Source organism: Cotesia typhae, unplaced genomic scaffold (assembly GCF_013202065.1).
Source record: "Cotesia typhae breed Kobodo isofemale line unplaced genomic scaffold, CoteBio_Ctyphae contig_20, whole genome shotgun sequence".
NCBI lineage: Eukaryota > Metazoa > Arthropoda > Insecta > Hymenoptera > Braconidae > Cotesia > Cotesia typhae.
Window position 1 is genome coordinate 3,395,009 of NW_027423725.1, and position 72,089 is coordinate 3,467,097.

General features: G+C 31.7%; 3 protein-coding genes, 1 long non-coding RNA gene and 1 pseudogene across 4 annotated transcripts; 3 read left to right on the forward strand and 2 right to left on the reverse strand.

Moving 5' to 3' along the window:
* Positions 1-24,954: 24,954 nt before the first annotated feature.
* On the forward strand, positions 24,955-26,026 carry LOC141538165 (uncharacterized). Its single transcript, XM_074259518.1, has 2 exons — positions 24,955-25,097; positions 25,426-26,026. The coding sequence occupies exons 1-2, from the start codon at positions 25,050-25,052 to the stop codon at positions 25,930-25,932; spliced, it is 555 nt and encodes a 184-aa protein (XP_074115619.1). The 5' UTR covers positions 24,955-25,049; the 3' UTR covers positions 25,933-26,026.
* Positions 26,027-26,411: 385 nt separating this feature from the next.
* LOC141538166 (uncharacterized) lies at positions 26,412-28,969 on the reverse strand. The gene is made up of 2 exons (XR_012481013.1): positions 28,090-28,969; positions 26,412-27,985 (listed from the first exon to the last, which is right to left on the reverse strand). It is a non-coding gene; the product is annotated as an uncharacterized LOC141538166 (long non-coding RNA).
* A 7,105-nt stretch (positions 28,970-36,074) lies between these two features.
* Positions 36,075-37,506, reverse strand: LOC141538293 (uncharacterized; annotated as a pseudogene).
* An 11,836-nt stretch (positions 37,507-49,342) lies between these two features.
* Positions 49,343-51,360, forward strand: LOC141538080 (uncharacterized). The gene is made up of 2 exons (XM_074259371.1): positions 49,343-49,478; positions 50,440-51,360. The coding sequence occupies exons 1-2, from the start codon at positions 49,425-49,427 to the stop codon at positions 50,923-50,925; spliced, it is 540 nt and encodes a 179-aa protein (XP_074115472.1). The 5' UTR covers positions 49,343-49,424; the 3' UTR covers positions 50,926-51,360.
* Positions 51,361-62,707: 11,347 nt separating this feature from the next.
* On the forward strand, positions 62,708-64,041 carry LOC141538295 (uncharacterized). Its single transcript, XM_074259676.1, has 2 exons — positions 62,708-62,761; positions 63,553-64,041. The coding sequence occupies exons 1-2, from the start codon at positions 62,708-62,710 to the stop codon at positions 64,039-64,041; spliced, it is 543 nt and encodes a 180-aa protein (XP_074115777.1).
* Positions 64,042-72,089: the final 8,048 nt, after the last annotated feature.

Sequence of the window (72,089 nt, forward strand, 5' to 3'; positions counted from 1 at the left end):
TTTTCAAAGGCATCCTGTCTGGCGTTCGGCCTCCCACACTGTTATATATGTGATTTCTTAACCTGCTAAGTGATCTTACTACATATAGACTCAGTAACAAAATTTTATAAATTTTTGTACGCGGAAAATTCACACTGTGGAAATAAATTTTTCAGTCTAGAAAATAATCTTTTATAATTTGAGTTTTCAAAATGGCACTGAATGTTGTGAAAAACATTAAAAATGTATTTAATCATATCTGTGACCTTGGTGGGCTTGAAGAGATTGAAAGGTTTTTTCGGAAAGATGCTATTATGATGTAATCAAAATAATTTCAAAACTTTAAGGTACACGGAAAGAACAAAAAAACACTGCATATCCTGTCGTACTCCGTGTAATCTATGATGAAAAAAATTTTCAGACTATAGCCAATATACTTCAAAGTATACTAAATTATTTTTGTATTATACTCCGTGTAATCTCTGATTTAATCGACAAATTTTTCTGGTTATGTCGCATAAGATTACACGCAGTATAATCCGGAAAATTATTTCGTGTAAATTGGATTATACTCGGTTGAAATTTGGATTATGCCCACGACTCCGCCATTTTTTTTTCTAGCGCCTGTGCGTGAAGTGCTGTTCATAATTTGTGAGTTATATTCACTCAACATATATTGACAATTAGGTAAAATATAATTAGTGCACGGAAAAAAACGTGCGGTAAATCCAACCGCACTTGGAGTTGGATTTGATGTACATAAAAATCATCCGTAAACAAACTATAGCGTATATATACTTTAGTCCGTCCTGTAGTAAATGCTACTCCTAGTGTAGTTGGATTTATTGCCGCAATTTCTTTTCCGTGTGAATTAAGTGTGTGGCTATTAAAATATTGAACATATAAGAACATTGTTTGCCGTTATTATCATTAAAATTACAAGGGATGTGAAAATAGTGTACAAGACGTATGTTTTTACGTTTATACTTATGACAATAAGATCTAACCTGTTCATAGTCACGCTTGAGATTTGTATTGCTAATATTTCATTTTTGTAATTTTTATTTTTGCACAATACCAATTATTATGTTAAATTTATATTTATTTTTTTTTTGCATAAAATTAAATATTTATATATGAAGTATGAAAATATAACACAAATCAAAACCAAGAACCACAGAAAATTGGTACATGCATGCATACCATAAGACCGTATCTTTTCAAATAAGGAACCAATTCATTTAATTAATTTTATATATAGTCTGAAATTTTTTTTCATCAAAGATTACACGGAGTTTAATACGACAGGATATGCAGTGTTTTTTTGTTCTTTCCGTGTACACAGTAAAAAATTTTGCGTCATTACGTTAAAAAATTTTGTGTTAAATATTCAACACGTTAATGTGTAAATTTTTTGTGTTAAATTGACACAAAAAAGTGTTCAATCGAAAGAAAAAAGTGTTAAATATTTAACATAAAAATTTTTAACACAAAATTTTTTGACGCATTGACGCGAAATTTTTTACTGTGTAGTTGGATCGTGCAAGGCATATTTCAAGAAAATGATGAAATTTTTTTATCAACAAATAATTCCATATGGAAAACCAGCTTGGCGTCTTCCATGGAGTTTTCGAATAAATTTCCTATATAGGAATCCAGGGTAGGACCATACATAGATTCCCATATTAATCAGGCGAAAAAAAATTTATTCAAAAAATTTTAAATAATTATAAAGTAGTTGCTATTGATTAATTATTAATTGAAAATGATTCTGAAAAACAGATTTTTTAATTTTATCTAATGAAAAAACTGCTCGCATCTGATCGACCTGAACCCGGTACCTCGTGGTTGACAGTCTTCTATATACGCTTCTCACTGGCCTAAGTCACGTTCTTACACCCCGTCCTTTTCCTTATCCTCTACCTACCCCTTAAAAATTTAGATGTTTTTATACTTCACAACTTTTGCATCTTTTATAAAACTATTTGACTTAACTAAGTATGTTAACATGACTTATGTTTCGGACACTATACAAGTGTAATTTTTCTTATATGACTTTTAGCGAGATCTATTTAGTATAGCCAGCTAAGAAAAATTAATATTATTTATTATAATTATTTCACAGTTTTTTTTATTGTATTTTTTATTCTGTAAAAACATTATATGTAACTTTTGATTGTGATAAATAGATATTAAACTTAAAAAAAAAGTCACGTTCTTACAGGGTCCATGTTTATTCCACTTACATAAATTTACTTTAGAAATTACATTTTTTTTTTTTTTTTTTTTTTTTTTTTTTTTTTTTTAATGGTAAATAAGCATTAAAACGAGCAATTTTGGAATTTCCAAACTCTTTATTAAAATAAAATTAAAAAATTTTTTTTACAAAATTGCACTCACATTTTTTCAAATTACAGATGAGTGAAAATGATGGTAAAGTTTATAAGTAAATAGCATAATCTGCCGACTGATTCTGCGTTGTTATTCAAATTGCAACGACTCAAAACATTATTGATTGCATTTTTTGCATTTATAACACTCGTTGAAATGAATGAGCTGTTGCAAGACAAATCCAGAACAGCGCCTGCATCGACGAGCAATCCGATTATCTCGTCATTGTCATCGATGGTCGCCATCGCTGCTATGGAGAGGGCAGTTTCACCGGAGCTTGTTTTGATCTTTAAGTCGGCATCGTACTTTATAAGCAGCTCGATTATTTCTTTGTTCTTCAAAGCCACTGCGATGTGTAATGGCGAACACTTGACATCGCAACGTCCCCCAAGAGAGTACGGTTCCATTCCATTAACATCGGCACCTCGCATTATCAAAATTTCACGTGTGCGTGCGCGCGCGTGTGTGTATGTGTATGTATGTATGTATGTAACCCTTTTATAACTTTTGAACGGCTTGACCGATTTCATCGCGGTTGGTGCCATTCGAAAGGGCTTGACCATACTTAGATTTTCTGAAAATTTGAACGGTTCGGACCAGTAGATTTTGAGAAATTGTAAAAAAACTACAAAAAAAAAATTTTTTGAAACGTGGTTTTTTTGGAATAACTTTTAAACGGCTTTACCGATAAATTCCAAAAACTAATCAGCTCTTAACATCAAAAAACCATGTCGATTGCCGCCAGTCCGGTCAAAATCGGTTGATTCGTTCGTGAGTTATCGTGAACGAAAGAAAACCGAAAAAAGTGTTTTTTCGGGGTTACTCTGAAATTTTCGGTTCGATTAATTAAAACCTGAAAATAACTTATGAGCATGATGAAACTGCGTCGAATGCCGCCAACCGCGTGGAAATCGGTTAATTCATTCAAAAGTTATCACGATTTGAAAATTTCAAAAATATTGATTTAATAAACTCCTATCAAACTTTTGAGCTCGGAGAGCTCAAAACTACACGAAAATTAAATTTTTGAACTGGAAGAGCTCAAAAACATAATAAGTGCAATATCGAGCGCTTAATTACGAAAGTAGCGGGAAGTTGCAGGAATGGCCGTCAGGGTCAACCGTTTTCCTAATTTTTTTTTAAATAAAATACATTTTTTTTATTTGCACTATTATTAATTAATATTTATTGAAATATTTAACATTATTCTTGATTTAAATTTATTAAAACTCATTTTCTATTTTTTTAGTTCGGTTTTCTATAAAAAAACGTGTTTTTTAGTTTTTTTAAACTATTATTTATTAGTTAATATTTATTTTATAATCAATTATTAATAAAAATTTTTATATATGTCTAATGTCTGATAATTTCACTATTATTTAAAATCAATTTAATGTTTAATATTTATTGATAAATACTAATTATTTCAAACGTAAGCAAACATTCATTCTAACCATCACCTTCTAACCACGTGTTTACAAATCATGCAATAATCATTTAAAAAAAAAATTATTTTTAAATTAGCTTGATTAAGAAATTCACTTATTATACTAAAACAATTTATAATTATTATAAAAATTACCTTTTAATATTTGTAATCGTTGTCCAATTGAAAATTTAAAAATAAAAATTTTTTTCTGCTTCTGATCACTTCAATGAACAAACACTAATTGATGTACTTAAACTTATCCTTAACTATACCTGAGGACTATGGTAAATATTTACCCTCGCCCCCATCTCTAATTTACTTAAAGTAATTAAACTATACAGTGCTTTGGAATTTTGCTTACAAAGCTTATTTCATTTCATGCACAAAATATATGTGAAATAAATTCGAACTATATTCAAAACATGCTTGCATATATTTGAAGTATATTTCAAATGTAACCAAATTATATTTGGTTTACTGAACTTTTGGTGGTTTTTGGCATACGAGAAATATATTTCAAATAAAAGTAAAATATATTATTAATTTCAATAAAAAAAAATACTAAAAATTTTTAGATGTCGGCTAATTTTATTGTCATTGTCAATTTCAGTAAAATTAATAATTCTAAAAGAAGTGCCCATTTTACTCCAAACGTTCGATATGTCCATTTTTACTACTTTCCTAGCTTAAAACTTAAAATCGTTACTTTCAGTATATTCAAACATACCATTTATTTATGGTTAACAAATCTGATTTGGTTGGAATATACGATTATTAGCACCAAAGAAATATTTGTTAACTATAAACAAATCTAGATTTCATTCAAATATACTATAACTTTGTCTCAAATAAATCAATTTATTTGCATTAAACAAATATTTCTGGTGATATTTAAATAACAGATTTATTTATATTTAACGAGCCTCATTTCATTTAAATGAACTGTTTTCTTAGTGTAGTTGATAAAATTGGTATTAGAGATCAATCATCACTTAAATTGAGGAACAATACTCTTTCAGATATTGATAAAAGTTAGAATAATGATTTTGAATTATTAAATATAAAAAATGTTTAGCATATGACGGATGATGAAATATAGAAGACAAGGAAAGTTTTATCGGGACTCTACACGGAAAGAAAACTGTATGAAAAATTAAGATGAAAACATCGTAATTTTTAGTATAGAATATTGTAGTGCCGGACCTAAACTCAAACATTGTATTTTTTACGATCCAGCATCGTAGATTTCTATCACTCAAATTAAAAAGAAGCTTAAGTCACCGAAAAGAATAATTCTGCATCACCGAGGAATTGAACTCGGAGTCCTCTCCGCCACAAGTCCAAGGTTTATTCCCTCACGCTATCGGAGAAAATATCTAATTGTACTGTTCAGTCACATAATAAGATCCTCCATACTTTAGTTCGTCATCTTTTGGTGGTGGCGTCGCAAACTATTGGACTCTGTTTTTCCTTTATTAAAACATATAGTATGCGTCCTTATTCACTTGCTCTTACGGAAAAAAAATTTACTAAATCACATCGTAATTTTCAATAATTCAAATTGTATTCTGTAGACGGCAGCATCGTAAAAATCAAGATACTAAAAGTCTAGTCTTGGATTACGATATTACTATTGTAATTTTTCATATAGTTTTTTTTCCGTGTATAAATTTGCAGCGACATTTCTATGCTAGACTCTTTTACTAGAGAAGACTTTAGCGGAAGCGGTTATTTTAAATACATTTCTATCACTTAGGCCTTATTACCCGCGGATACCTTAGTATATAAGTAGATTCAAAAATTTTTTCTCGGAAAATTTTGAACAATTAAGTTCTTATCTAACTGATTTATGACGTAAAATAAGTACCATATAGTGGTACTTGATTGCTGATTGAAATAACAACTGAGTGAATATGTTTAAAAATTGCAACTAACTATTATTGAAATAAAACAATCAAAGAAACGTGAACGTGATATAAAACAAATTACAGTAGTTGCTAATAAATAAACTTTAAATGGAACAAGTAACACGTTGTAACTAAACCAGGGTTCTAATGATAAAATAAATAAAAATTTAAAAGATTGTTACTTAACGATATGAAACAATTGCTGCAATAAACTTTTTTATATTTAAATAAAAATTTTTTAATAGCCTCTAGGATTGAATACCGCTATATGATACACACCTCGTGACAAGTCCTACATTTATACATATACAGTATATGTACGTGGATATAGAGCCAAAAGATTGAAGATCTAAAGTATATCTGTGCCGGTTTTAGTTATAAGGTTAGGACGCCCTCGAAACCGATTGGCTTGCTAAGATAGAACCAACCGTCCGATCCAGAAACCGGCAATTATCGTGAGAGGCGAGGCGCCAAAGTCGTGAGCCAGTTGTTAAGTGATTCCGATAACCTCTCAATCGCGTTTCTGTGTGGTGTGCTGAAAAACGTTCAAGTAATAGAATGTTTAAAACCAGTATGTTTATTCACGTACTCGGTTGTTTTAGAAACTTTTCAAACAATTACGATCTCAGAGATCTGTGAATTCTAAGCTTGGAACGATTAAAGTGATTTTTGCTTCACCTGTACCAAAACAAACACTTTCAATTTATTTTCCACTGGTTGAAAGTTAAAATTAATTGTTTATAGAGAATAGTAGTAACTTTTCAATTTGAATTCATCAAAATTCAATAGTTCTTGAAAATGTTGAACATTTTGAAAGATAGAAATATCCCACTCGTGTTATAATCAACATTAAATTCGTAATGATCGTCATGATCTTCATAATCATAAAAATCATTGATCATGTCAAAAATGATAATCTTTATTATTATGGCGATAATACCTCTTGGCTAAAAAATGCCATTAATACTACGACTAATACTCGAATAAACATATGTCTCAACTCGATGATGGCTTTTTCAATAAAATAGTAGAAAATTTTTCAAGTTAATAAATTGTACTGACAAACAACGGATTATTTTTACGTTATTTATACATGAAATTATGTGTGAAATTACACGACTCTACAAAAAAAATTTTCGTTCTTTGTCCTAAAGTTTATACTATTATTTTCCAGTTAGTTATGCACAAAAACGAAAAGAAAATATCTTTTTTCGGTATAAAGTTTGCTTTTGTGATAGTTATAATAATAATACTCATTTTTCAATTTTTTCATAAATTTTAATTGATTTTAATATTTTTAAAAAGACCGCGCGGTGAGAGTGGGGTATTAACGTTTACACTGTGCCGCTCGATAGCACCCGAGTGATAAACAACCATCAGGTGTTATTTACAAGCCCAGAATAACTTAAAATGTCGTCACGAAAGTGCAAATACGATGCTGATCCATTTTGTTTTATATGTGGTCAATTTATTAAAGTTCGAGACGTGAAATATGAACTAAAGACATCTCACGTTCTCTGTGAAGCCTATGAAGCATATTTTGACTGTCCTGTACGGAATCAAGATAAGCCATGGGCTCCACATGTTGCTTGTAGTTATTGTAAAAGGTGTTTGGAAGGTAAGCAATTTTTATTTAATTAAGCGATGAATCCAAAATAATAGACATATTAATTTTTATTTTTATATTTTTAGGTTGGTATCGAGGTGAGAAAAGATCTATGAAATTTGCAATATCAAGGATTTGGCGAGAACCAAAAGACCATATTACTGACTGCTACTTTTGTATGGTGAATCCGAGTAAAAGACGTAGAGGTAAAAATGCAAAACCTATTGAATAACCTGACCTCGAATCTTCTTCTGCTCCAATTGCTCACGACCTGATACGACCAGTACCTGAGCCACCAAAAAAATTATCGCAGAAAAGTAGCTCATCTTTTAGTTCTTATAAAAGTGATTCCGATAAGGAGTTTTTGCCTACACCTGAACAACCAAAACACTATCTCATTACTTCAGAAGATTTTAACGATTTAATTAGAGATTTAAATTTGCCAAAAAATAAAGCAGAGCTCTAGGCTCTCGGTTAAAACAGTGGAATTTGCTTGATGATGTTAAGATCACGGATCAGCGGACTAGGCATGAAATGTTTGCAACGTTTTTTATGAAGGAAGATGGACTTTGTTTTTGTAATGACATTAAAGGTATGTTTGAAGCAATTGGCATACCCTGTGTCCCTAGCGAATGGCGTTTATTCATTGACAGCTCTACAAAAAGTTTAAAAGCAGTTCTATTGCACAACGGAAATAAATTTCCGTCTCTTCCAATTGCTCACTCAGTACATCTTGAAGAAAATTATGAAAGTGTCAAAATTTTGCTTGAATCTGTAAAGTATCGTGAGTATAACTGGGAGCTGATTGGAGATTTTAAAATGGTAGGATTTTTAATGGGGCTACAGGGTGGATATACAAAGTATCGGTGTTATTTGTGCTTATGGGATAGCAGAGCGGATTCTAAACACTATATTCAACGGTCATGGCCTGTAAGAACAGAATTGTGTGTCGGAAAACAGAACGTCAAATTTGAGCCGATTGTTGAAGCGGAAAAGGTGTTAATGCCGCCTTTGCACATTAAGTTACGGTTGATGAAACAATTTGTTAAAAAACTGGATGAAACTTCAGAAGCTTTTGGATACTTAAAAAAATTTTTTCCGAAGTTATCGGAAGCAAAGGTTAAAGCTGGGATTTTTGTTGGTCCGCAAATAAGACAGATTTTCGCAGATAAAAAATTTCCAACGTTGCTGAATCGTACTCAAAAAGCAAGTTGGAACAGTTTTAAAGCAGTAGTTTCTGGATTTTTAGGAAATAATAAAGCTGAAAATTACGAAAAGTTGGTTGAGGATATGCTTACAAATTTTAAGGCTATGGGCTGCAGGATGTCATTAAAAGTACATATGCTGCATGCTCATTTGGATAAATTTAAAAACAATATGGGAGCCTATTCCGAAGAGCAAGGAGAACATTTCCATCAGGACATCATGAATTTTGAACAACGCTATCAAGGCCAATACAATGAAAACATGATGGGCGACTATATTTGGGGTTTATTGAGAGAAAGTAGCTATGAACATAAAAGAAAAAGTAAAAGTATGCACTTTTAAGTTATTTTCCACTTTTCTGTAAGCTAATTTGATAGTAAAACTTAATAAAAATAATAAACATTTTTATTTCAATAGTTTTATTTTCAATCAAAAATTAAAATCCGAGATTTTTAAAAATTTCGTTCAATCAGTCTTCTAAGCACGAAAGCAAAGTTTTTCATGCCATATATTTTTTTTCCGTCTTATTACGACCTAAACTACCGAAATTTAATGCTTTGCAATAAAAGTCAAATTTCATGTTGACCCGTGTTATCGATGTTTTCGACAAACTGTAACTTTTCTTTTTAGAACCCCATCTATACGTCCGGTGAAGTTCAAATTTAGCTACATTGAAAAATAAATTGTTGAGCAATAATTTGAACCAATCAAAACTTCGTAACCTACAGTATTGTAATCACTAAACTAGTTTTAATCATTTTTGTCTACATTACATATAAAATTAATCACCGATATGGCTTTTTTTTTTTTTTTTTTTTTTTTCAATAAATAAAAAATTTTAATTAATAAAAAACTATTGTTAACAATCATTCATCTATTGATTCAGCTATGTCAAAAAAAAATTATTTATATACATTTTTTTAGACTTTGATTATTATGAGGTTAATGATATCATAACAGTGAATTGAACTCATACACAAACTAAGAAAGTACTTGATAAAAACGAGTTAAAACCGTTGACTCGATAAATTTTAGAGGAATTCCCAATTTATATTTATTTATACCTGTAGAAACATAAAAACTATTTAAACGCTATTGAATATTGTGGAATCATTGAAATTTCACAACTTAGAATCTATAGCAGCGATGATCATGATCAATGATCATCAATCATAACGACGATAATTCCACAATGATGATAAAAATAACGATGATAGTGATGATAGTAACCATAATGATGGTAAGAATGATGATAAAGACGAAAATCATCATCGTCAATATGATTATGATTAATTTATTACCATAGCGATGATGTTCATGTCGACTATGGGTGCATAAATTATTGAAATAATGACATCCATGATAATGATAATGATGATCATGATCATGGTAATAAAGATCATAATAATGATAAACATCATTATCATTACCATAATCATGTTTACCAAAAAAATAATATTCATGATCATTGTCATCATGAAAACAGGAATGACGTCAATGATTTTGATGAAGATCAAACCAAATTCAATTCAAAAAGAGCGTACTCAAAAATGTAGCGTTTAGAAAGCCCCCGGGTCGAAAAATTTAAACTGATTTTAAGCAAAATGATCGGCATTTGAATTTATTGATCTGTATTTGAACTTTTAAAAACAATTTCATCTGTATTTGATCTACTATTCAAAATATTTTTTATCTGTTTTAAGTCTAAACAACCTTTTAGTAAAATAATTGAGCAGCTATAAATATTTTATTCTGTTTCTAATCTAATGAGACTAAAAAGTTTGATCGGTTTTTAGTCTAGTTAATTTGCACTTGCACTTTATGTATTGTTTTTAAATTCAATATCAAATTTTATACTATTTTTGATCTACAATTTTAACTCTAAATGTTCAGAGGCCAAAAATCGACTAGAATGGCGACTTATAATTTTGTCGAGTCTTAAGTATCTTATTAAAAATTATTATAAGTCGCATTTATTTGAAAAAAACAAATTAAATTATAATATATTCATGCGCTCTATTATTTTATGAACTGATCTTTGATCAAAACCGTACATTTGTCATATTTATTTGTCATAGCTTCACATTTCATGGGCAATGAAAGTTTTGTATCTACGAATATTAGTTGCAGAAATAACTAATAAATTTGTATTAACATACGTAAAATAGTTTTCATCGTTTCATTGGATCTAAATCTATAGTTTTCTAATAATCGATATTAAACACAATGTGAATACATCGACAAGATTAAAATGTTGACAAGATGACAAGATTAATATTAAACTTTGTAATTTCACGCATCATTTAATGAGCGGTATTCACTATTTGGTAGTGCAAAGTATACCGTTTGGTATACATTGCACCACGAAATAGTGAATAGTCACTATTTAAGTTTCAGGGAATAATTAGCCATGCCCTGTAGAGGATCTTCGAGGACACGAATAAAACGATAATAAATAAATATATTACTATTATTATTATTATTTTGTTATTAAATGCTCAGGGGGGTTATCCCCGGAGTCCGATTCTCCGAGGGCCCAGCCTGAGCTCCATCCGTTACTGCTGGACCACTCCGCACAACAAGGCGGTTAGTGATCACAGCAGGCCAAAGTCATTTCCCTTAAGAGACGGAGAGAACCAAGTAAAACAGCCTTCTGCATCCTAACTGCCAAGAACTCAGCTTTTGATGAGCAAGCTGGAACTTTGGCAAGTGAGGATACAAAAGACTGTTTCATCCCTCCTAGGACGCCAACAATCAGGACGACAAGCTTGACACGGTAACCTGGGTAAAGTTTGCCAATTTCAAACAGGAGATCCTGATATATTTGTCTTTTGTGCTCTTCTTTGGCTGAGATGTTGTATTCAGCCGGGGCCGAGAACTCAATGACATAAATGTCACGAGTGGCCTTGTCGAAGAGCACAATATCAGGTTTGTTGTGATCTATCCGCCGGGTTGTTGCAAATGGCATGTTCCAATAAATTTTGCAACTGTCATTCTCAACAACCTGGGGAATATCTCCTGGCAAATAAGGCAGCACTGGTGTCACGTCAATACCGTAGCAATGACGAAGATAGTAGTACACTACTCTCAGGGCAGCATTGTGACGCTGGATATATGCACCTCTCGCCAGCACTGGACATGCCGACAAAAGGTGCATAAGCGTCTCCGGATGTTGTCTACACCTCCTACAGGACGTGTCCGGAAGCTGCACCTGGAGCACCTTGCTACGGTACTCAAGAGTGTTAATGACACCATCTTGGCAGGCAAATATGAACCCTTCAGTCTCGGACATCAGGCCCGCTGACTTTAAGAAGGAAAACGTCAGCTGGATGGACAAGCCATGATCACGCACGTGTTTAAAGAACACGCTGTGCATGGACTTGTCCATCAGTTCGCCAAGGAGTAGTTTTTCCTCGGCGTTCCTGATGACGCTCTTAAATTCCTCCTTTCGGAGTTCCATAAGAGCGTTTATTTCTCCAAGACCAAGGGTTCTTGCCGCATATATTGCTGCCTTATACAAGAATGACCCCTTATGCGCATTTTCATGTTTATGTACAATTTGCATAAGAAAGTCATCCTCGTCTGCAGTGAAATTGACAACTTCGTGAGTTAAACCCAGGACCAAACGGTCGTGAAGCCGCTCCAAACTCTGCAAACCTCTCCCACCGATGGACCGGGAGAGGTATAATCTGGCGACTGATGAATTGGGGTGCATGCTCCGATTCATATTAATGATCTTACGGGTTTTGATGTCGAGATCTCGTAAATCCTTTCGGGTCCATTTCAGGACACCGAAAGAGTATAGTAAGACTGGGACAGCGAGCATGTTAGTAGCTGAGACTTTGTTTTTGCCGGAAAGTTCGGAGGACCAAATTTTCCGGAGTCTCCTAACATACTCGCTCTGGAGAGTTGTTCGGACTTCAGAGACCGCATGCATGCGGTGCTCTTCCATTCCTAGATATCTATACAACTCCCCGGCGTCTAATTGGCTTAAGACGCTCCCATCCACTAATTCGACATCATCACCAGTATCAGAGCACTTACCCCTCGCCAGATGTACGACCGCACACTTGTCCAACCCAAAAGACATTCCGACATCTCGTGTGTACTCTGCTACGATGTTGAGGGCCGCTTGTAGATGATCTTTATCAGCGCTATACAACTTCAGATCATCCATGTAAAGCAGATGGGTAATCGAATAGTTTCGATCACCCGGAGGCCCCACAGAGTACCCATGAGTTTTACGGAGAACAACAGATATAGGCAGCAGTGAAATGCAAAACAGCAGAGGGCTCAAGGAATCGCCTTGGAAGACCCCTCGTTTGTACTCTACAACTCCGGTTACGTGCAATGCGTTTCCACTTCCAATGTGAAATCGCGTTCGCCAGAGCTGCATTGTACGCCGAATACATTCCACTATTTCGGGATTGACTCCCAGGCATTTGAGTAGATATAAAATCAACTCATGTGGAGTTGAGTCAAATGCCTTGCGATAGTCAATCCAAGCCATTGACAGGTTGCGTTGATAGTAGATCGCATCTTGTAAGACGCATCGATCCACTATCAGGTTCTCCTTGCAACCTGACAGGCCTCTTTTACTGCCACGTTGTTCATATATCTGTTGCCATACAGGCTCTATCTGCTGCAAGATACGGTTATTTAAAATTTTTGTAAAAATTTTATAAACCGCATTCAAGCAGGTGATAGGCCTGAAATTCTTAGGGTCAGACAAGTCATTATTATTATTATTATTATTATTATTATTATTATTATTATTATTATTATTATTATTATTATTATTATTATTATTATTATTATTTTGCTATTAAATGCTCAGGGGGGTTATCCCCGGAGTCCGATTGTCCGAGGGCCCAGCCTGAGCTCCATCCGTTACTGCTGGACCACTCCGCACAACAAGGCGGTTAGTGATCACAGCAGGCCAAAATCATTTCCCTTAAGAGACGGAGAGAACCAAGTATAACAGCCTTCTGCATCCTAACTGCCAAGAACTCAGCTTTTGATGAACAAGCTGGAACTTTGGCAAGTGAGGATACAAAAGACTGTTTCATCCCTCCTAGGACGCCAACAATCAGGACGACAAGCTTGACACGGTAACCTGGGTAAAGTTTGCCAATTTCAAACAGGAGATCCTGATATATTTGTCTTTTGTGCTCTTCTTTGGCTGAGATGTTGTATTCAGCCGGGGCCGAGAACTCAATGACATAAATGTCACGAGTGGCCTTGTCGAAGAGCACAATATCAGGTTTGTTGTGATCTATCCGCCGGGTTGTTGCAAATGGCATGTTCCAATAAATTTTGCAACTGTCATTCTCAACAACCTGGGGAATATCTCCTGGCAGATAAGGCAGCACTGGTGTCACGTCAATACCGTAGCAATGACGAAGATAGTAGTACAGTACTCTCAGGGCAGCATTGTGACGCTGGATATATGCACCTCTCGCCAACACTGGACATGCCGACAAAAGGTGCATAAGCGTCTCCGGATGTTGTCTACACCTCCTACAGGAAGTGTCCGGTAGCTGCATCTGGAGCACCTTGCTACGGTACTCAAGAGTGTTAATGACACCATCTTAGCAGGCAAATATGAACCCTTCAGTCTCGGACATCAGGCCAACTGACTTTAAGAAGGAAAACGTCAGCTGGGTGGACAAGCCATGATCACGCACGTGTTTAAAGAACACGCTGTGCATGGACTTGTCCATCAGTTCGCCAAGGAGTAGTTTTTCCTCGGCATTCCTGATGACGTTCTTAAATTCCGCCTTTCGGAGTTCCATAAGAGCGTTTATTTCTCCAAGACCAAGGGTTCTTGCCGCATATATTGCTGCCTTATACAAGAATGACCCCGTATGTTCATTTTCATGTTTATGTACAATTTGCATAAGAAAGTCATCCTCGTCTGCAGTGAAATTGACAACTTCGTGTGTTAAACCCAGGATCAAACGGTCGTGAAGCCGCTCCAAACTCTGCAAACCTCTCCCACCGATGGATCGGGGGAGGTATAATCTGGCGACTGATGAATTGGGGTGCATGCTCCGATTCATATTGATGATCTTACGGGTTTTGATGTCGAGATCTCGTAAATCCTTTCGGGCCCATTTCAGGACACCGAAAGTGTATAGTAAGACTGGGACAGCGAGCATATTAGTAGCTGAGACTTTGTTTTTGCCGGAAAGTTCGGAGGACCAAATTTTCCGGAGTCTCCTAACATACTCGCTCTGGAGAGTTGCTCGGACTTCAGAGACCGCATGCATGCGGTGCTCTTCCATTCCTAGATATCTATACAACTCCCCGGCGTCTAATTGTCTTAAGACGCTCCCATCCACTAACTCGACATCATCACCAGTATCAGAGCACTTACCCCTCGCCAGATGTACGACCGCACACTTGTCCAACCCAAAAGACATTCCGACATCTCGTGTGTACTCTGCTACGATGTTGAGGGCCGCTTGTAGATGATCTTTATCAGCACTATACAGCTTCAGATCATCCATGTAAAGCAGATGGGTAATCGAATAGTTTCGATCACCCGGAGGCCCCACAGAGTACCCACGAGTTTTACGGAGAGCAACAGATATAGGCAGCAGTGAAACGCAAAACAGCAGAGGGCTGAAGGAATCACCTTGGAAGACCCCCCGTTTATACTCTACAACTCCGGTTACGTGCAATGCATTTCCACTTCCAATGTGAAAACGCGTTCGCCAGAGCTGTATTGTACGCCGAATGCATTCCACTATTTCCGGATTGACTCCCAGGCATTTGAGTAGATATACAATCAATTAATGTGGAGTTGAGTCAAATGCCTTGCGATAGTCAATCCAAGCCATTGACAGGTTGCGTTGAAAGTAGATCGCATCTTGTAAGACGCATCGATCCACTATCAGGTTCTCCTTGCAACCTGACAGGCCTCTTTTACTGCCACGTTGTTCATATATCTGTTGCCATACAGGCTCTATCTGCTGCAAGATACGGTTATTTAAAATTTTTGTAAAAATTTTATAAACCGCATTCAAGCAGGTGATAGGCCTGAAATTCTTGGGGTCAGACAAGTCACCTTTTTTAGGTATCAGTACGGTTCGCCCTTCTACAAGCCAGTTCGGAATCGGATCGTCAGCTCTAATGTACGATGTAAATATGCGGGCCAGATGGAGGTGGGTAGAAGTAAACTTCTTCCACCAGAAGACATTAATGCCATCTGGTCCCGGGGCAGCCCAATTTTTGCTGCCATTTAGAGCTGAACGAACTTCATCCACACTGACTGCAGGGCTCTCTTCATCAGCATTCTGCCGACGGTGTTCCCGACAGAATGCTTTGAAGTCGTGCAGAGCTGGAGTATTGGCGTTCACGTTTGGTTGATCTCCATACAACTCAGTCCAAAAGCTTCCACCCGCTCAGGTGTTGGATAAGTCCCGGTAACATCGGTCTTTGGTGTCAGAAACCGTGAAGGGCTGGATCGAAACAACGAGTTGTCGACCAACCGCTTCAGCCTTTTCTCTAGTGACTTTTTGGCAGTCACTAGAGCCCGCAATTTATTAAGAGACTCTTCTTTGATGACAAGAAGAGTACTCTTGTTCAGTGTGTGATGACGCCACCGAAGTTCAGCAACAATGCGTCGAATTCGGGGCGTGTATGCTTTTTGAGTTGTTTCGAACTCAATCACACACTGAATGCGGGAGACATGTTTCCGGGATCTGTCAATTTTGGAGCCAAGTTGTAAGATGCGCTGTCTCAACCTTGCCTCGATCGAGAGACAATGTCTCTCTCTCGGAAAAGCCGAAACTGCTGCACCATACACAACCTGGCTCACAGTGAGCAGGGTGGAGTCCTCCAGGATGGTTGCACGGAGATCTTCGTTTACCGCGTCAAGCTGTTGTTGGGAGTAAGTTATCTTTTTAGATATACTTACTTGCCGTCCTACAAAGGGATTGTTGTTGTCCAAGGAGGAACGGCGTCACTCTTGGTGTAGTTGCGCCGGAAAGGAAAGTCTATTAGACTGCCTTCTGTCCGGCACAAGCGATCTTCTATTTCGCCGAAGATGAGCGGCATAATTACGCAGGTGTTTGGGCGTAAAATATTGGCTAGCTCCGGATGCATATCACTCCAAAGAGTGTGCATCCGGGCCATATAGCCGCTCACCCCCGGCTCGCTACGTTGGTAGTACACCAAGAGATCGACTCTCAGTTCCTCCGTCCACTTAAAGTAAGTCCTTAAGGCGCCAGGATCGTCATCTTTCATCGGGTCCGGCGTGCTCCTCCCACCTGATAAATGGTCCTCATCCGAAAAGGACCGGTTGTGGGGAGCACTTCTGAGTTGGTATCTTGTGGTAACTCAGTTATTTCCATGCAGAGGGTAGTTGGCCCACTGCACGGGCTACGTCGTTCGCCTACAGACCTGATGGTATGGTCTGCGTTTCCCGCGATGCGCCGCTTGGAGGCCACGTAGCAAGCACCGCTTATTATTATTATTATCGAATTCGTAAAAGGTCTGTTTTTGATCTACAGGCAATCAAAAAGCGACTAAAAATTGTGGAACATTTTGGTCTGTTTTTGACCTCGATGCGATCAAAACCAGCTAAATGATTGTGACAAAAAAGTCTGATTTTGGTCTTGAAACAATAGAAAACAATTTTATTGTACCATTAATAATTGTCTAAAATTGTTCTGAATTGATAATAGTACGGGCTAAAACAGATTAAATTCTTATATAAAATAGATACACATAATAAAATTAAATTGAATGATAAACATTAAAAATTTTCATTGATCATAAAACAGATTGAATTTTTTGACCCGGGTTGTGAAAGCATCTAAAACTTAATTTTCATGACAAATTCGAGAACCAAATTTCATAAATCTATTCTCAGAATTTTTTTTTTTTTGTGTCTTAAAAAAATCTTAAAATAGTTTTGGTTTGTGTCAAGTTTAAGATCTTAAACAAACGACAATTTTAAGACGATTTTTTTACACGGGCTCTCTACGTAGATCTACCTAACCCCAATAGCTAGCACGACAGAGCAGCCAAAACCGGAAGGTTATATCGAGCTTGATCCACCATTCATCAGAATGTTAACACCAAATAAATCGGATCGTATTTTACAAAATGAAGATCATATAAATTTGATACATCTCGTGAAGCCTAATTCGACTGATCTTGTGTTGTTCGAATTCGTGGGACCTGATGGTTGGTTCGAAATTCTAACTAACCATCAATTACATCGTTTGGTCAACCACAATGTGATAGCAATTATAACAAGTAAACACGCTGATGAATTAAGATCTCCAGGTTTTGGACACTCTTTTCTTCGTATGAAAAATGACGGTTCACTTAAATATTTCAAAATAAATTTAACACTAGCAGAAGCAATAGACAAATTGCCGCTCAACTATCCGAATCATTTTGTAACGTCAAGATTCCCTTACCATGATTCATTTATAGAGCGTTTGAGTAAAAATTTCAAAAGTTAATTTTATTTCGTTAATACAATTGTTCTTCTAAAATATTGACCCCCCGTTTTTCTATATATTTGAAAATAAATCCTAGAAATTAATATTCTGAAAACTGAAGTAAATTTTTTATTGAAAGTATTTTAAAAAAAAGTTTAAATATAACAATATAAAAACACTATAGTCAGGAATAAAAATTCATAAATTGAAACAATAAAATGGTTAATGATTATTAAATGCAATTATATCAGAATAAAAATCGTATAAATATCTAGATGCTATCAATTTAAAAGCAAAAAATCCACCGTAACTAGGCTGTCCCTTGTAAAAAAATCCTAGTCCGCCAAGTGGAGATGGTGGATTTGATACGACTGTTTGAGAATCAAAGAAAGGAATCAGTGGCAAATTATTGAATTGAGACGATACCACTCCAACTGATAAATCGACGTAATTGCTTCCCGAGCGGCTTGTTTCGACATTTTTAACAGTAACCTCAGCAGAATTTCTGTAATCCTTGACATATATTTGTTCTCTGAAATTATCATTTTATTTAGAGGAATGCTAATTCTTACACTGATAAAAAAATTGACTTGACTCAAGAGCCAAAATCTTGAACCAAGAATACCATTCTTAAGAAAATGATTTTCTTGAGTCAAGAGGATAAATTCTTGAGGTAAGAAATTATTCTTGGTTTAAGAAAATTTCCTTGTTTCAAAAATTTATTCTCTTGACTCAAAAAAATTATTTTCTTCAAAACGAAATTCTTGATTCAAGAGTTTGGCTCTTGAGTCAAGTCCATTTTTTTTATTAGTATGAGTTCCGCTTTTAGCAGGAGCTGTGTTTAGGCATTTCCCAGGATATTTTGGGGTGAGACGATTTATTTGATTTTCATAGAATTTTTACCAAGAGATTTAGTTGGGCACTTCCGGCCAAAATTTGAAATTTCAGCGGAAATATCCAAACTAAATCTCCTGGTAAAAATTCTATGATAATCAAATAAATCGTTTCACCTCAAAATATCTCAGGAAATGCCCAAACACATCCTCCGTTGTTTGGCGGAACTCAAAATTCCAATTTTAAAAGGTTCTTCACGGAAGTTACATTTTGGCACACCCTAGTATGTATGTATGTATGTATGTATGTATGTATGTATGTATGTATGTATGTATGTATGTATGTATGTATGTATGTATGTATGTATGTTTGTAAACCTGTTTTTTATTTAAATAGCCTCTCATCTAGAGATACACTAGTCACAAAAATTAAGGGATATAAAAAAAATTCCAAATTTTTTGGTGATTTTCAGCGAGCTGTAACTCCGAGGAAAATGATCGCACAGAAAAAAAAAAAAAAGCAAATTGTAGCTCCAAGTGTCTAGTTTTTAGATATGACCATGAAAATTTTTGTCATCGTCAGGTCTGGAGAAATCCTAAGAAAACTACTGAAAAAAATTTTTCGAAATTTTTTTCGTCTTAAAAAAGGTCTACGGGCTTCAAAAATTTTTTTCGATTGTTTCGTTTAAAAGCTCTTTTAGTAAATTTAATACCCTTTAATTTGACGTAATCAAAAGCCTGTACGATAATTTGCCGCGGAGTTATCGTCAATCAAAGCAAAAAGTTTTTTTGACTTTGGAAATCAATAACTCTGGAAATAATGACCGTATAGGAAATCGAAGGAGGGTTTTGAAAACTACACAATATTCTCTATAAGAAAACGTAAACCGCTTTTGAAGAAAAATTTTTTTGAATTGAAAACTCGGACTGAAAAAAGACAAAAATTCGCATAATTAAGGATATTTGGATAACTTGGTATAACTTTGGATAAAATGGATGAACGAAAGATATCGTTGGTAATTTTTTAACTTCAAAGTGTCCCCTAAAATCCCTAAGAAATTCAAAGCGCTGCGATTTTTTGTTCATAGTGCCCAGAAGCTTCAAATTCTGTGTTTTCGCAAAAATCACCATTATGAGCAATTTTGTGATTTTTATTCATTTTTCCATTGAAAAAATTTTTTTTTCAAAATTCTTTATTTTTCGATCAAAGAGATTGATTTTTCAAGAAATTTGAAAAAAAAAAATTTCAATTTTTTCGAAAATTTTTTCGAAATTTTTTTTTTTATCGTCTTCAGAATGCTTCACTATTGTCAAAAAAATTAACTCAATTTTTTCTGTCCGCTACAACTGCCTTAGTTTTAAATCTCATTTTAAATATTCAATAAAAACAAATTGATATACCCCCGCGGAGTTCGGCTTTTCCTCACACAAAACTTGAATTTTACGTTTTCTTTTTAGCCTAAATTCCTTACGTGAATTTTATGTAAGCTTTTCTTTGATAAGCACCTTTTGATATGCCTCGTCGACATTTAGCTGCCACAGATGTGGCTCGCATTGTTACCCTCCTTCAAGAGGGCTACAGTCAGGTGGAAGTAGCAGCTTCTATGGGAGTGAGCCAGTCCGTTATCAGTCGGGCCTATGCCCGATTTAACGCGACTCAAAGTTACGATCGTCGTCCGGGTCAAGGTAGACTACGAATCACTACCGAGCGTGATGATCGAGCTATCATTTGAGAAGCTCGTCGAAACCCTACTGCGCATGCCCACACGATCGCTCATCAATTTCGCAATCGTCGACAACGTCCTCCCCAACAACACATATCGGCATCGACGGTTCGAAATCGCTTTCGAGAGCAAGGACTACGCGCTAGACGCGCAAATCGCGTGCCTATGCTCACTCCACGACATCGCCGAGCCCGATTGGCCTATGCTCATGATCATCACCATTGGGGTCGTAGACAGTGGACCAGTGTATTATGGACTGACGAATCTCGATTTTGTCTTCATGGCAGCGATAGACGATCTCTCGTTTGGCGCCGTCGTGGAGAACGAGATCGGGATGGTTTTACGAGACCAGTTACAGCTTTCAATGGTGGATCAGTCATGGTGTGGGCAGGCGTGTCCTTCAATACCAGAACCCCGTTGGTCATCGTTCGTGGGACGTTGACTGCCGATAGGTACGTCGACGAAATTCTGGAGCCACACGTCCTGCCTATGCGCACACGCATGGGGGCAAGACGGTTCATTTTGATGCAGGATAATGCTCGTCCTCACACTGCAGTTCGTACGCGAACTTTTCTCCGCGCCAACGACGTAACAACGCTTAATCATCCAGCGATGAGTCCTGATTTGAACCCAATTGAGCATGTTTGGGACATGCTTGGGCGTCGATTGCGGCGAGACTATCCGCAACTGCACAATCTTCATCAGTTGACTCAAGCGTTGTTACGTTGTTGGCAAGGAATTTCGCAACGTGATATTCGACGATGCATCAACATGCAAGAGCGTTTACGAGCGGTGATTCGGAACAGAGGTGGCAATACACGGTACTGAGCAGTTACTGCCGTACGTACAGAGGTCATTCGGCAGCTGCAAACAGACAAACACGCAGAAAAGACACACACACACACACACACACGTGTGTGTGTGAGAAGCGTAAATCCGACCGAGCAACCTCCACGTGGTACGCTTTGGGTAACGCTAATGCCGGCGGTAAAACAACAGTCGAAAAAAATTGAGAAAATTTCGAAAAAAATTTTCGAAAAAAATTGAAATTTTTTTTTTTTCAAATTTCTTGAAAAATCAATCTCTTTGATCGAAAAAATAAAGAATTTTGAAAAAAAAAATTTTTTTCAATGGAAAAATGAATAAAAATCACAAAATTGCTCATAATGGTGATTTTTGCGAAAACACAGAATTTGAAGCTTCTGGGCACTATGAACAAAAAATCGCAGCGCTTTGAATTTCTTAGGGATTTTAGGGGACACTTTGAAGTTAAAAATTACCAACGATATCCTTCGTTCATCCATTTTATCCAAAGTTATACCAAGTTATCCAAATATCCTTAATTATGCGAATTTTTGTCTTTTTTCAGTCCGAGTTTTCAATTCAAAAAAATTTTTTCTTCAAAAGCGGTTTACGTTTTCTTATAGAGAATATTGTGTAGTTTTCAAAACCCTCCTTCGATTTCCTATACGGTCATTATTTCCAGAGTTATTGATTTCCAAAGTCAAAAAAACTTTTTGCTTTGATTGACGATAACTCCGCGGCAAATTATCGTACAGGCTTTTTGATTACGTCAAATTAAAGGGTATTAAATTTACTAAAAGAGCTTTTAAACGAAACAATCGAAAAAAATTTTTGAAGCCCGTAGACCTTTTTAAGACGAAAAAAATTTCGAAAAATTTTTTTTCAGTAGTTTTCTTAGGATTTCTCCAGACCTGACGATGACAAAAATTTTCATGGTCATATCTAAAAACTAGACACTTGGAGCTACAATTTGCTTTTTTTTTTTTTTCTGTGCGATCATTTTCCTCGGAGTTACAGCTCGCTGAAAATCACCAAAAAATTTGGAATTTTTTTTATATCCCTTAATTTTTGTGACTAGTGTATAAGTCTTACATATTTCAGAATTGTACAAACTATTTTCTAAGTTTTTAAACAACTGTTTTATTCATAATTACTGACTAGTTCTTGCAGAGCCTCAAAGTAGATGTGGAAAATAGTTTTGTTGAACTCTTGTGATGAAAATGAGTTTTTTGCTCGACGGGCAGAAAGCGTCAACTTTCGGCCCGCTGCGCTAAATGAAGTTGCCACTTTCTGCCTTCGTCGAGCAAAAAAATAGCATACACTCCTCGGGAAGTAAATAAGAAAGCCTCAGATCACATGTTTGTTGACCTCGGCTTCGCCTCGGCCAACAATTACATGTGATTACATGATGAATTACATGTGATCTGAGACATTTCTTACTTTACTTTCCTCGGTGTGTAATATACTATAGTTTCATTCGGAAAATTGCAATATCCTTCAAGCGACAGATTTTTGCGAAAATTAATACTTTCGATTGTTTTGTTGTAAAATGAATCTAAGATATTGCTGTTTTCTTTGGAATGATGTCTAATCTTCTTAAAATCATTAGAGTAGATCCTTTCAATCTCCTCCAAGAATTTAAAGAATCCGGTCAGCTTCTTCTGATATTTCGAAGTTAATATAAAGTGACTTTTTGAAGAAGGGAGATTTTTATCCTTAAGTTCTCTATTTTTGGTAATGTTTCCAATACAATCAAATCCATCAATAACAGAATTGATTACCAAGTAAATACTCTTCTGAATTATCCTTTCGCTGACAGTGTGACGAGGTATATTTATCATATCGAATAAAATTTTTCCGATATGCTTTGTCACAAGTATTATTCGATAATAATCGCGTGGTGTAGAAAGGGGCCAGTTAACATATATATCAGCATCAACACAAATATACATCACTTTACATAAATAAATTTATATCTAGGACGCATTTTTTCTAAACTTCGTCGTTACTTTTTTAATAAAAAATTTTACATCAATAAAAATTTTGACGGGTCATTTTTAATAACAACTATGAAATTGTGATAGCTATTATCTGACAGGATATAAATAAGCTAATGATTACAGGCAATGATATTTGCTTTTTCTAACGAACGGTAATATAAAAATACTTCCAATCAAATGTGGTTGTAAAATAATATCTATGAAATAAAATGAAAATCATAACTAGCGAGTTATCAGAATTCCTCAAAACATCATGTTTAATAATAACAATATATTTTTATTAACTTCCCGCTAAGAAAATCGAAGATTTTTGAAAATCGGGAAGTTATTGGTTTTACCCTATTTTGCAAAAATCGAATTTTGATCAGATCTCAACATTCTGAGGTCACAGAAAGCTTCCCTGACTACTCCCGCAATGCTGTGTGTGTGTGTGTGTGTGTGTGTGTGTGTGTGTGTGTGTGTGTGTGTGTGTGTGTGTGTGTGTGTGTGTGTGTGTGTGTGTGTGTGTGTGTGTGTGTGTGTGTGTGTGTGTGTGTGTGTGTGTGTGTGTGTGTGTGTGTGTGTGTGTGTGTGTGTGTGTGTGTGTGTGTGTGTGTGTGTGTGTGTGTGTGTAAGCCTCTCATAGCTTTTGAACGGCTTGACCGATTTTATCGCAGTTGACGACAATCGAAAGAAGCTCTTTCAGTCAAGCTGACTGAACTTAGATTTTGAATATGGTTTGGACCGATTCAGGGACCGGTAGATTTTCAGAAATCTCAAAAAAACTACGAAAAAAATTTTTTCAAATGTGGTTTTTTTTTAATAACTTTTAAACGGCTTGACCGATTAATTTCAAAAACTAATCAGCTCTTAATATCAAAAAACCACGTCGATCGCCACCAAACTGATCAAAATCGGTTGATTCGTTCGTGAGTTATCGTTGACGAAAAAAATCGACAAAAAGTGTTTTTTTCCGGATTACACCGAGATTTCCGGTCTAATCGAATCGTGTTTGAAAGTATATCATAGAGTTTGAAAAACTGCGTCGAATGCCGCTAACCGCGTGAAAATCGGTTCATTCATTCAAAAGTTATTGCGGTTTGAAAATTAAAAAAATAGTGATTTATGAAACTCCTATCAAACTGTTGAGCTCGGAGAGCTCAAAATTACACGAAAATTGTATTTTTGAGCACGAAGAGCTCAAAAACATAATAAGTGCAATTTCGAGCGCTTAATTACGAAAGTAGCAGGAAGTTGCAGGGATGGCCTTCAGGCTCAACCATTTTCCTAATTTTTTTTTTAATATTTTCAATGTGTATAAATTTTACTTAAGTAAAATTTTTTTTCTGTTTGAATATTATAAAAAATATTTTTCATCTGCAGATGAACCATTGGGTTATCGACTTCACATGTTAAGTGACTATTATTTACAACATAATTTTTTCGTCTTATTAGTAAACCCCACAGTTTACTCATATCACTTCTAAGTATAGATTACATTTTCCTTGTGCATCTTTTCCTTATACAGTTTTTATAAACAAAACTTGTTTTCCCCCTAGGATAGATTGATTTACTCTGACATAGAATCACCGTTTTAATTAATCAACAATGATGTCATCATTTGTCAGAAAAATATAAATACGGCGTAAACTGCACTAGAAACGTTAGTTTGATTTTGCATATCATAGTGATTGAAACTTTTGAGTCTTTTAAGATAACTTATAGTCATCATGTTCGTGCCAACATTTGCAGTTTTTTTTGCACTTGCAATTTATCAGGTACAGAAATTCAAATCATTTGTTGATTGTTATCCTTTATTAATTTTCTTTCACAATTTTATTGTTTACACATTAAAAATATTTGCGTTAAAATTATTTACGCAATGACGAAAAATTTTTAAGTGAGCAATAATGATAACAAATCCATTATACTAATATATATTTAACTTGTTAAAAAAATGCTTATATTAATGATATTTTTAATGAATTTTTAAGCGATTTTATCAAAGATAATTTTTTTGACTTGAAAAGTATTTTTTTTTTTTAATAATTTTTGAATCAAAAATTTGTGTTGATTTTAATTTACTTATTTGTTTGTCTATAATAGACTGCTTCAGCACCCGTTGATGGCAGAGTCGAATCCGATGGATTCTACAAGCGCCTATACTTACCTTACATTCAATCAATAACCAAGGATGGCTTAAAAACAATTTTGACATCCGAAGATTTGCTCAACTTGAGCCAAAAGTTAAAATCTGGTGAGATACCGTCGACAACCCTCCACCAATTAATTGGCATCAACGGATTTTCACACACGTTATCTGACCATCAATTGCAGCGGATTGCAGATCATGATCTCGCGGCGATTGTTAACTCCCAGAATTTCAATCAACCTGGATTCGGACACGTGTTCATCACCATTGACAACAACGGAATTGTTCAGACTTTCATCTATGATTTGACCATGCAAGAAGCTATGGAGAAAGTTGAGAAAGAAGGTTATCCGAATTCATCTTCCAGTGGCTCTTATCACCATAATCAGAGTCACGTTTCAGCGACTGATCCTTCTGTCACTTCAGAGTTAAATCAACCAAGAATTACACCAGATCAATAATTACGATAATAATTTGTATTTTTATAATATTAATAATCATGAAAACTCTATCCATTGATCCTTAAAGTAAAATATAAATGGTGGTGGTCTTGAATTTTGACCTTTGATTTATGCACGCCTTATCACGCGAAGTACCATTTAGTGAAATTTTTAGTAAAAAAAAATTTTTATTCATCTAGCGTTCTTTGTCAATTTTTTAGTGAGCACTAAGTCCTCAAAAAAAAAAAAAAAAAAAAAAAAAAGGGTTTCCATGACGGACAAAGTATCTCTGGATTGGCAAATTTGAAACAATTGTAACAGTTTTACCTGCTCAGGTTGGCCCCTAATCAATTTTATAAATAATTAAACAAAACTAATACAATTATTAGGGCGCCACCAGGATTTTTAATCACGGTTCCTGGAACCGGTCTAGAGCTGAGAAATCTTAATCTTAGGGTAGAGAGGGTGGAAGAAGGTGGTGTTGAATAATAGATAATCAATTAACAAGATTGATCAATATTTATTAACAATAAAAATTAACAACTTTAGCGATTATAAAAATTAACTAAATCTCACTCACACACTCCCACTATAATTAATTAAAACTTATAAACTATAGCCTAACTAACGGCTAACCAGGACCAACGAGTCTCTCTGCGCAAAGACTGCAGTGCGACAGAGACCGTCTAGCCTAACTAACGGCTAACCAGAACAAAACCAATGTATATAAGCCTAACTAACGACTAACCAGAACTATTTAGTTACTCTGCACAAGGACAACAGTGTGACAGAGATCGTCTAACCTAACTAACGGCTAACCAGGACCAACTTAACACTATTAACACTCTCTATCACGCATAACCCACACTAATCTTCACACACATAACCCACACTTTGTTGATTTATTTTATAAATTTTAGTTTAATAACATTGACGGTACTTGATTTTAATTAAATATTTTAAATTAATTATTCAATCATTAATAATTTAATAAAACGATAATTTTCAATTAACAATCAACATCTAACTAACTATGACAATTCTCAAATTCCAATTGTAAATTTTAATTCTATTATAATATTAGATGAATTAAAATTCCTCAATAACTTATAGTCATGGTCTGAACAATATAACAATAACTATTTAAAACAAAAGGTCTTAATATCCTAAATTAACTTTTGATAATTAAATCAATCACAATATAACTTTTACAATCACGTTCAAAATTATTAACATAAGTTAATTAGCTAATTCTGACTTAATTTATACTGTGACAACTTTGACTCAATTAACTGATTTCTTGGACTTAATGTCCACGCCGATAATTATCAAATTGGAATAAAAATTAATTTAATTAATTCACGGACTTAATCCTAAAAATTACTTAATTTCCACGTGATAAAATAATTTTACAATATAAATTAATTTCGATAATTTTCCACTATATATTTTTCTCAATAATTAATTCTTAACAGTTTTCTAATCGTTTTATCAATTATAAAAATTTCGACACAAGTCGAAATATTCAAATTTTATTTGCTAGAACATTCGCTAGCGAAGTTTTACTTGACCTTGGGTATTGGAATTTACTGCGACACAAAAATGTATTGACGCTCGACCAAAATTCCACGAACAAAAGTTTGTCGATTATTTTCAAGTAACAAAAATTAATCAATTTTACTAAGTTAATTGTTATAAAAATTACAACAATAAAATTAACGAAATTTTTGGATGTTAACTAATTAATTGATAAATTTCTAGTAGTTAAAATTTTCCCGCAAGGTCGATTGAGTGATCCTCGGGTATAAGCCCCCATGAAAATCACTAAATCCAAAACTAGCAAATGTTCCACTATTAATTTATTAATAAAATTTTATATGTAAAAAGAGAAGAGGAAAAATAGACCGCGTGCAAACCGGAGTCTATTTTCCACCCACGGAATGAAATTTTGGTACCTGAGTATTAGACTTAATGCCTGTTCCCGATGTCCCTCTGACCTGGTGAGCTCTCCTGGTATTCGTTGTTTTTTTTTCTTTCACTCCGGGGATCCGACTCCACTTCAAATTACAATTTCCTGTAACAGTAAAACAGTTAGAAATATTGCCTCCAAGATTGAAAAGACAATCTTGATAATTTTCATCGCAGCGTTCCAAAATTAACGTGCGAATATTTAATTACCTGTGTTTTGATGAATAGTGACCGGTGCGGTTGACTATCAAACCTCTTCTGATTTTTCCACACGCCGGCTCCCGAGTACTTACCCATTTTACTCCCCCTCTTAATTACTACACGGAAGGCCCCGAAGATCGGGGCGCGCCAGTGCTGAGTCGACTAATTATCGACCTCTGGCGACTTATCGGTTTAGGGTAATTTACCCTGTTACACAATAATCAAGAACGACATTTTAAAGAGGAAGGTTTATCACGTGATAATTTACCACATTATATAAGTCTTTAATTTTTACTTTTATAGATGACTAATTAAAAGAAGTATCATAAACCGCATTCTCATTCGCCAGATAATTAAAAAAATAAATTACAAGATATTGGTATAAGGTTAACTACCAAGAAGTAGGGTGAAAGTACTGGTTTTGGCCATCTTAGTACCATTTTTGGCCACTTGATATTTTAGTGAATTTGTAAAAAATTTAACTATTCAAGTAGAATTTTTATAGAATTTATGAATTAATACATTTATACGAATTGAATTCATAAATTCTTGTGCTTATACGAATAGTTATACAATAATTTGAAAATAAAGTGGCCAAAAAAGGTACACTGGCCACAAACGGTACTTCTACCTTGTAAGATTCTTAAATCAACTCTTCATTTAAAATGCACGGTTTTAACAATGTTTTGACGTTGTGTTTTATAAATTGTTATTGATTATTTATGAGCATTCTTTATCTTAATATTTTTTATATGTTACTTTGGATGAGTAAGCATTACTTGTTAAAAAATAATAAAATTACTTTATGATATATTTTGAAAATTACTATCCGACTTATCACACAAAAGTTTTTGACGTAATGACGCAAATTTTTTTATTTTACACTTTTTTTTCTTTAATTTTATCAAGCTTTATTTTTTAGTGGAAAAAATCAATAAATTATAAATAATAAATTTAAAATATCGCTTGTAAGAAGTGTCCATCTACTGGAGATTTTGTCCATCTATTGGGGTTTTGGTCTTTTTCTTACATTTTTCTTTTTTATTAATTATTACAGCATTTCACTAAGTTTTATTTAGTTTTTCCGAGTTAATTATATATTTTTACATAAATATAATTTACATAAATATAATTTTTACATAAATATAATTTACTTTATCACAACTTATCTGTATATTACTATATTTTATTTTTAATAGAACACGAGACGTGTTTACTTAACCGTCCATCGATTGGGGTATTTACCCCATGCATTTTGTTGAGTTTTAAGTAGAAAAATGTGATCGAAAACATTATTTTCTTTATATACATGAAGAATTATCTTTTTCTAAAAAGTTAATTGCGGATGTTTTTATGTTTTACGTTACTTCTGTAAGCTTTCTATTCGTTTGGTAATTGGTCGGCTGAGATAATGGCAGGGTTTTAGAAAGTGTCGGGGTGCCCGAAGCACTATATGTCTAGTGGCTATGAATAGTAAATTGAAACAAAAGTACAAGGAAAAAAATTCTAAAATAAATTTTGAAGCTCGATGATTTCAAAATCAATTAATTGATTAATTTTTGAGCATCTTGTGCTCGAATAAAGCGAGAAATTTCAGGGTTGGCCTACAAGGTTAACTTTAAAAATTTTTTTTTCGTTTGTACATTGTGTAGAAACATTATTCGTTTGGCTTAAGTTAAGTTTAAATTTTTCTTTTGAAATGTTTTCATTTCATACAATTTTTATTCAGATAAACTTCTTTCGTTCCTGGCCTGAATTTATTGACTCTATGGCGGTGACGTTTTAATTATTCAATCACGATATCCTTCTTTGTCAGATAATCATAAAAACGAAATTGACTGCTCTAGAGAGATTAGTCTGATTTCATACATCAAGGTGATTAAATCCTTTGAGCCTGAAATTTAATCCTAGTCATCATGTTCGTGCCAACATTTGTAGTTTTTTTTTGTGCTTGCAATATATCAGGTATAGAAATTAAAATTATCTATTATATTTTTTTATCTATTAAATATTTTCTCGTGATTTTACTGAGTATTCAGTGGAAAGTTTGAGTTATTGAGTCAGAAAAATTTCGGGATAACATTTGACCTTCCTGGCTATCCCTAGTACTTCCACTCCTAGCACATGTGTGTGCTTATGATAACTTTAAATCAATATAATTCGATCCTGGAGGACATTCATGAAACTTTTCCATTTTTTCGAGCTTAAAACGCTTGAATATTTTCCAATTGGTTGATTTTTGAGCTCTCCGAGCTCAGAAATTTTAAAATTATTTCGAGTTAAATTTTTCTAATATTTTCAAACTACAATATCTTTTAGATCATTAAATTTTAATTTGCTTGAAGTCATTAAATGCAGTTTTTCAAACACAAAGAAATTTTAATTAGTTTTTTAGTCAATTGGTTGAAAATTTTGAAAGATTTTGAAAAAAAATCATTGAAGAATTGTTCTTTGATTTTCTGAATATCTTTAAAATAGCTTGACTGATTAATTTAAAAATCTGAATTTTTACGAATGTGAAATGTTTATGAAAACTTGAATTCTCAAAATTGGACCGAAATCAACAATTTATTTTGTTACTTATTGAAGTTATATTTTTATTGATTTTTTTATAAATAAAAATATACGTAAATATTTTTTATATAATCTAATAAAAAATAAATAAATAAATTTTCAAATATTTAGGACGTTGAGCATAAAAATATTTATCAACACTCATGATCTGATCAAACTAAAAAATTTGACAAATTAAAGTAAAATTTAGTATTGCACACCTCATAGCGCGTGAGATTGTGCTTTGTACTCGACTCGTCAAAGTTAAGCAATTTTGTGATCTACAAATGTCTATATCACTACCATATTGCACTTATACAATAATATAAGTAGATGTACACTGAGAGAATACTTCAATTGAACCATCTTATACTTTCTAAAATCATTCAATGTTGCTATTTTGGAAAAAAAACGTTTCGAAAAAAATTTTACGTAGAAATTTTGATGTCAGTCCCATTTTGGATGTACCAACGATTACTTCCGAACAAATTGATATTTCAAAACGGGGCTATTTTTATTACTATAAGAATTCGATCAACTGGTGCCGTATTTCACATCAGTAGCCTAGTTTACATAATTTGTTTAGAATTTAATTTTCATTTAAATTCACTACAATACATACGTACAAAAAACAAACATATTTTCATATTTCTCTCACGTTAAAACTATGACGCCACTCAATCAAGCTAGATTTTTTTTTAGACTACGTGCGCATAGGACAAAAAAAACAGGCGCCGATATTAAAAAAAACAAAAAAAATACTTCCTTAGAAATTACTTAATTGTTATTTTTTAAATCAATTACAAAATTTATTTTTTTTTTTTCAAAAATGAATGAGCGTTATGAGGCATGCACTTTTGTATTTTCCAAAATTTTTTGTTTATTGCACATCTCATAAGCGAAGCATTGAGGTAGTGCTCTAATCTCGACATTTAAAAAAAAGCAGTTCTCTTGAAACTAAAATTGATTTTTTTTTTATTTATATCGCACTTACAGGTTAATATGGGTGCATTAAGATCAAGTCAAATAACTTGTCAGCCACGTAAAATATATTTCAATAACAATTATTTTGTTGAATATAGTAAATAATAACATTAAAAATAATCTTTTTTGGACGTCCGTGTGTCTATGTTTATGGATTGGTGTATGTGGCAGGGAAATTGGTCGAAAAATCGATCGTACTGAAATAATTTTTTTTTTTTTATTATCTGAAGTAACACACGACGGAGTTTCTCAATTAATATGAGCGTTCAATTCAGTTATTAAATTATTATTTATAAAAAACTAACATATAACTGTACATTTGTTTGTATATCTATCTATACATCTTTTTATAGTATTTTTTTTCCTCACCTTAAAATTATGACGCCACTAAGCCACAGCAGATTTTTATGTTTATTATTTTTTTATATACTCTGAGAAAAAAAATACTTTCATTGAGAAAATTTTCTTGATACAAGAATTTATGTTCTTGAAAATTTTCAAGAATGTAGATAGATAGATTTATTTTTATTTGTATCACATAGATATTGCGTTTTACAAGGTGTTTTACATATATATTTTTCTCCTGACTCTACTATACATATAAAGGTATCTGTTATTTTCGTATATAATTTTTATATTTTACGTGGAATTTTATTGTTAATTCTCTATTTTTACCTATACCTTTAGCCTATAGTTTTTTTTTTTTTTTTTTTTTTTTTTTTTTTTATATACTCATTCACTCTATCCATTTCTTTCTTTCTTTAAAATCTATTTTTCCTTTTTCCCTATCTCTCTTTCTCTTTCATTTTTCTTTAGATTATTTTCTATTTCCCTTATCACCTTGCATGTTCTCGTTCTTATCCTCCCTTTCATTATCCCCACTATTTCTTTTTTTATTTTGTCTTCATCCTCTGATTCCTCCCACCATTTCTTTATTTCCTCCTTACTTTCTTTAGTGAGTTTATTCCTTATTTTTTCACATGTTAAAACATGCATCAATGTCTCTTCCTTTTCTCTGCATTCTCTACACTTCCAATCCTTTTCCTCTTTTTTTCCAGCTTTTACTAGGTTTCCGCACCTTACTCTTGCCCATAATTCTTTATCTGCACTTCTAATTTTCTTGTTTTTCCAATATATTTCTTCTTCGCTTTCTTCCATTAGTTCTGTATATATTTCACTAAACTTCGATGCTCTTATCCTTGACTCTTCTTTCTCTATCAATTGCTTCTTTAATAGTTCTATTCCTGTCTTTATATCACTCTTTATCTCTTCTATATCTTCTCTGTTATATATTTTTTCTATTACTTTCTCGCATTTCATTCTCTTCGCGTTTTCTTCTATTATCTTTCCCCATTTTGTCGGTTTCTTATTTATTATTCCTCTCATCTCTTCCCTTAGGCATATTTTTGGCCATCTTGTGTCCTCCATTCCTGCGATTTCTATGATGTATCTCCATATCCTTTCCCTTATTATTTCTTCTATTATCCCACTTCCCGTTTCCCTCCTTACTATGCATCCTGGGGTGTTTTTTGACACTCCTAGTGCCATCCTATTTAATTTGTTTTGTACTACTTCTATTTTTTTCACCTCTCCACATCCCCATATTTCTACTCCGTACATGCATCCTGACCTTACCAGTGTATTATATAGGTACATCCTGTCCTTCATATTGTTTCTTTTTGTTCTTCTTATTACACCCCATGTCGCGTTCGCCATCCTGTTCGCTTTATTTTTCATTATATTTAGGTGCATTTCATGGCTGTTTTTGGCTGTGAAATTATATCCTAGATATCTAAAGCTCTTCACTACTTCCAACTTTTCTCCTTTGTATTCCCACTTCCCTTTTTCATTTCTTCCTCCGTTTTTGAAAATCATCACTTTTGTTTTTTTGCATTTATCCTTAATTTATTTTTATCCGCATATTTTTCTAGTTCTTTCAGCATTCCTCTTAATCCTTCCTGTGTATCTGCAATTGCTGCTCCATCATCCGCATATTTTATCATATATATATTTTTTCCTTCCCTATTACTGTTCCTCCTATTCTTTTTCTCACTATTTCGTCTTCCATGTCGTCTATGAATATGTTGAATAGCACTGAACTCAGTGCGCAACCTTGTCTCACCCCTTGATCCGCTCCAAATTCTTCTGATTTTGCTCCATTAATTACTACCTCATTTATTGTTTTACTATATATCAATTCTATCATCTTGTACATTCGTCCCTTTACCCCTATTCTCCATAACTTCTTCAGCAGCAAGTCCCTGTCTACTGTGTCAAACGCCTTCTCCAAGTCTATAAAGCATACATACAGTTTTTCTTTATCTCTTATCTTTCTGTTTATTAATGCATTTAGTGTGAATATGTGGTCTCTTGTTCCTCTTCTCTTTCTAAATCCCGCCTGGCTCTCTTTTATCTTCCCTTCTCTGTCTGTCCAGCTCATTATCCTCTCCGCCATCATTGCTGTCAGTATCTTGTATCCTATGTTTAGCAGGGATATTCCTCTGTAGTTTCCGCTATATCTTCGTCTCCTGCTTTATATATTGGAATTATCCTTGCTATTTCCCATCCCTCTTGTAGTCTTCCCTCTATCCACATCTTGTTTATTACATGTCTGACATCTTCCATCATTTCTCTTGGTAGATTCTTTATAAATTCTGCCGTGATCCCATCTTCTCCCGGCGCTTTATTCCTCCCTAACTTTCTGACTGCGTTTCTGAATTCTTGTCTTCCAAATTCCTCGTCTAGCCTTTCATCCTCACTGTTTTCTTCACTCTTTTCTCCATCTTGTTCTTCTGTATTTCTCCTTTTTTCTTTACTATTTAATAGGCTAGCGAAATGTTTAACCCAGTTTTTTCCACTTATTTTTTCTCCCTTGCACTTTTTATTTTTTTTACTTCTGAACTTGTTTATCATTTCCCACCATTTACTCATGTCTGTCGCATTATCTATCTCCTTTTTTTTTCTCTTCCCACCATTCTTCTTTCACTTTCTTTATTTCTTCCTTGTATTTTTTTTTGCCATATTATACTTTTTCTTTTCTTCATTATTGTTTCCATATTTCGTCAGTTCTTTCAATTTTTTCCAAACGTCTTCTCTTAGTTCTTTGCATCTATCACTGAACCATTCTTTCTTTTGTGTTCCCCCTTTTTCCATTTCGTACCTTTTTATTCATTTTTGTCATCTTTGCCACCTCTTTTATTACTTCTTTTATATCGTTCCATTTTATTTCTTGTGTGCTCTCTTTTTTCTCTCCATTTCTCGTTTGTCCCCTCCATATATTCTTCCGTTTTTTCTTTTTTCCATCGTAGTCTTTCTTCCGTTATCTTTTTTAGATCTTCGTTTTCTCTTATTTCTTCCTCTTTCCTTTCTATCTTATTCTCTTGTCTTTTCAGTTCTATTTCAATTGGCAGGTGATCCGATTCTATTCTTTTTATTACTTTAAATTTTTCTACTCCATCTTCTTCTCCCCTATCTAATACCATTCCCAAATCTATTACTGAACAGCTATTTTCATTTTTTCCTCCAATGAACGTGATTTCTCCTGATCTATCCCCTTCTTTTGCTCCATTTAATATCTTTAGTCCTAACTCATTGCACATTTTTATTAGTCTCCACCCTTCTGCATTTATTTTTTTATCTTTCGATTTCCTCCCTTCTTTTTTACTCGTCCCTTCTGCATTGTATTTTCCTATTCTTGCATTCAAATCCCCTATTGCTATGATCTTTTCAAAGTCAGTCTCATTTTCATTTATTATTTTTTTTATTTTATTCTCTATCTCTTTCATTCCTACATTATTATATATTGCTATTATTAGCTCACTCTCTTCTCTGTTCGTTATTTTAAAGCCATGCATCCATTCCTCTACTTCCCATTCATTACATATTTCTTTTTTTATTCCCACTAAGTGGCCTCCACTTGCCCTTCCTCTCTTACATCCTACTCTTCTTACTGCTACTTTGCACCACCACTTCATTTTGTCGCTCATCCTTTCTATTACTTTTTCTTTATTTTTTTCTTCTACCCATGTTTCCATTAGGTACACTATTTCATATTTCTCTAGAAGTTCTCTCATATCCTCATACTCTTTCATACCTGCAATGTTCCAGCTCATCATTCTACATTTTCTTTCATTCTCTTTACATTCTTTTTCATTCTCACTTCCTCTCTTTAATGCTTTTTCCATATTAAAATCTTCTGTTTTTCTTTTATATTTTTTATCCTTGATTCTATTTTTTTTACATTTACTCTCCCTTTCTATCCCTTCTCTCGTATCACTTCCCTTTCTCTCTTTTTCTGTTATCTTTTTTCCCCCTTTTTTTTGCTTGCTTTTCAGCTCATACCTCACTTCACTACTCGTTGTTTCTTCTACTTCACTTTCACCTCTGTTTTCTTTTCTTATCTGTGCTCCGTTTGTTTTTTCTCCTTCTGCTCTTTTCTTTTTTTCGCTGTCGTACCATCATTCCATCATTTCTCCTTTTGTCTCGTTCCAGCTTCTCCAGATGTCTCCAATTTTTAGTCTCTTTTCTTTTATTTCCACTTCCTTTCCATTGCTTTGTTCCCACCTTGCTACTTTTCTTATCCATATCTCAACTTCTCTTTCTCTTCTCGTTTTTTCGTCCATTATCCATATTCCCGTTCCCTTCATAATTTTTCTGTTTTCCCATATTATTTTTTTTTCTCTTACACTGTTGCACTCTATTCTTATTTGTCCTCTTTTTATTAGTGTTGTCCTCTTCTTTTCTATTCTCATTTTTAACCTTTCCTCTAGGTGCATCATTACTTCCTCCCACTTTCTGTATTTTTCCACTCCGTATTGTATGTGCAAGTTCGCCCTTACTCTTTTTCTTTTTTCCATTTCATCCTCCATCTCTTTTTCATTTAATCCCTTTGGTTTTTCTTTTTCTAATTTCTCTCTTTCTTCTTTTTTCCATTCTTATTTTTTCTCCTTTTCTCTCTTTCTTGTTTCCTTAATTAAGTCCTCCACTCTCCTTTCCAGTTCTTCTTGTGCTTCTTCTGGACCTTCATTTCTCTCTTCGTTGTCTCCATCTTCGCTTGCTTTACTTTCTCTGCTTCTTCTTTTTTCTCTTTGGTCTGTTAAACTCCTTGTTAATTCTTCTTGTCTCATTATTCCATATCTCACTAATTTCTTTAACTTTTCTATTTCCTCGTTTTTTTCCTCTATTATCCTCTCTCTTTTTTCTATTCCTTCCCTGCATATTTCTAGCTCTCTTCTTGTTTGTATTTCCTCTTCACTCCTTATTTCCTTGCACTTGCACTTGCACTCTGTTTCCTTGCTTAGTTTTCTCAAAAATTTTTTCAAATAATTCCCCCTGCTTTTCTTTCACCATCTGTTCCATTCTTTCGATTTTTTCTTCCCACCATTTCTCTTTCATTATCTCATTATTTTCATCTTGTGCCTGCTTTTCTTCTAGCTCACGCTTTTCTTCTATTCTCTTTTTTTTTGCTTGTGCTTCTACGTTTTCTTTATGTGTTTTTTCCTCTTCGTCTTTGCTTTTTTTCTTCTCCTTCTCCTCTTCTTTCTCTTTTTTTTCTTCGTCATCTTTTCTATTGTCGCTGTTGTTTTTTTCTGGTGTCCTGTTTAGAGTGAAACTTGTTTTGAATCCTTTTATGTATTGTTCCAGTGCTCCTTTTCTCATTCCCATTTTGTTTTCTCGCGCCAATTCTTTTTTCAATGGTGGTCTTCCCTCCCTCCTTTTTTCTTTTACGCTTTTGTCGTTGTCTGCATTGCTCTCCACCTCGTCCTCTTCCCCGCTGTCTATATCACTCCCTGTGTCGCCCTCTTTTGTCGGCTTCCTGGACTCCTCTATTCCGTCTTCCACTGTTTGCTCCCTAACCTTACTTTCATTTTCACCTTTTTCCTTGTTCATTTTACCTATAATCCGCTTTTTCTGCTTCCACTTTTATTTTCTTTTTACAATCACCTATTTTTTCTCTCTGTATTGATTATTTTCCCTTATTTCTCTCTATATTTTGTTATTATTTCTTTAATACTATCTTTACACTGATTTTTTACGCGTCTTTACTATCCAGGCCAGTTATATAATAATTTTCAAGAATGTATTTTCTTAGCTCAAGAACTTGTGAAATTGATTGAAATAATTTTTACTTAATTTAAATAAAGCTATTCTCTTATTTATTTATTATCCAAAAATAAATATTGATGTTCTCTTCAAAAATTAATAATTAATAATAGAATATTTGATCGTCATCAAGTTTCTTGAACCAAGAAATTGTAAATTGAGTAAAAGTATTTTTTCTTCTCAGTGTATTTTATTTTAATCAATTTTATTGTGAAAAATGAGATTATGAGGTGTGCACTTTTGGATTTTTTAAACTTTTATCAGATTTCGATTGCAATCTATTATTTTTGCCATTCGGCTCTGACCTTGGCATAAAATAAATAAATAAATAAATAAATATTTATCATATAAGTTAATAGATTTTTTCAAAAATAATTTCTAGGAAATTCAACTGATTAGACTGTGAACTCAATTACCGGAAGGGTTTAAACGTTGTTCAAAAAAAAATTTTTTATTTTTTATTTTGTACTTGTGATTTGAAAAAATCTAACGAGTAGTATAGAATCCTTAAAAATTCCGCAAATCGCATTTCGATTTATAAAGCTGTTCAATAGTTACGAGAAGCTTCCACACGTGCGCACACATACATACACACTTAATATTACAATAATAAATATTTAACTTGTAGATACAAAAGAAATTCTTATCTCTGAATGATTATTCCTCGCTTAGATTCATAACATGTTTATAAATAATTTTATAAATAGAATCTAAAAATACGTTACCAAAGATAATTTTAATTGACTTAAAAAAATATTTTTGTTAATACTAATTGAATTTATTCAATAGGTTGCTTCAGTACAAAATGACGGTAGAATCCAATTTGATGGATCCTTCAAGCGTATATACTTACCTTACATGCAATCAGTGGACAAAAATGGCTCAACTACGATGATATCCCAAGATTTGCTCAACTTGAACCAGAACTTAAGATCTGGTCAGATACAGTCGACAACTCTGTATCAAATCATTGGTCTCAATGGTTTGTCGTACACCTTATCTAACCATCAATTGCAACGATTGGTAAATAGGGAAGTCGCAGCAATTTACAATACTCAGACCATTGACCAGCCAGGATTCGGACACTTGTTCTTCTACATTGATAACAGTGGCGCTCTTCAGACTTTTGTCTACGATTGGAATTTGGAGGATGCTCTTGCCAGAGTTGGTCAAGAAGGTTACCCGAATTCATGTTCCATTGATTCTTATCATCACAATCGTTATCCTTATGCTTCACTCTAAATTTAACCAGCAATGAATCCGTATCCTTAGTAACAATAGTCGACGTCCTAATTAGCAAATTGTTTAATTTTAATTAGGACGTCGCAATAATTATTACCTTCGTAAGATTATTAATCGTGAAAATTTTATCCATCGATTCCTGAGGTAAGATTTAAATGATTAGTGTCTTACATTTTGAACTTTATTTTTGCACACCTCATAATGCGAAGCATTAGAGAGTTTACACCGATTGAAAAATTTTTCTAATCACTTTTTTGCAACTATTTTTATTATTATTGTTATATTCTTCTCACTACATGTAATCAACATAATTCGTATATAGATAATTAATTCTATAATTGACGAAAATGTATTTTGTTAAACTGATCAATAAAATTATTTAAATAAATTCAAAATTTGTCATGTTAAATAATAGATAATTTTTAATAAATATAAGGGGTTATATCCACTTGTAATTTTGAAAAAATCGAAATTTTTTTTTTTTTTGCATATTATGGATGTATATTAGGGTGGTCCTTATGTTGGGTTTTTTGAAATTTTTTTTCACGATAGTTCAAAATCGGTTCAAAATCTATAAAAAAAAAAATCATGCCAAGTTATAGCTCTTAATTTTAATATTAACCCGCGCCCCCCGACGGTCAAAGTTTTAAAGGAAAATAACATGGGAAAAGTTATATTTTTACTTTGGAATTTTTTACGTCATAAACTAACCAACAAATCACATCAAAAAATATTTTTTCTAATGCAAAATTTAACGGTCTACAAAAAAGGTCTCTTATCATTTTTTGATAATTCTAACGGTTTTGAAGTTATTCGAGGTCTAAATTGAAACTATAATCTTTTTCATAGTTTTTTCTGTTTTTTTGGTCATTTAATAGTTCATAAATCATGAACCGGTTATTCTTTATAATCTCATTGGATTTTTTTGTTTAGAAAATTTTCAAAGTAACTGTAACTTTGGAATAATAGTAACACCAATTCATATTTTTAGCCTGAACTGTCGAACATTTTAAAGATTTTTAACTTTTTTTGGATACAAAAGAAATTCGGGACCTATTGTCTCGATTTTTATTGTTATTGGTACAAATATCAACAAACTCCAATTTCAAATTTTGATTTCTGGTTAAAAACATTTTAGAAACCGATCATGCCGCCATCTATTAGATTTTACTTCAATCTCTAACATTAAAATTAATTCTCAGATTACTCATAACCTACATTTATTTCTCAGCTTGATCAAAATCGTTCAATTACTAGTACTGATGCCTTTTTGATATATAAATAAATTTTTTGAGTTCATTTATCCGATATTTAAGTAATCAGTTAAATATGGAGTTATCACGTTTACGTCAAAACATTTTTTTGATTGGTGATGTTGACGTTCAAATCGTAGGTAACAAATTACCATCGAAATTGCAAGCTTTGAAAGTGTTATTTTTTTATACACGTATTTTAAATAATACTATCACAGATAGTGTTGCTGCAGTGATTGATGAAATTATTGTGTTTTGGAAGAAAGCTCGAATTCCCGTTCAAGATGTGCAAAGATGTCGAGATAAGTTGAAAAAACTGTATGATGAGTGGCGCATACTTCTTAAACATAGAAATTGGAGTGAAGTTGCTGTGAAAAAACAAAATGAATTTTCCTGTTCATTAAAAAAATTATTTGACATCGCACCGTCAAATGTATTTGAAATGGTTGATGAAAATTCCAAAGAATTCTTGAATAATCAGAGATCAGATGACCGAATTGGTTTTATTGCAAATATTAAGACGAAATACGATGACGATGAAATTGGTGTTAAAAAATTAGAGAAACAATTGGATTTTGAAAAACGAAAATTGGAAAGTGAAAAAGAAAAATCATTATTTGGTAAATTATAATAATCAACTTACTCATTGATATTTTATTATTTTATAGTGAAGATATTTTTTGTCTTATCATTATCCTTTTTTGTAGACAAAAACGTTGAACTCTTATCAAGCCAAGGAAGTGCTCAATCAGTCTCTAGTGGAGAAGACAAATGCAATACGTGTTACAATTGGTTAAAGATCATCGTCAAATGTTTCCTGAGGCACTTAAAAAAACTAATGTAAAAACTTCATGAAAGTATCTGTAATTAAAAATAAAAATGGTAATGTTTGTACATTTTCGATTCATTAAAATATTAATAATACACTTCTTTAATTGATTAATACTTTTCACGTAAATTATAGTTCAAAATTATATGCATAAGTAAAAAAAAGTAATCTAATATGAATAATAACCCGTCTATGATTGTTGAATTATTAAATGACCAGAAAAAACTATGAAAAAGATTATAGTTTCAATTTAGACCTCGAATAACTTCAAAACCGTTAGAATTATCAAAAAATGATAAGAGACCTTTTTTGTAGACCGTTAAATTTTGCATTAGAAAAAATATTTTTTGATGTGATTTGTTGGTTAGTTTATGACGTAAAAAATTCCAAAGTAAAAATATAACTTTTCCCATGTTATTTTCCTTTAAAACTTTGACCGTCGGGGGGCGCGGGTTAATATTAAAATTAAGAGCTATAACTTGGCATGATTTTTTTTTTATAGATTTTGAACCGATTTTGAACTATCGTGAAAAAAAATTTCAAAAAACCCAACATAAGGACCACCCTAATGTATATTCGAGAATATTGTCTGTAAATTTCAAAGTAATCCGGTAAATAGTTTCGGAATAATGAGCGTATTTGTAAAGATATCTCCGAGCGTTTGAAAGTAGGCAGAACCGTAACTTTAAATAATAACCAAAACTTTAAATGCGTTTTTCTCGAAACGATGTTTTCAAAGTCGGTGAGGAATATTTCCCCGAAACGGCTTAAACGATTGACTTGAAATTTTCGCAGGATCTTCTTAGATATTTTTGTCAGGTAGTGATCGAAGGAATAAAGTTTCTGATAAAAATTTCGATTTTTTAAGTCACTTCAAAGTGTAAATTTTCGTGCAAAAAAAAGGTTTTTTTTATTAGGAAGCCGCCATTTTGTCTAAAATCAAAATTTTAACTATTTTTTCGATCATTACCGGTATTTATCTATCTTAAAATTAATCCTTTTGGTTTTTTTTATTTCAAATAATTTGGATCAGAGATATCTTCCTCACCGCCAGACACCTTTTTGTGTAGGACCTTCAGGAGATCTTCTACAGGAACGACGGAACCCAATATTTTTATTAATAAAATGTAAATTCTTAGAATTCGTTAAATTCGCTAAATGTTCATATATTTTTTTCTGTATATACTCAATAAAAAGCCTCTCCAGAAAAAATGAACAAAAAAACACATTTTTTTGAACTTACAAGTGGATACAACCTCTTAACTGCTTGTAATTAATGTAATTAATAGAAGACTAAACTAGTATTTTCTTTAATATTAAGCAGAATATGCATCTTGTAAATATTTAAAATCTCTTACAAATCATTATGCAGAGAATTTAAGGGTGATATACGATCAAACATATATTGATTGTTTTTTTTTTTTTTTGATAAAAAATAAAGACGCTGAAGTTAAGATTAAGTTTCTCAACTTCAATAATAAATACTCGTTAAAATCTAAAAAACTTTTTATGTAATTGACAGTAAGGTTATCGAACGCTTTGAACTATATCAATTTATTGTTTTCATTTCAAAATAACTTAACGACGATAATTAAAGCGATTACATTCTATTTTTTAAAACGTTTTGGAAAAACCGTTTACCTTTCGAAGTTTTATGGTCTTATTTTTGCACTCTTTATCTATTTATTAAAAACTTTAAATTTTTTAAAAATAATACTGATCGATCTTCTCGATATTAAGTAAATTGAATAATTTGAGATAATATCATCAATATCATTAAATTATCAAGGTCTCATATTTTATCAGGGTATACTTGGGTATTGTTTGACTTGATTTTAAAAATATATTTAAAAATTTTTTTTACTTCTGTTTACACATTCTAAATTTAAAAAACAATCTGACTTCAGTAGTAACAAAATCTACGGAACTTTTAAAAAGTGCAAACTATCATACTTTAAATTGTTTTTTTGAAACAACTTCTGTACGCGGATAGTTAAAAAATTCGTTATATAATTCGTTACTATATATAATTATTTCCATAGAAAAAAAACCGTCACGCGCGGGAACCGAACCTGGGATCTGGCGTTTGGAAGACTAATTCTATGTCAGTTTACCTACGAGACTTACTTAAATAACATGGTTTTTATCAACTACAAGTAATGCAAATCGTATGCATGATCGATGCGTAATGAACAAAATTTTTTATTTTGTTTTTAAATTATTAATTATCAATATACACTGATAGAAAGATTTATTGACTATTAATAAATTAATTTATTCGAAGACAATTATTTAATTGGTTAAATTTTAATAGATCCTCTAAATTAAAATACATGAAAGTTTGAAGTTAATAACTTACAAATTATTCAAGGTGTACAAATGCTTAAATGTAAGATAGAAGAAACTAATCATAATGAAGAAGCTCGAGAATTACAAATTCTTGATTATACCCAAAGGTTTTCTTGATAAGAACTTGAATATTTATGCTTGAGCAAATATTAAAAACAAACACATGTAATGACATATAGTTAAATAAAAATTATATGAAATCATATATAGATTATATATGGTTCTATAGAATTATATATAATTTTTTTTACCCGAGTATTTCATTCAAATAAAGATTTGTTAACTATTAACAAATCTCGCTTCAAGTAAATTACGCTTGGTGTCGTTATAGTCGCCACTTATTTTATCTCCGAAAAAGTTGTTTACATTTGACCTTAAGCCCTCGATGTTGGCCGAGCGGTTCAATGCGTTGGTCCGTTCGTCCAACTCAAGTGGCAAGGTGCGGGTTCGATCCCCAGCAACTCGAAAGATTTTTCACATTTTTATGCTGATATCTTTCGGTTCTCTGAGGTTCGCTCCAGCGCTGCCTAGGTTTAAGGCAAGTTCTTAACTAATACAGCTCCCCTACCACACAACTCCAAAAACGGCCGTATGAGAAATTCTCAGTGCCACTTAAAATAATAATAATTATAATAATAATACATTTGACCTTTTTTTCGTGACTAACAACTATTTCTTTTAGATTTATTTTATTAAAATATTAATTTACCTATTGATCTTAAAGAAATTTTATTTTTTCTGGTTGTGACTTTTACTATTTTTTTTTTTAATTAAAATTTTTTCATGATAATTTTACTGTTACAAAAGTCAAAAAAATTTACAGATGTATGTTAATTTATAATAATAAAGTTAGTCGACATTTTTTTTATTTTTTATTTTGCTTAATGTATTAGAACTAAATAATATTTTTTTTAATTGCACCTAAAGTTTTTCGAATTTTTCCAAATGAAATTAAAAAAAAAATTTTTTTGTAATAATTTAAAAAAAAAAAATTCTAAAAATTTTTAGATGTCAGCTAATTTTATTGTCATTGTTAATTCCGGTATAATTAATAATTCCAAAAGAAGTGCCCATTGTACCCCAAACGTTTGATACATCCACTTTTACTACTTTCCTAACCTAAAATTAAAAATCGTTGCTTTAAGTATATTCAAACATACCATTTATTTATAGTTAACAAATCTGATTTGGTTGAAATATACGATCGTTAGCACCGAAGAAATATTTGTTAATTATAAACAAATCTGGATTTCATTCAAATATACTATAACTTTCTTCAATAAATGAATTTATTTGTATCAAATAAATATTTCTGGTGATATTTAAATAAGAGATTTATTTATAGTTAACGAGCCTCATTTTATTTAAATGAACTGTTTTCTCAGTGTGATTAACTGTCCTAGATGAGTAATATGCTATTGTATTCTGGGTGGAAAAAAATTGTTTTCTAGTGCATAAAATGTTTTTTAAAATTATGTAACTAAATACATTGAACTTCGAAAGCGGCAATAAAAATAAAATTTTTTTAATTACATTTTTTGTAAATTCTGGATATTTTAAATCGGTTTCAAGTTAATTAACTGAAGATAAATAAAACTGATAACAATTTAATGTAAAAAAATTTTTTTGAAGCTAGCATGCTTCACCCGCGTTGTTTAAGGTTTTCAAAAAGTAATCACTTAATTTTTAAATGTATTTAATTAAAAGCTTTGAGTGTGCACATCAATAAGTTTAATTAAATACCAATATATCTCGATTTCGTTGTTGCAACTAACAACGGTGATTATTTTTATCAATTCTAGCTCCCGCGGGCAATCGCTTAATAATCACTTGTTTAATTACATTCTCCATTAATAGGTTCACTTATATGTAACTCTGTAGTTAGATATGCGACTAATTCTGATATATATTATTTTAATTTTGTAGCAAGAATATTACGCTTGTTTATAAAAATTTGTACACTCGTTGACACTATAGTTTACATAGCAGCTAATTTAAAATAAAAATCGTTGTTCGACTTTCCATGAAATTTTTCAAGATATTTGACGGCCGCAGAAACTATTTTGTTTAATAAAATTTAAGATGATATTATTTACAATGGAATGCGAAAATCGTACAAATTGAAAAAAAAAAAAATTATTGTCAATGATTAAGATGACAAAAAAAATGTAAAAAAAATTACAATCGTCACACATGTCGTTATGACATGGCTAAGATTATAAAATACTTGATAGACGTATTTTGATTACACTGAGGTCGATCATGGCAACAAAATTTCTTTTATCTCTGAGAAGCATATCTCTCAAGGATATATTATAATTACTGGGGCAGAAATGTCGTCTTTGATAACATATTTTGGAATTATTTTTGGTGACTGTGTTCCTGAAAAAGATCCTGTATGGGAATTTTATTTAGTCTTGTTTGATTTGATAAATCTAGTCACCGCCGACTGTTTTGATGAACACGATTAATCATCTCTACAAGCTTTAATTCAAACTCATAATGAACTTTACATAAAATTATTTCAAGGTAATTTAACGGCAAAATTTCATATTTTAACTCATTACCCTAGAATTATTAAAGCTATGGGACCAGTGAAAAATTTATGTTGCTCAAAATTTGAATGTTTTCACCAAAAATTTCGCAAATATGCCCATATTGTGAATTCCAGAGTCAATATTGGTTATACTTTAGCGAATAAAGCACAACTAGAACTAAGCTATATATTTTTAAGCAAAGAAGGATTTAAAAACTACATTGAGGTTGGTCAAACTGTTGATTCTAACGTGGACATACCGGGGTCTTCATTATATGAAATTTCATGGACAAAAGTTAATGGAAAAATTTTTAGACCTGGATATGCTATCTACATTCGGCAAAATATTAATGATGATCCAGTGTTCGGGATTATTTGTCGTATAATTACCAATAAAGACCAATGTATTTATTTTATTTACCAAGAAAGTTCTACTATTGGTTTATGTAATCACGTCAAAGGTTTTCTTCTAACTCTACCAAAAGCTAATGAAAAATTTCAACTTATGTACTATGATACAAATTCTTATATAAAGCCTCTTAAAATACATGTTACATCGAATGGGTCCAATATAATTACATGTAGAGATTTTAAATAATAAAAATAAATAAATACTCTATTGAATTTATGAAATCAGTCTTTATTTATGACAAATGCTCTTCTAAATTGTCTGGTTTTCTGCTTATCTTTTCATTTTATTTAATAACTTTAAACTCTTATCAGTTCATTCGTTAAATTTTAAAATCTGAGTGAGTAGAAAAGTTTATTGGTATTTAATAAAATTTTATTAGTATTTAATTGTTACGTCGAAAACGCAACTAAAATTTAATTATTTTTATCCTAGCCGTTAGGCTAATAGATAAGGATCTGAAGCTTTATGGGAAGGGGTTGAAGTTATAATATAAGAAAATGAATTCAATTTAATAAATAATATATTATAAAATTATCATACAAAGATTTGAATTATTAAAACAAACATAAAAATCTCAATTAAGAACTTACTTAAATGAACACTTATGTAAAGAAACTTATCGTTTCTTTACATAATTGAAATTTACTTTACTAACAATTGTTTTTTTTTAATCTGACGCGTGGTTTCATTGAAACTTATAAAAACTTTTTCGATGTTAACACTAGGACGTCAGGACAACGAGAGATATTTTTGTTGAAAATCGTAAAGGTGTCGAATTTTAGGGCGTTACTTATTTTTACTAGATGGGAGAAATAATGTCCAATTATTTTTCTATTTCCTTGAGCCCTTGCCCTCTCTCTTAGATTTTTCTATAATGTTGCATGAGTCCCCTCTACTTGGGTCAGAGTACAATATCGCTTCTCCTTTACTCTTATGCTCTATTATACATCTATGTGTTTGTGTATATGTAAGCGCATTTATGCATAGACAAAGGCATACATGTGTACTATTTTACATTAAATTATTTACTGTGACCAAATTTTTATATTAAATTAGTTAGATAAAAATTAATTTGTGCATAGATTACAAATTATCATTAGTTTCTTAGATCTAAATTTTTCTTTTTATTTAAGTCGTTATTTTATTCGAAAATAAAATAAAACATTTATTTATTTTTTTTTGTTTAAACTTAAATTATAGTTATTAAATTTTGTTCCTTAAATTATCAACATATATTTTTTTTTCTGTTGATACTAGAATTATCATAACATTCCTTTTATTTTTTTCTTTTATCATTATTTATTTTTATTTTATTTAAACTATTGTTTATATATACAATTATTTTGTTATCGAAAACTTCTATTTCGGATCTCGACAAAGTTTAAAATTCCATTAGGGTATTTGTTCAGGCTCAAATCCCTTAGTATGGTCAGGCCCAACTAAAACTAAATTTTTCAAATAAGTTTCTTTTGAAAATACTATTGATAAATTTGAAGATAATAAAAATTTAAAAATAAAATAAATGCATGTAATTAGTTGTAAGAACATGAAACTATTTATGAATAATTAAATTCCATTTGTTATAAAATAAAAATGTCGGACGCTGAGTCCGACATAACATAATAAAATTTTATTAGTGTTTAATAAAACGTATATTAATATTTAAGAAAATTTTTATTAGTATGTAAGAAAATTTTATTAATATTAAATCAATTTTTATTTGGAATTAGCCAAATAAACGTTTTATTAAATAGTAATAAAATTTTATTACTCTTGAATAAAATTTTCTGTCGTTATAACGAATTACTTTGAAATTTACAGATAATATTCTCGAATATATATGCATTCATAATATACAAAAAAAAAAATATACAAAAAAATTACAAGTGGATATAACCCCTCTACATAAAATTTTTTAACACAAAATTTTTTACTGTGTCATAGAAATATTCGAAAAATACGTCCGACTTTCTTGTAAGACTGTGATCAAGTACTAATATCTAAAAAAAATTTTTTTTCTTTTAAATTTGTCCGGTAAAGTACCATTCAAATTTGACTATTAGGTAAATAAGGACTTTAACTATAAGAAAAAAATTAAATTTATTCATAATCTAGTATGTTTTATTTTACATTGGCGGTGAAAGGACCTCCTTAACAAACTTCCTGTCAATTTTTGCCAGAAAATAAAAATTTTTTATCTGTTGAGGGTTTGAAAGCAACTAAGCCTATAAGAATGTAAACGAGAAGCATGGAATAATTTACTAATTAATTAAATCCGATAAATTACAAAAATATCGTTTTGTAGCCAAAAACCGAAAGTGATATTTCGGAGAATAATTCTTCTGTTAATAATTGGTTTATTGATTTATTGATTTTTTTTTTTTTTAATCAAAGCCTTTACAAACAGATAAAAAAATTTCATTTTTGTAATAAACGTTTCCAAAATTCGTTATAAAAATTAATTGAGATGAGACTAATTGAATTCTAATATCGTTTCAAGTAACACAAAATTTTTAACGAAAATAAATAAAATCCTGAAACTTTTACAATGAAGAAAAGTGCTAAAAATTCTAATAAAATTAATAAATCTAATTTAAAAATATATATTTTTTTTCAAATCTTTTTATGAAATGATACTTGAGTAAAATAAATTAACTACGTAAAAAAATATTTTTAAAAGATAGACTTTGAGGATATAAAGAACATTACATAAGTAAAAAGACTATTTTTTATCGAATAAATAACTCGATTAATATGTCGATTAATCGACACAAAAAATTAACGACACCACGACCAATGAGGTAAAGGCGATGATCAATTATGTAATTCTCGAAGTAACCATAATAATAACTACCTGATTACGAGTTTAAATTGTTGTTGACGATCCTAAACATGATTTCTATTACACGTAGTCATAGGCGGAGTTTTGAAGGAGAAACAAGAAGGGGCACCCCTTCTATGAAAAAATACCCTAAAATGAGAAATTCCAAAGGAATAGTAAACGATTTTTCTGTATAAATACCCGAGACTGACGAGTTATAGTCAATCAGTTTCTTTCAAAGAATCAACTAATTCAAAGTCACAATGAACGCTCAAGTATTTTTCATTGGTGCTCTTGCTTGCTACGCAATTAGCCAGGTAAGAATAAAATTTGTTTTTCATATTAAATATTTTAAATGAAGTATTTCATATAATCTTGTTAAATCAATGATATTTTCATATGATTTGAATTTCTACAAAAAATTGTCAAAAAAATTTATATTTTGACATTTGAAGCGTATGAACGTACATATAAATGACATAAAATGACACTCAAGTTGGCAGAAATAAAAAATTATTTTAAAATTTTATGATAATGCAATTGTTAAAAAAAAAATTAATTAAAAAGTTTCACATGTGAAAATTAATAAAAATTACAAGTGAAAATTTTTAAAAGCATTTTTTTATTGTAATTTATTTGTTATTAAAATTTTTAAAATTGACAGCTGACGGCTAACTTTAGCATTATGACATAAAAAGCAAAGTATTGAAAAGACAAATGACCGCAGAAATGATCAAAAAATTTTTCAAATCAAATAATTGCTATTCTGACATTACATAAGTCGTTTTGATAATTTTTTTACAGATAAATTGTTCAACTCATTTAATTTTTTAATTTTTCCATCTGACTAATCGGAAGTTGTAGAAAAAAAATTGCAGCTTAATATTGTTTAATTATAATTAATTCTTTTCGGTTGGTAGTTGAAAAAATTTTCTGTTCTTCAAGCAGCAGTATATAAAAAATGTATTTCTATAACTTTAGACAGCTGATACTACAAACAATTGTTTCGCTGGCTGACTACCGATAGGACAGTCATTAATTAATTTTTTTTTGTCATTCATGAATCGGAACGAAAGAGGGCGTTTAATTTGTATAAAAAAAAATACTACCCGCGGCAAAATTTAAACAAACTTTCAAATTGATTTTGAATTTATTAAAAATCAATTGATTTTTGCGACTTATTTTCCTTTTTCAATTGAAGCTTGATATATAATGATTAAAAAATGGAAAATTTGGATGTATCAAACCTTTTTTAACATTGTGATTTGTTTTGTGCAGATAAGTACATCTCCAGTGCGAAACAATGATCGTAATCAACCTGAATCTTACAAAGAAACGGGAAATCTTCATATCTTAATGATTTCACCTGATGGAACCCAAAGCATATTGAAACCTAAAGACGTACTTTCTTTAAAGTCCGAACTCGAAAAAAACGCTGGAAAAATGATCTTGTACAAATTGGTCGACGGAAAAGGAAATTCTTACCTCTTGACGGATCATCAATTGCAACGCTTGGTCGACTTCGAAGTGATTGCGATCGTATCGCGTAATGAATCCGATATACTGAAAAATCCAGGTTTTGGACATAGAATGGTAATTCTCGAAAAAGACGGAACATTGAAATCATTCATCTACAATTTAACACTCATGGAAGCAGTGCACCAATTGCCACAAAATTACCCGTACAACTTCTCCACATCGAAGAATGCTTATCATACAGCTTTCCAGAACTCAAATCCATCCAAAATAGATTTTCACTTGTAATTAAACTATCACGATACTTCCATGAAACATCATTCGTTATATTTATCATAGACTTTATATTTATTAATTATACGATATAATCATTACCATTCAGCAGTATCACCATTATGTTCATTTTATATTATGTCATTTTTCTTAAAATATTTTATGTAAGCAAATAATAATAATAATAATAATAACAATAAATAACTACAAAGAAGATGCAAACTTAATCAACCTTGTAAAGAACGTAAATTCAATATGTCACTACCCTCCTAAAAAAATACAAAAAAAAACACAAATTGTACTGCATTACACCTCGTAGTCTCCAAAGGAAACAAGAAGATCGTGGAACTCCTCTTAAAGAACAACACAGATATCAACATCAAAGCTAATTGCCCCGATTCTGACGAGGGCCAGAAGTACTCAGTACCCCCACGAAAAAAATTTGTAATTAGAATATAAAAAAAATATATTTCATTTTATACACAAAATATATGTTAAACTTATTTGAACTATATTCAATATATACTTGCATATATTTCAAGTAAGATACCCGCAGGTAATAAAGCCTGTCGGGTAATGGAGCTTAAGTGAAAGAAATGCTATTTAAAATAACCGCTTCCGCTAAAGACTTCTCTAGTAGAAGCGTCCAGCATAGAAATGTCGCTGCAAGTTTATAGAGTTCCGATACAACGTTCCTTTTCTTCTATATTTCATCATCCGTCATATGCTAAAGTAGCGCAGAAGAATTTCTAAAGAACGATTTAAGTAAATGGTAAACATTTTTTATAATTTTATATTCAATAATTTGAAATCATTGTTCTCATTTTTATCAACATCTTAAAAAGTATTGTAGCTCAATTTGAGTGATGATTGATCTCTAATACCAATTTCATCAAGTATAGTATAACTATTTCCGATATGTATAACCCGTAGGCCTTATTACGACTATCGCAGGAAAATAAGGCCAATTCGCAAGGTTTTTTGAAAAATTTAAATTTGTGTTTGTTTATGGTGAAAATTACTATTACTCCATTATATTTTATGGCTAATGTATTAATTTAAAAAATAATGATACATTGCAATAATTAAATGCAATATTTTCGATTTTTTCCGAAATCTCCCTTAGCTCAGCCTTATTACCCGCCGGTATCTTATATTTCAAATGTAAGCAAATTATATTTGGTTTACTGAACTTTTGGCGTTTTTGGTATACAAGAAATATATTTCAACTAAAAATAAAATATATTATCAATATATTTATTTTATATGACAAATATGAGTTATGAAATATAATAGGAACATCTGAAAAATATACTTACTGTGTATGAAAAATACAAGCTGCAAAATATGTTAAGAATATATATCCGAATTAGAATTTTTTTATATACCTTAAAAAGCACCCCACGGTTTTTTTTTTGTTTAAATAAAATACATTTTTTTCTATTTACACTATTATTAATTTATATTTATTGACATTTATAACACTATTCTTAATTTAAATTTATTAAAACTTATTTTCTATTTTTTTTAGTTCGGTTTTCTATAAAAAGCGTGTTTTTTAGTTTTTTTAAACTATTATTTTTTCTAATGTGGATAACTCGAATTTATCGGTTATTCACTCAGAACAAGAATATTAACGTTCAATGAATCAATCACGCAATGACATTAGCTTAAAAAAGAAACCTTTTACAAATATTATTTTGGGCTGTATCAATGATTACTTTTTGGAGTTAAATAATCATTTTAGTGGGTTTTTTTGAACTAAAAGAAGACGCAATACCCCTTCTATGATATAAATTTACTGAAATAGAAATTTTGGATTAGTAGAAACAAATTTTTTTCGTATAAATGGTTCGAAGAATTTGGTTTCAACATCAGTTTAATTTTCGAAAAACTTCTACTAAGGAATCAATCGAACCAGAACTCACCATGCAAGCTCAAGTATTTATCGTTGGTGCTCTTGTCTGCTGCGCAATAATTCAGGTAAGAACGAATTTCTTTAGTTAGATTAATTTGCTGGTAGTAAATTATTTACATTAGTTTATATGAAATTTGGACCAGAAGAAACTGGACGGACAAAATCAATTGCAACTGTTTTATGTCTGATTATTTTGACACTTTTCTAATTCTCTATTTGCGAATAATTTATTATGATTAGTTTGTGCAGGTTAATGCATCTCCAGTGCGAGACAATGGCCGCAATCTACCTGAATCTTACATAGAAACAGGAGAGCTTTATCTTTTAATGATTTTACCCGATGGATCTTGTAACAGTTTTACCTGCTCAGGTTGGCCCCTAATCAATTTTATAAATAAATAAACAAAACTAACAACAATATAATTATCAGGGCGCCACCAGGATTTTTAATCACGGTTTCTGGAACCGGTCCAGAGCTGAGAAATCTTAATCTTAGGGTAGAGAGAGTGGAGGAAGGTGCTGTTGAATAATAAATAATTAATTAACAAGATTGATCAATATTTATTAACAATAAAAAAAAAACTTAACAGTGTTTGACTTAAAACAAGTTAACAAAATTCATTCACTCACACACTAACCACACTTAACAATATCGTATTCTCGACGAGCCCCTCCCGGCGTCTACCCGTCGATTTCTAACTTATTCTCGACGAGCCCCTCCCGGCATCTACCCGTTTACTAAACCTATAATCACCCGCACAGAGACGAATCATATACCGGGATCGTTGACGACTCACAGGAATAACAGCCCAGTGACGAAACGTAGACCTAGATACTCCTGCAGCTTATACACACTTTACTACAGAACAACAGCCCAGTGACGAAACGTAGACCTAGATGTTCTGCAGCACACTCACATAACCCGCTCCAGCTACAGCAGTAACAGCCCAGTGACAAAACGTAGACCTAGATACTCTGCAACTCACACATGACCCACACTTGTCTCACACTAACACTACTGACTTGACTTTATTTGATTTTTATCTTATAAATTTTATTTTAATAAAATTGACTGTAACTAATTTCAATTAAATATTCCAAATCAAATTATTCAATCATTAGTAATTTAATAAAACGATAATTTTCAATTAACAATCAATTTCTAACTAACTACGACAATTCTCAAATTCCAATTGTTAATTTTAATTCTATTAAAATATTAGATGGATTAAAACTCCTCAGTAACTTATAGTCATGGTCTTAACAATATAACAATAACTATTTAAAACAAACGGTCTTAATACCTTGGATTAACTTTTGATAATTAAATAAATCACAATATCACTTCTACGATCACGTTCAAAATTATTAACATAAGTTTAATTAATTAATTCTGACTAAATTTTTACTGTGACAATTTTGACTCAATTAACTAATTCCTAGGACTTAATCCCAAAATTATTAAATTCACACTTGACGGAATAATTTTATAATATAATATTCTCAATAAATAATTCCTAATGTAATATTCTTAATAATTTTCCACTCTATAATATTCTCAATTAATAATTTTCCTAATATAAAATATTCTTACTAATTAATTCTTAATATAAAATATTATCAATAATTTTCTATTAGTTTTATCTATTATAAAAAATTTGACACAATTCGAAATATTCAAATTTCAATTGCTAGAACATTCGCTAGCTGTTTTTGCTTGACCTTGGGTATTGGAATTTACTGCGACACAAAACTGACGCTTGACCAAAATTCCACGAATAAAAATTGTCGATTTTTTTTCCAATGACAAAAATTAATCAATTTTACTAAGTTAATTGTTATAAAAATTACAACAATAAAATTAACGAAATTTTCGGATGTTAATTTATTAATTGATTATTTCTAGTTATTAAAAATTTCCCGCAAGATCGATTGAGAGATTTTCAGGTATAAACCCCCATGAAAATCACTAAATCCAAAACTAGCAAATGTTTCACTATTAATCTATTGAATTAAATTTTCGTCGATTAACGATCCAACTGATAAATAATTAGGAGGAGTAACTGGGTATTGGATAAACCGCGGTCCACTTCCTTCCCACAGAGCAATAATTGACACCTTGACGAACAAAACGATGATCTAACTCACTCGTTGAGGATGAAGCCCTAGTTGTAATAGGCTTCCTTCGTCTCGTCACTACTCTAGGGAACGGTCCTTTTTGATTTCCGTGGCACTCAGTCTGACGGTCACACTACTTCTCCCTTTTCCACTGCACGGCTCACCTATTTTAACCCAAACTCACCCCCTCCTATTCTCCCTTTAGGCCCGAAGATCGAGACTCGCCAGTGCTATGTCGAATAATTATCGATATTCGGTGACTTATCGATTAAGGGTAATTTTACCCTGTTACAACCCATAGGAGTCCACATGGGAATCTGTGGGTTTATGGATTCCTATATGGAAAATCCACGTAGGGAGTATGGATTCCTATAGAAATCCACATAGTAAGTATGGATTCCTATATGGGAAATCCACATAGGACATATGAATTTCAATAGGAATGCACATAGGAATCGGTGAGTTCATGGATTCCTACACACAGGAAATCCACAAAAGAAGTATGCATTTCTAGAGTAAATTTATATGAGTGGAATAAACATGAACCTTGTAAAAATGTGACTTTTTTTTTTTCAAGTTTAATTTTTATTTATCACAAACAAAAGTTACATGGAATGTTCTTACAGAATAAAAAAAAAATAAAAAAATAGTGAAATAATTATAATAAATAATATTAATTTTTCTTAGCTGGCTATACTAAATAGATCTCGATAAGAGTCATATAAGAAAAATTGCACTTGTATAGTGTCAGAAACATAAGTCATGTTAACATACTTAGTTAAGTCAAATAGTTTTATGAGAGATGTAAAAGTTGTGAAGTATAAAAGCATCTAAAATTTTTAAGGGGTACATAGAGAGTAAAGAAAAGGACGGGATGTAAGAACGTGACTTAGGTCAGTGACTAGCGTAGAAGACCGTCAACGATGAGGTAGTGGATTCAAGTTCCGTCAGACGCAAGCAGTTTTTTCATTAGATAAAAGTACAAAATCCCTTTTTTAGAATGAATTTCAATCAATAATTAATTAATAGCAATTTCTTCATAATTATAAAAATAAAAAATTTTTTTTAATAAAATTTTTGTTGCCTGATTAATATGGGAATCTTCGTAGGATCCTATCCTAGATTCCTATATGGGAAACCATATGGGAATTTATCCGAAAACACCATTTGGGAATCCAGGCTGATTTCTCCCATATGGATTTTTTTAATAAGGTAGACTAATAGGCTATATACAGATTAGATCATGTATGTATTAATGTATGAATATGCGTAATTTATCACTTGTTCTGTTCTTTATCGTTCTGAAAAAGTTTTCAGGGAAAATATTTTCAATATCGTGAAATAACGGTCGGAAAAGTTCAGAAAAGGGGCATTGATAATTATTTTTCTATTTTTTTTTTATTCAATTATCAAAAAAGAAACTTCGATCATGTTGAGAGTAATATGGGATGACTATTCTTTGCAAGGACGCATTCCAGCCCGAATAAAAATTAAATTACAATCGTTATAAATCGAGACTTTTGACTACAATTATAAAGAAATAATGTTATTTTCGAAAAACCAGATAATTAAAAGTATACATTAATTATAGGAACTCTATAGTAGTTAGTTAGTTGTAAAAAGTTCTACAATCAACTTTCAATCTGGATCATCGATCCATTCAGCAAGTATGAAAAATAATTTCCGCCTAGCTGAAATTTTGATCATGCGAGGTGCCGACGTCAATGAAATGGTACCATACTCTCTTGGGGGACGTTGTAATGTCAATTGTTCGCCACTACACATCGCAGTGGACTTGAAGAATACGGAGATAATCCAGCTGCTGATAAAGTACAATACCGACTTGAATATCTCAACAAGTTCCAGTGAAACCGCCCTCTCCATAGCAGCGATGGCGGCCATAGACAACAATGATGAAATAATCGGAATGCTTATCGATGCAGGCGCTGTTTTAAATTTTTCTTCAAACAAATCTTCAATTTCGATGAGTATTGCTAATGTAAAAAGTGCAATTGATAATTTTTTGAGTCGTTGCAATTTTAATTACAACGCCAAATCAGTCGGCAGATTATGCCACTTATTTATGAACATTACCATCACTTTTACTCATCTTTAATTTGAAACTGTAATTGTAATTGTAAGTGCAAGCTTGTAAATAATATTGTTCAATTTTAATTTAATAAAACGTTTGAAAAATCCAAAAGTCTTCGTCTCAACGCTCATTCATAACAAAAAAAAAATAAAACAAGACATAATATAAGAAGTTATAGTGAAAGTCAGTTGTCAGATAACATTTCAATTATTTTATTACACGTTTTTTATTAGCTTCACTTGTATGTTTGTTTGTAACCGGCTCCTTTGCGCGCGATTTTGACTCACTTTAAACAGCTACACAGAAAAAAAAAATTTGCTATAGGAACTCTATAGTAGTTAGTTAGTTGTAAAAAGTTCCAGTAGGTTAACGTATTCTTATGGTAACAATACCGTTTGGCTCCTGCAACTCTACGTCGTTGAGCTCTGAGAGATAAACGTTGTTTACCTTTCACAACTCTACAGTATCATTCTGAGACTAAAACAAATTTTTGGCGGTCTACTTAAGACGCCATCTAACTAAAAATATATTTGTATTGTAAACATTAATTAAGAAAAAATTTATGACAATAAAGTTAGGAGTCTCTAAAGAATTAAAAAAATTTTTTTAACAAAAAAATTTGTTCCAAGAAATTATTTTTTAAAAATTTTATTCTTAATTTTTTTTAATTTCTACACGTCAATTTTTTTGATATTTTTTTTGACATAATTGTGTATTTAAAAGAAAATTCTAAAAACTATTAAATATCTGCTAAGTTTATTATCATAAAAATTTGTACATTTTTTGGTTTAAAATTTATAAATATGAAGTAAAAGACCCAGTTATTGACACTTGCAATTAATAAAAATTAATTTAGCTGATATTTAATAGTTTAAAAATTTTATGTAATAAATAAATTATAGCAAAAAAAATTAGAATAAAAAAATTGACATTAAAAATTTTTTAAAAATTAAAAATGCATTTTTTTAAAAATAACTTTTTTACAAATTTCTTTTTGTTAACAAAAATTAAAAAGTTCCAACTGACAGCTAACTTTAATATCGCTTGCAATTTTATTGTAATTAAAAAAATAAATTGTTCTCAAAAAAACCAACTTTCTTAAAATTTATAATTCAAAAATTATATTTATTAATTTATTCGAGTCGACTTGTTTTATTTAATTAAAATAAAACTGTAAGTGTCAATAACTGGGTTTCTTACCTTCAATTAATTTTACCTAAAAACTTTTACAATTTCAACTGATCATTGAAAAAATTATATCTATTGAAACAAAAACCCAAATTCAATTTGATAAAAAAAATACCTATTTCGTTAAATAAATAAATTGGAGATTTAATTGTCCTCGCATATTTTTAATACCATAGATGAGTAACAAAAGAATTTATGTTTGTCATTTTAGAAGGTTATGAAATATGTCAGCGCACTCCTCTATTGCGCAATGTAAGGCTCTCCCAACGATACCGTTCGGCTCTGAGAACAATCTCGTTGGGCTCTGAGAGCTCAACAACGTTGAGTTTACCAGAACTAAATAAGATTTTGTTGCAATAACTCTACAACGAACAGTAAACTGTGTATAGTTATGGTAACTCTACAGTTAGGTTACCATGACGAAATTGTTTTTTCCTTGTATTAATAACTTTCATAACAAGTAGGGATTCTATTACATGTTTTATAGGAGGAGTTAGAGATTCGAAAAGGGGCGATACTTTCTGCTAAAAAATCCCGCTAAATTCCAAAATTCGCGCAAAAAAACAAGCTATTTCTCAAATAAGTATTTTGTTTGAAAAACTCATTACGCAAGCAGAAATTGAAACAATTAAAACGTTATTCAATTCTTTATCTATATGGGCTGTTTTGCGCCTGGATTATTCCTACTAGGGTAGCCGCAATACCACTGCAATAAGTCTGTATCAAAATAATAAAATTATGTTATTCGCTCTACCATCACATTAAAGCCGCAACACTCGATAAGCTAATTATACACATATTACATCAATTTAATCTACCAATAAATATACACATCGTAAAAATGCCATATTTTGTGCAAAAATGCAGGATACTCAAAAATAAAATTTCAAAAATTATTGAACTTACGAAGCAAATCCAGAAAAATGATGATTTTTATATTAATTGCAATTTTAGCAGTCCTTGTTAAGTTATCATAAAATATTTATAGCTCGATTCGACAGCAGATAATTTTTTTAATAAAAACAGTATTTGTATACTTATTGAAACAGTTTATACTCAAAAAATCATCATTTCAAAACGATTTGGAATAAGGAATCGTTAATCTTATGCATAAATTTTTTCCAAATATTTAAAATACAGAAAAAAAATTTTATTAGTAAAATGACAGATATAATAAAGTGAATAAAAAGTAATTTTACACTGAGTATAAAATGTTACAAAATTTCATAAAAGTATTATTTGGATTCTACTAAATGGTCTTCATAAAAAATTGTTTTTTTTACATTATTCTTTTGCAACATTTTGTTCAAGTGCAAAACAATTTAAAGAAAAAAAATTTATTGACTGCAAAAGTCTCGTAAGTATATAACTAAATATAATTACTGATAAGATTGCAGAACAATTAAAATTTTATTTTTTCATCGTTTATAACATTTTATCATAAAAACATCGCAATTATTTTGTGTCTATTACTCTAGAGCTAAAATAAAATAAAATTTTTTTTTTTTTGTTAAAAAATAATTGCGTTCAATGAAAAATTAACTCAATTTTTATTAAAATCAATTTTTTTCCCGATAGTTCTTAGGATTATAAGAAAATTGTAACTATAAAAAGTTTTTGGTGAAGTACTATATTTATCTCTAGGTTACGTCTGAGAAACAACGATCTATGTTACCCCTGAAGAATGAGCTTAAGATTGTTACAGTAAATATAAGAAAATCTATACATCGTAACACTACCATTGACCCTCTTTGAGAACATGTAGTACACTCCGGTGTCAGTAATTCAGTCTGGACCATTGACAACAATTGCCAATTGAATACATCGGTTTGTTGATTTGAAACACATGTATAATGCAATGAAAAAGGTCATCAGACAGACTTTAAATACTCAAAGCAACTCTTAACAAAATTAAACTAGATAATTCACTTTGGCACTCTTTTGCAGTTTACATAGAAAGGATAGAAAATAATATTTTTTGTTGATAATTAGTTTTCTACCCTTACCTATGTTATGTCCGAATTAATTATAGTTAAATAATCAATTGATAGAGTGGGCCTTGAGGAGGCTCGGACATGTTTTGTGATAGATTTTCTCTTGTAGGTAACTACAAGAGTTTTATTTTTAATGTGGATTTCGAACGCCTCCTGGTAACCAGGGTTCCTAATGGCGAATTCAGAGAGAAGTCGATAACAAAACCGAACTTACTGCCGTTCCTTATGAATTTAATTGTTAGTTGGGATTTTGAATTGCTGATCGGTAGATCCTGGACTGGTTTCTCTTCCTTCCCCCGTGGTTGAGATCGATGTAATGAAAGAGGTTCGGGAACTAATCTTAGAAATGATGGATTCCACGATATTCGGAGTTTTACCGTTTATTCGATATTTAGCCCTACGGGCGTGGCGCACTCAATGCACAATATTTCACTTAATAACTATTCACTTATAACTAAATTTTATGATTTAGAATGTTTTATTATGAGTTCGTGAACAGAGTAACGACTCAGGCGGATACTTAGATTCGCCTTTAATTAATTAATAGATCAAAAGTTAGAATTTAGAGAAAGATATCACTACGGACAACGGGGCCCTCGTTCCTGCTCGAAGAGCCCACTGGCGCGGTTCGTAGAAGATATAAATTAAAGAATCAAATAGGACAGTGAATTTAGAAATCTGTATAAGCGACCTAGTGCTTTATACCGGACACACACGGGTTCTACGAGGATACCTTCCCTCGTATTCTTTGATAAAAGATTGAACGCGCGTTCCGTGGTGCTTAGGGTTTTTGAAGACTCGGGTCGCGACTTTTGGAGGGGAATTGAATTTAGTTATTGGTCTAAAATTGCTAGTTTGACAGAACGTGGACACGGTGTGTTCATGGCGTGATCGAGGTGTTGTCCGTGCGATTGTCCATCAAAGTGCAAGCGGTGCACTTTTCGTCGCGAGGCAGAGACCCTGAGTGTTATATGAGGCGACGCCGGATATAACACCTAGCTGCATTTTGATAATTTTTACTTATAACCCTTGTAAAAAAATTGTCGTTTGTTTAAGATCTTAAACGTCACACAAACCAAGACTATTTTAAGACTTTTAAGACGCCAAAAAAAAAATTCCGAAATCAGATTTTTTAAATTTGTTATGAAAATAAGACGACATCACAGTGACAACTCCGGAAAGTTATTATAGAGAGTCTTAAAATAGTCTTAAAATAATCTAAAAATCGTCTTAAAAAAAATCTTAAAATATTTTTAAAAAAACCTTAAAAGTCTAAAAAAATCTTAAAATAGTCTTAAAAAGTTTTAATAAAATTTTTCGAGACTATTTTAAGATGAGTTAACAGCGACAGAGCCCCGAAACATTAAAACGGAGCGTCTTAAAGAAATCTTAAAATTGTCCGATAATAAATTTTCAACAATTTCAAATTCAATTTATAAAGAGCGTACTCAAAAATGTAGTGGTTAGAAAGTCGTAAAATCATCTATAAATTAATTTTCATAAAAAATTCGAGAACCAAATTTCAAAATCTGCTCTCAGAATTTTTTTTTTTTTTGGTGTCTTAAAATAGTCTTGGTTTGTGTCACGTTTAAGATCTTAAACAAATGACAATTTCAAAACGACAATGTTTTTTACAGGGGAAGTTATTTGAACTAATGTAAATAGCAACCAAAAATTTGAATCAATATCAAAGATTATATTGGTTGTACTTTTATAAGTGATTTTTGTCTAGTAAAGTTTATTTAGCTGACTCTGTGATGGGTTCTAAGAAAAGTCAGCTTTACTCGCAAGCACCACCCATTTATTTATTATTTTTTTTTTTTTTTTTCAACAATTAAGCTTAAAAATGAAAGATTCAATTTACGAAGGACTATTATCTACATACTCCTAACAAATTTCATGATTTTTTATTCAATAATTACTTGGTCAAAATGCGTCCCAGTATTTTGTTCAAAATTTTTATATTCAGCTGTCTTAGATGCACTTAAACATCGATAGCCGGGAAAAACCCGGGTATATTGCTGATGAAAAACGGTCTTCTTATTGTTTAGTATTGGATAGCTACTATTCTTAGAAACTGATAACCGATAGAAGTGACAGATAAAGCCAGTCATTAAACAAGGTTTTAATTATTTTATTTTTGATGTGGATAACCCAAAATTATTGGTTATTCACTCGAAAAAAGGATGTCGACGTTCAATGAACCAATTAGATAATTAAAAAGGCTAGAAAAAAAAATCTTCTACAGAAATTACTTTGTGTTGTAATCGATGATCACTTTTTGAAGTTAGGTAATACTTTTAGTGGGCGGAGTTTCAAGTGCAAGAAGACGCAATACCCCTTCTATGATAAAAATTTACTGAAATGGAAACTTACGATGGGTGTAAACAAATTTTTTCTGTATAAATAGTTCGAAGATTTTGGACTCAACATCAGTTCAATTTTCGAAAAACTTCTACTAAGAAATCAATCGAACCAGAAGTCACCATGCAAGCTCAAGTATTTATCGTTGGTGCTCTTGTCTGCTGCGCAATAAGTCAGGTACGAACGAATTTCTTCAGTTAGATTAAATTGCTGGAATTAAATTTTTTATGATAATTTATATGAAATCTTCGAAAACTGTAATGCACTAACGTATCAGAGCCGGTGAAATCTGAACAAAATCGATTTCAACCGTTCAATGACTAACTAAGATACCGGTGGTTTATAAGGCCTAGTTAAGGGAGATTTTGAAAAAAATCTAAAATATTGCATTTAATTATTGCAATGTATCATTAATTTTTACATTTATACATTAGTCATAAAGTATAATGAAGTAATGGTAATTTTCATCGTAGACAAACACTAAATTAAATTCTTTCAAAAACCTTGCAAATAGGCCTTACTTTACTACGGTAGGGTAATAAGGTCTATGGATTCTATACATACCGGAAATAAATATACTATACTTGATAAAATTGGAGATCAATTATCACTTAAGTTGAGCAACAATACTTTTTAAGATGTTGATGAAAATTAGAACAATGATTTTAAATTATTAAATATAAAATTATAAAAAATATTTACCATTTACTCAAATCGTTTTTTAGGAATTTTTCTACGCTACTTTAGCATATGACGGATGATGAAATTTAGAAGTCAGGGAACGTTGTATCGGGACTCTAAAAACTTGTAGCGACATTTCTATGCTAGACGTTTCTACTAGAGAAGTCTTTAGCGAAAGCGGTTATTTTAAATAGCATTTCTATCACTTAGGCTTTATTGCCCGCGGGTACCTTATTTTTACAATTCTCTATTTGCAAGTAATTTGTTATTATTATTGCTATGTGCAGGTAAATGCATCACCAGTGCGAGACAATGGCCGTAATCAACCTGAATCTTACAAAGGAATGGGAGATTTTCATCTTTCATTGATTTCACCCGACGGATTTGAACACATACTGAAACCATCAGAAGTACTTTCTTTGAAGTCCCAAATGAAAAAAAATGCCGAAAAAATGATCTTCTACAAATTGATCGACGGAAAAGGATTTGCTCACTTATTGACGGATCATCAAATGGAACGCATGCTTGACTTCAACGTCATCGCTATCGTTTCCTATGATATATCCGACTTACTCAAACGACCAGGTTTCGGGCATAGAATGGTTATTCTCGAAAAAGACGGAACATTGAAATCATTCATGTACAATCTACCACTTCTGGAAGCAGTCAAACAATTACCACAGGATTACCCATACAATTTCTCCACATCGAAGCATGCCTACCATAACGCTTTCCAAAATTCAAAGTCAACTGAATTAGATTTCACCTTTAATTAAACTGTAACAATACTACCATGAAACATCATTTGTCATACTTAGCATCCATTATGAATTTATTAATTATACTATTCATTGTCATTCAGCTACTTCACGATAATAACCATTTTAGATTTATGTAATGTATTTCAAGATATTTAATATAAGAAAATAAAAATAAAAAATTATTTGGCTATCAAAAAAAAATTTTTTTCTTTTTTGATTTTCTGAAAAATTCATTGAAGTTTTTTATGTGACTCCTTCAATAGATCTCAAGATCCTGAAATTTTAGAGCTAATATTTTTTTGGTTAAAAAATGTAAGTTTTCAAATTTAGAAATAATGATATTTTTTTCCAGTTTCAAAATAAAGTTGGGATTATTATTTTTTTTTTTTTTTTTTTTTTTTTTTGATAAGTGATATGGTATCCTTAGTTCATACTTGCATCATCCTTAGCTTAGAATATTGGCTCGTAAATCTGTTTGAGGTTACAGAAATGCATTACTTTTGACTAATTTAAAATTAAGTTAAGATGAGTAAACATCGAAATTTGCTTACCCTATCTTAAAACCATCATGAAAAAATTAAAAAATTTTTTGATGATTCGAAATAGAAAAAATTGATGTTTCAAATCACTTTTGACTATTTTCTTAATAACAGAGTTGAAAATTTTTTTTTAATTAGAACGAAAAAGATAAATCGTTTTATTCTTTGAAATTTAAGATAGATCAAACAATTTGAACTGGTTATGTTAGCCGAATGGTCTAAGGCGCATGGCCTATAGAGCACTTGAACTGATTTGCCGGCCAGGCTTAGGTTCGAATCCCAAGCTGGTCTTAGAAACCAGCTTGGTTGAGATTTGACCCTTGCCGCGTAGGTTAATATTTTCATAACCCTAAAAGACTCCAACGTTCCACTCCCAACAGTTAAATTCGGCGATAAAATCACAGCAGTCAAGGTAGAAGTAAAAGAAGATCTTAAAACATTGATCCATGAAGAAGTGCAAGAGTATCTAAAGGAAAATGTTGATCCTCAAATCCATTGGCTAAAGTCAGTCAGGGCGACTATGATAAACTTTTTAAATCTTCTGATGAAATAGATACGAACGATATGACGTTCAGATTTTTCACTGGTGTTGGACTTTTAATTTCATAAATGGTACTCTGATTAATTTTGCAACTAAATAATACTGTATGATTAACATAAATAAATAATGGAATAAAATGTGAATTTTTATATTATTAACACCTTTGCAATCCACTCGGGACGATAAATTTTGTGACAGATTGGCTTTTAGCTAGTCTACATGATAAAAAAATTTTTTCTTAGAAACTACTAAAGTTACAAAAATGATCCTAAAATTATTAGATCAAAAAATCCCCTTAGGACTATACAAAAAACAATTTCTTTCGATTTTTAGAAAAACTGAAAATTTGCTAACAATTTCAAATTTTTTATTCCGTACCAAAAAAATTTTGGTTAATGATGAATTTCCGGATGAACTTCAGATTCTGAAACAAGTATGAACTTCATCGTTGATTTCAGTTGTAGTTCATGCTGAACTTGGAACGAACTGTATAGAAAACTTATGATTTTTAATTACACGTATGAAAAAAAAATCGTCTGAAAATTGTCGTTTGCTTAAGATTTTAAGACTATTTTAAGGCTCTTTTGAGACGCCAAAAAAAAAAAAAATTCCGAAAGTAGATTTTTCAAATTTTTTTGACTATTTTAAAATTTTTTCAAGTTCTGTTTTTTTTTTTTTTTTTTAAATTTCGTATTGATTGAATAAATAACCAGATAAATCCCGAAATTTAAAGGGAATTAATAAATTGTAAAAGTACAAATATGAACGCAATACAAGAAATAATTAATAAAAATTTTATAACATTAATATTTAAAAAGAAGCAATCTTACTAAATAATAAATAGGAATGTACAGCATTTTATTAAAAAAAAACTTATCTTCAAGTTAAAAGGTGCTCTTGTATTACATTTTGATTAATTAACTGCTTCAAAATCATTAGATTTTAACTGTCTTAAACCAATCATGGTACGACACATGAGCTATGTTGAAGAAGTTTATTATCAATAAGTAAAACTTAATTCGTAAATTAATCTTCTAATTAGTTCACTTAGCACTCAACATCGTCGGCGTAGACACATAATCGAGGTATAACGTCCAAGTATTTTTCAGAGCTGATAAAAATGATGTTTTCGATGTATTTCTTCATTTTAATTTTTAATATTTGTGGTAAGTAACCGATTTTTCAAGTTTTAAACTTCTCCTTATAAGAATTAAAGATCAAATGAACTTACTAAGTGAAGTTCTATCATAACCATACGACGAAGTGCTTCGTCCGAAGAGATTAGTAACCTGAAATAGTTATACAACATGTAGTAACGCGCAAATGGTATCACAATACACTAAATTTGAGAGCATATAGTTTGAAAAACTGACTGCTGCGCCTCTACTTCTTGCTCCTCGACGCCTTATTTCTCATTTACGTTTTAGTATTTCACCACAATACACGCATTCTTCGTTCATCATGGAAAAAAGCAATAAAAGAAAGTATTCACAACAGAACGATAGTCAATGCTGATATATCCTCTTTGGCTAAATCTGTTCTCGTTGCATGAAAAAGACTACAGATCTTAAATTTTATAAAATTATAACCTAAATAAAATATAGTTGATATCACAAGCATAAAAATTCCTTTTTTGTTGTTGGTTTAGGATATTTCCTGAATATACTCTCAAAATCTATATGTTGTATAACTACTTCAGGTTACTAATCTTGAGGACGAAGAACGAGTATAATTAAAGATTTTTCAAAAATTTAGAAATTATTAGTTTCATAGTTCTTACAGATCTTCAAAGGCTTTAATAATAACATGTAAACAATAATTAACTCGACTAATTCAATTTTTCTTTTCAGTATGTTCTGCAAATCCTTTGGCTTTAATCTCAAATGATGAGATCTATATTAATGAAAACGATTCATTGGAATTATATTGTAAAGATGCGATTCTTTTATATCCAAAGAACCTTAATAATGAGGTGTTAAGTCACAATCGTATTAACATTGAAAATAGGTTTTTTGCTCGATGGGCAGAAAGCGTCAACTTTCGGCTCGCTGCGCTAAATGAAGTTGCCACTTTCTGCCTTCGTCGAGCAAAAAAATAGCATACACTCCTCGGGAAGTAAATAAGAAAGCCTCAGATCACATGTTTGTTGACCTCGGCTTCGCCTCGGCCAACAATTACATGTGATCTGAGACATTTCTTACTTTACTTCCCTCGGTGTGTAATATACTATTTATACTTTTGTCTTTTTGTCTTTTTGTCTTCAGGATTATACCCTAAAGACAAAAAGACGGATAAAAGAAAAATTTTTTTTTCATTACCTATCAAACATATTCTGAGCAAGAAAATGAAAAAAAAATCGCTAATACCGAAAAGCGTCGTTATCTAATTGCTGTAATGAGATTATTCATGAGGGAGCTTATTCATGAAGGAGCAAACTTAATATACAAGAAATAGTCGGTTCCTGACATCAATCTTAAAAAGAAAATAATCATTGCTGTATTTTATCCATTATTTAATACAGATTCCTTCGTCTGCTGCAGATCTTGTAAGAATTGAGATAGAAAATGCGACGATAACGTTATTGATGCTGGTTTATGGTGACGCTAGATGGTACGGTTGCGTTCATACTACAAACGAAAATTATACAGTCAGGAAATTACATAATGTATACATGACGCCCTACAATTATAACGAATTCGATGTCGAATGGGCTTACGTTTACGTTAACTGCCTGAGTCGAAATCTCCAACATTTTTTCAACGTTTCCAACGTCTCAAATGTTGGAATCGCGTTTGAGACGTTGGAAACGTTGGAGATTTCGACTCGGGTGTATGTATAAAAGATAAATGATTGTTTAACTTGAATAATACTACATTAGTTACCCAAACAATTCAATAAATTTTTTAGCGAGCGACAATTTTTTCGTTGAGTCAAAGGACAAAGTTAAAAATCTGATTGACCCAAGTAGTCAGCTTTCAGTCCTGGAGTATCTACAAGTTCGTGATTTTTTTAGTGTCAGACCAGGTGAAATCGTTGTCTTTCCATACCGTCCAATTTTGCCAACGCTAAATGTAACTCTATTCAAAGGCAATGAGGTATAATTTTAGAAAACAAAAATATAGCTTGTTACTATATTTTTAATGAAAATTATCAGTAATAATTTATTTTTGATTCAACAGAAAGTTGAATTAAACAACAGAATAACGTATGATCCAAGAAGAGGATTTACTATAAAAAATGTAATTACTGAAGATTAAGAGATTATTCGTGTTCAATTGATGAATCATATCGGATAGACTTTGTTTTATCTGTTACAGGTAATGATTATTTATTTGATTCGTCATTACCAAGGTTCAGGTGAAATTTGTTAAACAAGTTTAAGCTCTAAAAAAGAATACATTTATAGATAAATAATTTAATGATGTATTCTCGAAATTTTAAACTGATCTGACGTGAGCATATCATTGGATTACGCATGGATATTCTGAGAAATTCATATTTTGACCCAAAATTCATTTTGATTACAAGTCTAGTAGCGCTTACCATGTCTAATTTCACAACATTTATAGTATAAATTTCTTAATTCATGGGCGCGGCCACTATAGTCAGTGGCGCTCGCCGTTACTTACTTTATATTTTAGAGTATGGTCATTGAGAAGAATAAAACAGAAAATAAAATATTTACTAATTTTTGTGGATGAAAATAATTACGGGCCATGCGAAGATTTTTATTATTACGGGTGGGTTGTAATTATCTTCGAATGAGACGTTTTCGCATAATACTGATCGAACTTCGCTCGCCTTCGGCAAGCTCGCTTAATTGGTCCATTATGCTACGACGTCTCGTTCTCGATGATTACAAGTGTAGATGTTTAGAGTCAATAGTTGCAGAAGGGTTAAAAGTTTTTAAAAAATAACATTACGTGCAAATGTGTCATTTGAACTTTGTATTGGTCTGTTATAAAATCTTGCAAATATTGATGAGTTCATTGACTATCCAGATGTGCGTCTTATTGTATCTATATTAGGGTGACCCCTTAAAATTGTAATTCTGAGTTTCGCTCTTGATAGGAGTTGTATTTGGGCATTTCGTGACATATTATGAGGGTAAGGGATTAATTTGAGTTTCAGTAAACTTTTTAACAGGAGCTTTGTCTGGGCATTTCCGTTGAAATTTCAAAATTTGGCCAGAAGTGTCCAATCAAAGTTCCTGTAAAAAATTCTATGAAAATCAAATAAATCTCTTACGCTTAAAATATGTCAGAAAATGCCCAAACACAACTCTTGTTAAAAGCGAAACTCAAAATTCCAATTTTAAGAAGTCCATCACGGAAGTTACATTTTGGCACACCCTAATCTATATCCACTCCCTTGGCATTGACTTTTGAAATAGCCGCGTGTTTCACACTATACTCACCAAAACTTGTATATATTCCCGCTTTTTCTAAAAATGTTTTAACCCAGTGACCCAAGGTTTGAGCACCAACGACTCTATATGGCTTCAAATTTGATATAAAAAGGCCTTTAATCTTTAAATTCAACACTTAAATTTTTTGTCATATCTAAATACTGTAGTAGGGTTTTGGCAACGCATGGACTTTGTCTTTGTTTAAAAAATGGCAAGGTTAAGTTGGGTTGAAAAGCTCCCGGTTTAGAGGTTTTAATTAATTCAGGAACTTTAATTCATATTGCCGACTCAGATATTTGTTTAAATTGACTATACAGCCCATCATACGGCTTCAAATAAATTTTATTATTTTATTCAAGAATTTTAATATTCTTCTGAAATTTTTTGGTTGCACTATTTTGTTCGATATTATTGCTACTAAAGATTATGAAAAGGTCCAAATTGATTCAAAATTATATCATGTTACATATAAATTGGATGCAACTATTTTTTCTCGGATTTATTATATAGCTCATATTATTTTTGTACGATTTCTATTGGGTTTAGAGCATTAGCAATATCGCAGAATTCCAGAATTGCTAAAAAACAAGAAAAAGCAACTCCTCCGTATCTGAGCATCCCATGGGATGCGTGTATGCACACCCTTCGCAGAAAAGCATCTCACAGCTGTTTGTTTTGATTAGTTAGTTGGTAGTCTTTAGGTTAGATGTTCAATTGTTTTTCTCTTAAACCTTACGTACGTCGATATAAACACCTATTTATATACGTATGTAAAAACTTTTATGTACTTGGGTATCGATTTCTCCAACTTTAGTTACTAAACCAAAAGAGTGATGTCAAGAGCCCGTAGATACTGTCAACGCCTTCACGATACGCCAATAAAAAAAGTAAAAATCCGGCATGGCATAACAGAAATGCAATAAGAGAAAACCCAAGTAAAAAATAAACAGTTGGTATAAAGTAAATAAATAAAAAAAACTAAATAAGAAGTAAAAAATGTTTCGTTTGTAGTGAATATCCAGCCGGTCATAAAGAATAGCCCGCAGCTCATAAAGTAGCGTTAGATTTTTATCTCGCGTGAGCCCGGCACCCAACCTGGAGAAGAGTTGGCGCTTCGCAAGCCAAATGGCGCGTTATTTAAATCCTCCTTGCTGTATATATTTATTCTTATATTCTCACTTTGTAAGCACGAGCTTATATACAAGTTGACAACTCAAATACAAAAGTTTACGCACTCTATACAATCATATACATTTATGTTTATATATGTACATATTATTCAATGTATACATTTAAGATACCGCTGAAATAATACGTTGCGGCGGTATACTTTCAGGTGGAAATACTAAATACTATTTTTGCATTTTAATTACCTTCATTAGTTTTAATTTTTACTTTTTTTTTAACTTCCCGCTAAGAAAATTGAAAATTTTCAAAAATCGGAAAGTTGTTGGTTTTACCCCGTTTTTCGAAAATCGTGTTCGTATTAGATCTTGACGTTTTGAGGTCCTAGCAAGCTTCCCTGAATGTTTTCGCGATGATATCCGTATGCTATCAAATATATTGTCAAAAATTGTACAGACCTAAGCTTTAAAGGCCAATCAAATTAAATACATAATCTTATGCTGATCTTTTTATTTTGGATGAAAAGAAAACTTGCATAAAGAATCAAAAAATTTTCAAGCCAACTTGATTCTATTTTCCTTCAACAATATTTAATCTTGATTAACACTCTTCAACAATAGGTTTTGATTTCCCAAGTAGCTTTTATTTTTCAGGGCAGTTGTGTCCTTGTAAAATGTAAATTTTGTTTCATTATAAATATTTTAAAATAGTTATTACAGAAAGTCTAACAAATAAAAAATTTTATTAAGAACATCTGTAAGTTTACAGAAAAATGAATTCATTTGGTAAAATCTAGTTTTCTATCAAGTATTTAAATTAAATATCAACAGTAACTTTTAAATCAGAAAATTGTAAAGAAAGTTAATTTTTCTTTTATGTTAATTAATTTAATTATTTATGTTTAATTTAATGACGAATTTTGTAAACACGCTACTTCTGAGACCATTAAACTGACATAACTACTTAAATCTCGCGCTAACCATTTTAGTTTCCGTCCCACTACTAGAGCGCGCCGAAAATACTTAACTGTTCGCTTGACAATTCTTATTCCGTTCTCTTATAAGCGAAAATTATAACGGGATAATTCATTTTTTTACTGCATTTTACGCTGGATTTAAAACTCAATTTTCCTGTCTCTAGTCCGCTGGGATAATAGTGAGGTAGCTTTGATTAATTTAATCGATTGATTATTGGTTTACAGAAGATGAAGCTAGACCGTATAGGTGGTTCAACCATCCTATTCGCTTGTACCTGCCCGTGTAAAAAAAAAGTTTCCTGAAAAGTTCTGAAATAGTTCCTGGGGGACCGCGAGTCCCAATATACCAATTCTCTCGGACTTGCAACAAGTAATAGGGCTGGCTCACGACATTAGTGATATTGCTTCAGGAAACGTACCTTTTGCGGGACTGTTAACGGCGAAGGTCGATCCAGTCCAAGCGAAGTTAAACGG

Excerpts from the sequence above, each read along its gene's own strand:
- LOC141538165 (XM_074259518.1), top strand. The coding sequence starts at position 25,050 with ATGTTCGTGCCAACATTTGCAGTTTTTTTTGCACTTGCAATTTATCAG. Across the intron at positions 25,098-25,425 it reads TTGCACTTGCAATTTATCAG|ACTGCTTCAGCACCCGTTGA; the intron begins GTACAGAAATTC and ends TGTCTATAATAG.
- LOC141538080 (XM_074259371.1), top strand. The coding sequence starts at position 49,425 with ATGAACGCTCAAGTATTTTTCATTGGTGCTCTTGCTTGCTACGCAATT. Across the intron at positions 49,479-50,439 it reads CTTGCTACGCAATTAGCCAG|ATAAGTACATCTCCAGTGCG; the intron begins GTAAGAATAAAA and ends TGTTTTGTGCAG.
- LOC141538295 (XM_074259676.1), top strand. The coding sequence starts at position 62,708 with ATGCAAGCTCAAGTATTTATCGTTGGTGCTCTTGTCTGCTGCGCAATA. Across the intron at positions 62,762-63,552 it reads TCTGCTGCGCAATAAGTCAG|GTAAATGCATCACCAGTGCG; the intron begins GTACGAACGAAT and ends TGCTATGTGCAG.